Below are 70,159 nucleotides of genomic sequence, written 5' to 3' on the forward strand. Positions count from 1 at the left end.
CTCCCTCTCCCCAACCCCCACCCGTACTGGCCTGGGTAATTCTCCACCCTTGCTAAGATGGATGCGTTAATACCAGCAAACTATTTCTTAATCTCCTAAGCCTCAGCTTTGAATCTTTAAAAAGGAAAGAGAAACGGCACAAATCTCTTAATTAGGACGCCCAATCACTTCGATAAATATTTACCCGGTTCCAGCATGAGGCATGGAAACCCGGCGCCATTAGTCAATAGAGGTCAGCAAAGTGCACCTTGGGAACAGCAGGATGCAATTCAGCCTAGCTTGGGAGGAGGTGTCAGGAGAATGTTTCCAGTCTCGGGCTTCTGCTAAAGACAGGTGAACAAACACATTCCATGCCTACTCTGCACACCTGCCCCTCACAAAGTCCCAGGTGGACATGATAGCCTATTTGTAAATCATCACCTGGTAGTCTGGTTGCCTTAGCTTTCTAGACAGAGGTAGTGGGGACACCAAGCAGATCCAATATCCCAGGGCTCTCCAGAGAATCCTAGCTGGGCTGCTTTGCTATTGTCTGGAACTCTACTCTCAATCAACCAAGGCCACAGCACTTCACAGGCAGTTACTCGTACTGTCAACTCCAACTCAATATCCAGTGTTATTTCCTGTGCAGTTTGAACACCGAGGCTCTATGACGTGCAGCCTAGACTTAGATAGCCTTGTGTCTACCCAAAGGCAAGGGCTTCTCGTACATTCTAGTATCTGCATATTGTAGGCTTTCAGTAAACTCTTGATGAGTCAGCACCCAGACACCATTTTTCCCATTTTACAGCTGTAGGAACAGAGACTGCAGAGTGGATCCCTCCCTCCTGACCTTAGCAGCCTTCGGGACATCCTCCATCGGATGAGAAGGCTCTTAGGGTGGGTGTGGGGTGAGGACAAGGGTTTTTTAGAGAGGCCAGTGCTGTTGGGCGGTAAAAGAAGCTATAAAGAAGGGAGACTACCTTGGAAGGCTGTGGGAGAGAGAAAGCTCCTCCTGGTCTCTTCCCCACCAGAGCTTTTGTCTGCTCTTATGGGCTGAGCTCAAACCCTGTCTTCCCAACAAGTCCTCAGAGAAGCCCTTCACACGGATCTGGACTGTGGGTGGTACTCAGGTTTCTCTCTGTCTCTACCCATCCCCACCCCCTCAAAGGTTAGTTTCGAATTATCCTCCCTCCCAGTCTTTCCTTCCTGCCCTCATCAACCTCTCCCTGATGGGTTCAGAGGTTGTAGGGATAGCCAAGGTTATCAAGGACTATGGAAAAGAATGGGAATTTCAGAGTCAAGAGATAGTTGTGCATGCTCTGGGACTTTCCTGGGGGTTCAGAGGGACTCTGCTGCTCCTGATGGGCTTTGGTCGGAACCATGCTTGGCTTTGCTGTCCTCGTCTGTCTGGAACACACACACACACACACACACACACACACACACACACACACATACACAAAATGTTACAGAAGCTGAATCCCCGGCTGTTGGTATGTTCTCATCAGGGCCACCACAGCTAACTGTCATTGATCGCTTAATGTGCCAGGCCTATATACCAAGTGCCACTTGAATGGTCTCCATCGATCTCGGAAGCAATACTCCAAGGTGGACAGGACTGTTATCTTCACTCAACAGATGAGGAAATGGAGGCTTCCAGAGAGTCCACAAGTGCCCCAAAGTCACCGAACTTGACCCAGCTAGAGAGTTGGAAGAGAGCTTAAGAGACCGTGGGAAGTCCCTTCACCAATAGGAGCCTCAGCCCTCTTTCCTGAAGTGAGCTGTGTTCATCTTGCAGTCCTGACTGGCAGGGCAAGCGTCGTTAAGTTGTGGACTCTGGAGCTGAGTTGCTTGGATTCCAGTATGTCAACCACCACAGTGACCTTGAGTAAGTCATTGTACCAGAGAGTGGTATCAATTGCCCATCTGCTCAGTGGGAGTGCCATCAGTGGCACTGCCCTCATCCTTTGGGCGAGGATTAAATGCGTTAATATTTTCCCAGTGCTTAGGATGGAATCTGGTGCAGAGTAAGCACTGTCTTAAGTTTGTTAAACAAATACAAATTCCCCTTCTTCTAGCATGTCATGGTGAGGTGCTGCCTTGTGGAGGAAGGTCTGGAATGACTGACGGATGGGGGTGGGTGGGAAGGGGGGGGCAGACTTGCTCTAGCACTGAACATAAACAATAAGGGAACCACAGAATTAACCAAAGGGGGTGGGTGGGGGTGGTGATGAGGGAGAATACTCTCCTCTTTGGCCAACTCAGACAAGAGCTTTCCCAAAAACCAATGCCAGTAGCTGTTGGGGGTTGGGGATGGCAGGAGGAGAGGTTGTTTCCAACCCCATCCCAGACCCTGAGACCAGTTCCTCAAAGGGCAGGCCACAGTCTGGTGGCTGGCCAGAGGCAGTTCCCTTAATTCCGGAGAAAAACATAATAACACTCATCTAAGGTGTTTCAGATTTATTTTTAAGGAACCAGAGAAGCATCTCTGTCCCCACTCCAAGTTCCCACAGTCATCCTACATCCCAAATGAGGAGCTGGAGGGGGAGGGGGGAGGAGGGGGCTCCGCTGCTTCAGATCCACCCCGGTCTTTCCATCTCACCGTGTGACTTTTTTTTTTTTTTAAATGTGCCAGGAATTCCTCTCCCACGTGGGGTGGACTCTGAGGTACTCAATTAAGCAGCCAATGAAAAGTCTGCTCTCCGGTAGCAAATGACCCTGACACTTCTTGTAACATAAACAGTTGAAACGCTTCCAATTAGAACTGGAGACAGAGTTGTTTGAAGTCTTTTTCTTCAGTCCCCTCCTTTTTAAAAATAATTGTTAAGCGCTTCGGACAGGGTGTTGTGTGCATCTTTCTCTAGCATAAAATAAGCTTATTTCCTTTTCTTACAAAATTTGTGGGGTGGCATGGGGGTGGGGGCTCTGCGCAGTGGCGAGCTTTGAACTTAAGGGACTCGAACTTGGTTATGAGCCCTCTGCTCTGGGTTCTGGTCACAGAGAAAGGGTTGAGAGCCAAGGTGAAGGGGCGAACCGGGAGCCAGAGGCTCCACCTCCAGACCTCTAGAGAGGGCTAGGATGAATGAATGAGTGAATGTCTTTCAGCTAGTGCTCATATGGATTCGTCTTGCACAAAGATGTTTCTGAGTTTGGCCGTGGATCTGGCTGTCCTGGATTCCAATTCTGACCTCTCTCCCTAGCTCGAGGCCCATTAGTAAGCTTTGTTTCTGTGTTTGTTTTCAGCCTCTCTTTTCTACCCTATAAGACGGGCCATCAGCCAGGCCTTGGGAGTGAAATGAGGACGTAGTGGGTAACCAAGGCCTGCTTTGTACCTATTAAACGCTCAAGGGCTGTCCTTCCTCACTGTGGGGCGCGCCGCTGCAGTTCGGCGCTGCCGTGGGGGCGGCGCTCGGCAAAACCGCATCCATCACACTCATCCTCCTTGTGGCAGGCCCGGTGCTGGCGCCTGGGTTCACAGGAGAACTCAGGGTGGAGGCTGCCTTGCACCCGCTCACGCTGACTCGTGGGGTACTCGGGAACACCACTGTCCCGGCAGGAGACACGCAGACAGGAGACAGAGCTGCAATGCTTTTCTGTACACAGTCCGCGTAGACTCGACCTGGAAGCCCAGGGCCTCGGTGGCCGCCAGCGGGAGGGCGCCGCCGTCGTCGGAGACAGTCCATAGGGAGACCGAGGAGAGGGAGGCCGAGCTAGGCGCCTTGGCCCGGGCATCTTGAAGGCATTGTGTTTAATAAATCTGGGCGACAACCACACCCGCTATCTCCCCCCTCTCTTCTCGGCTCCCAAATCAAGACCTGCTGTAGGACCCCCAGTTTAAGGGGTCTTAAAACCCCTGCACTTTGATTAGCAGCTTCAAAGAGATCCCTTTAAAGTTCTCCTTTCTCCCCAACCCCATATCTCCTCCCCCTTGACATCCCTCCCCCACCACTCCCAGGACAACAAAACACTAAATGCAAGTTTAAAGGGGGGCGATGAAGAGAGAGTCTCCGACTTCCTCCTCAACGAGGTCCATAGAAATTACCTATTTCATACGTGCGCACGAGTCGGAACATCGTGGAGTTTGGGTTTTGATTTTCTTTCTTTCTTTTTTCTATCCTTTTTCTTCTTCTTCTTCTTCTTCTTTTTTTTTAAACAGGGTTTGTGTGTGTTTTTACCTTTTATTATTTAAATTGATACGTTTCATTACTAGGGAGAAAAATAAAATATTCCTTTGATACACAAAATCAAATTGATATTTAGCCTCTGCTTACTTTTTTATGCATGGCTCCTTTATACCACATGGTAGTGACAGATTGTTTGAGCTGGAAGGAAAAGCCATTCAAAGCTAATTAAGCAGCCATTCCAAGCACTATTTGCAAGCGGGAGGCTCAGAAGCCTCGGCATTTGTCAGCGCTCCCCCACCCCGCGTGGTTTTGACTGACAGCTCTAGTCAAGGACTGACAGCTCCCGGCATCTCCACCAATCAGTAGTCGAGAGGCTCTTTGCTTGTCTATGATTGGTCTCTAGGCTTGCTCTGGGGCGTGGCCGGCGCGCCCCACGTGGGGGCTGGAGCGAGAAAGGGGCGGGCCGGGTAGGAAGCGGGTGCGCCCACCCGTGACGTAAGGGGGAGGGCAAAGAAGGGGGAGGGGAGAGGGAAGCTCAAAAGAGGAGCCATTTTGAGACTAATGGATGCTGCGGCCAGATGCTCGCATCTGTCGAGCTGGGCTTCTCCCTGCCCCACTCCCCTTTTCGGTGCGCGCCGTACACGATTTATGTTTTTATTTAGGAGAATAAATAAATGAAGAGGAGAGCGCGGTCGCGGCCGGCGGCCGGAGCGGGTTCTGGGAGGCTCCATCTCGGGGCGGCCGCTCACGTGGAGGTCCCCGCGCGCTCCCAACTCCTCATTAAGATGCAAACGCGAACCTCGGGCTCCTAATGAGGGGAAAATATAGATTCCGGGGGCGCGCGGCGGCTCGCGCGCGCCCGCAGCGGGCCCGGAGTGCGTGCTTGCGTGCGTGCTTGGTGGGAAAGCAGAGAGGGACCCGGGGACACCTGGGCGGCCCACTCGGTGGTGGCTCTCCGAGGCCCGCGGACCCAGGGTGGGCAGTATGCCCGACGTGACCCCTGCCTGCGAGCAAATGGGCCCCAGAGTCTAATGTCTGCGCCCCCTTGGGCGTCAAGACTGGTTACCGTGGCAGCTCCAGGCTCGCAGTCGCTCTTCCACGGGTGGCTGCCGATGCATGTGGTACGGGCCGGCCAGCAGGCCAAGAAACCGGGTCGGAGCTCTGGGTCGGAGCCAGGAGAGCCCCAACTCCGTGCATGCCCTTCACCACCGCGGGCCCGGAGCGCAGCTGAGGAGCCCGCTCTGACAAGGCTGCGGCCAGGACGTAGCTGTCCCCAAAGGGCAAGAACCCCGAACGGGGCCAGCCGCACTGCTGAGCTTGTTGTCCGCAGACAGCCGGGCCCTTCCATCTGCGCTGCCCGCCAAGCCAGAGTTCTCAGACTTCCCCCTCGGCGGCAGCCGCCGCGCATCAGAGGCGCTGTTTATTTGGCTTTCTGAAAAGAAGGGCGAATGAACAAAGGAGGAAAAGCGGGGCGCCCAAGGGTGGAAGAGGGGACAGGAACGGATAAAAGAAAGAGAAACTCAGTTTGGGGAACAGTCTTAGAGGTCGGAGGTAACTTTGGGAGCCAGCATTTTATCGGTCCTAAATCTTCTGAAGTGAAAACATTAAACTGACAAAGTGATTCTGTTTGTTTTATAGTATCTAATTGGGCTGCTTTGCAGCCCTAATGAGATTAGAGGGGGCAATCGCTCGCCGCCTTTACAGAATCAACTGATCCATTACTACCAGCCACAGGTTTTGAGGATTGTACAGCTTGTCCTTTTTTTTTTCCCCCTTTTGTTGTTACTCGTTTTCTTTTCCTCCCCTCCCGCCAAATAATTATTTGCTAGTAGATCGTGGGAAAAAAAAAAGAAGGAAAAAAACCCTAGCAGCCCAGCACTATAATATATATCTATTTATTATATGTCTTTCGGTTAATTCCTGATGTGAGGAGCGCTGTTTTTCACTCCCAAGCGAAAGTCACCAGCGGGTAGGGCCTGATTGCTACTTTTCATGCATAGTTTTAGACACAAGAGGGCATTGTGACGTCGCGCCCAGCGGCGCCCAGTCGCAGTCCGAGTCCCGTGGCCCCACGTGGGAGCCTCGCGCTCCCATTGGCCGACGCTAGGCGAAGCCGCCACATTATTTTGTTACTTTTCAGTCCCTATTTGGAACTGCTCTCGCGGCAGTTCAGACCTCGTGCTCGGCCCCCTTCGCCTGTCTGTGTGTGGTATCCGCAGGTCCGAGGCACTTTTTGTGTGTGTGTGTGCGTGCGTGTATGTGTGTGTGTTGAGTGCGTGTGTTTGGGGGGTTTGTCCGGGCGCGGAGAGGAGAGCCAGGCTGAGAGGAAGCAAAGAAGCCGCAGAGCTCCCGGGCTCGGGCTACGTCTTCCCCTCCGTGCTCTCCAGCCTGCGCGCTCCGAGGCGGCAGGGACGCCGACCGCTCCTCGCCAGGGACGCTGACGCTCTACTTGGGAGCAGAGAGGACCCCTTCGCCGAGGCTTCTCATGCCCGCTGGAGTTAGGATGCCAGGGCGCATGATTTGTACCGACTGAGCCCGGAGTTCCTCCTCGGCCCTGGGAAGGGCTGGCGGCGGCGACAGGAGCAGAAGGAACAGCAGGCTCTCCTCTCCGAGGGGGGGCGTCGAAGCGCCCTCGCTGGGCTGCAACCCTCACCCTCGGTCCTCAAGCCGTCACCTCGGTGGCCTGCCTCCTTTCTCTTCTCGCTGCGAATTCCGGGCCCGGCCACCTCTGGGACCCGACCCACGCGCCCCGGATGCTCTGGGCTGCCCAGACGCGCCCCCCTTCAGCCTCATCGTGCTGAGTGACCAGCGAGGGGGCAGGAGGATCCCCCCCTCCCCGGCCTCGGGATCCCGCACTGGAGCCACCAGGGAGCCGACGATGTCCGCACAGCCCCGGCTTCTGACACTGTCCACGCAGCCGGGGGAAGGCGGCTGGCCGAAGCTGGCCGAGCCCTAAGCGCACAAAGCGCGAGCCCGCCGACGACTTTGCCGCTTGCTCCGCCGCTCTTTGTCTGCACTTGGGGCGCACGCCCGACTCTGGGATTTCGCTGCGAGAGCGGGCTGGGGGGGGCTGGGGCGAGCTCTCGGTTCCCCGGCCGCCCCCCGCTCGGGCTCGCCTCCCCCCTCCCCCGCACATCCCCGGCTCGGGCTCTCGGCGCTTCCAAGCTCTCGGAATCGCGACCCCTCCCTGCCATGTATCCGCAAGGCAGACATCCGGTGAGTAATTGCAACTAGGCTTATTTAAGCATCTATCATGGCAGGGTAAACGAGGCAGTTTATCTAGCACCTCCATTTTGCTTGTTGCTACCTTTATGGTGCGCGCGCGTGTGTGCGTTCACACAAAGGGGCTGTGGTGGGGGGGCGCAGTAGAGAGCTCAGGGTAATTGCGCTCGAGTGGCCGGGGGCGGCCTGTCTTGGAGGGGGACTCTGGCTCTCTCCCCGGACCCCTCCTCCCAAGTCTTCCAAGTCACCCCCGCGGCACTTGGCCGTGGGAACCCTCCTGGCTTTGGGGATGGTCGGGGCGCCCTCTTCCCGGCCCCGTCGGGAGAGCGGAGAAAAACTTGCTAGGAAGGTTCTGGGCCATGGGGTGGTGGCCTTGCCGGTGGCGCCCGGCGGGAAGGAACCAGGGACCCAGCGGAGGCAAGGGGCTTCGTGGAGCCTGTCTGATGTGCCCACTCCTCTCCCCTGTGTCGTTCTCGTGGGCTCCAGGCTCCCCATCAACCTGGGCAGCCGGGATTTAAATTCACTGTGGCCGAGTCCTGTGACAGGATCAAAGACGAATTCCAGTTCCTGCAAGCTCAGTATCACAGGTAAGGTGGACAGGGGGTGGCCCGGGGCTGGCGAGGAGGGCGGCCGCGCGCGCTCCTGCTACCCCCCGCGGGGACAGAGGGGACGCCGACCCCGGGCAGCGGGGTGGCTGGGCCTCCGCCTTTTGTTTTCCCTCTCGGTGCGCGCCGCCTTAACCCTTTGCGTTCTGCGGTCGCCTAGCTCCCGAAACCCCGCCCGGTGGGGGGTCAGGGTCTTGATCCGGCGTCAGGGGCCGCCCCCGCGTGGCCGCGATGAGTCCCCTCGCAGATCAAGGGAAGTTTGGAGTTGGTACAGCCAGGCTCCGTGTGGCAGGCGGCCACCCCTACTGCCCAGGGGATGCTCGATAATGGGGGTGCTCAGGGTGCTGGGGAAGTGGAGAGAAGTGACTCCCCGAGGCCCTGGGGTCCGGGTCTCTGAGGAGGCGGTGTAGGCGCCAGGCCTGAGCGCCTCCTCCTGCCCCCACAGCCTCAAAGTGGAGTACGACAAGCTGGCGAACGAGAAGACGGAGATGCAGCGCCATTATGTGATGGTGAGAGGCAGCCCGCAGCAGGGCGGAGGGAGGGCAGGGCAGGGCACCCAGGCTATGGGTCCAGCTGGGACCGTCGCAGGCCTGAGCCAGGCCCGGCTTCAGGACAGCCCTTTGGAGGGCTCTCTTCTTCAGCTTCCTCTTCCCGGCCACTTGGAGGAGGGCTGGTGAGAGTAGGGGCCGAAAGAGAAACAAACCCGCATTCCAGGCCACCTTTGTAAAGAGCTTTTCATTTGTGTTTTGAAGGTTTCCCTGGGGGCTGGTTGCCTTAACATAGAGTAGGGTGAGCCGCTGTCAGAGTTGTATAAAAATCCCTCCTGGAGTCCTCCTGGGAGTCTTCGGAAACTTTTCTGTTTGGCAGCTGGGATCTAGCCAGAATGGGACAGAAGGGCCTGCCTTCCCTAGAGTTTTTCCAGATTGGAGGAACCTTTTAAAGTCCTCTACATCCGTGTCCCCTCCTCGAGGACTTCCTTAGTTGGGAGTCTGGACCTCCCCGAGCCAGACCATGTTTTAACTTAGTGTCTTCCTTCAAGTTGACACCTTCCTTTTGGGAGTGGGCATGGGAGCCACTAAAGGGCAGGCCGGCCGCAGTCTTTCCACATAAGAGACCTTCCACCTAGTGCTGAATAACTCTCAGAAGACAAGAGGAGGCGGGTGTGGAGCATTCCCTGTAGAGCCCGTACCTTGTATAAACAGCATGTATGGCACATGGGGTGTTTGTGGGAGGGGAGGCCCGGCTCTTCTTCCTATTGTGTGTAAGGTTCTCTTGAGTGGAGAGGAACGCTTGGCCACTTCCCCTGTCAGCTTTTGAACCTCCATAGGCTGTCTTTGTGGGTGGACTAAAGCTTCTTTGGACCCAGTGAATGGTTTAGCCAGAGCCTGGGGGAGTGGGGAGGGGGGTTAAAAAGGAGTGGTGTCCCTGTGTTGCCTGCTAATGGCATTTTTTAAATTTGTAGTACTATGAGATGTCCTATGGCTTGAACATTGAAATGCACAAACAGGTACGTGCTTTTTCTCTTTAATAAATGTATATATGTATCTATAGAAAACTTAAAATATGTGGATATGGGGGGGCGCAGCATGGGTCCTCATTTGAAAATGAGCCTGGTCTTCCCACTGGGCCATTAAGGGTGAATGTTCAGTGAGTTCCTGCTGCTGGGGCTTTGCTGTTCCTTGGTTATGTTGCCTTGTTAGCATTTGTTCTGGTGAACTTAGGCCTGGTCTGGGATCTGGGTAGAAAGTTGGACTGTAGGTACCCCAGGATCTGCCCTAGCTACCAACACCTGGAGGACTGCTTTTGTTATCTGTTTAATGTAAAATTCTCAAAAAGGAAATGCAGGCGAAGTTCCCCCTCTCCCCCCTTGCTTTTCTTTCTTTTTCTTGCAAATAAAAAAAAAAAAAAAAAAACAGTGATGTACTGCCTTGATAAAATTACACTTCAAGGGCCTTAAAAGCCAGGCTGAGCTGTCTAAATGTAAGGGAATGAAGCCACGAACGGCCTAGAACAACTGAAAGCCAGAGTGAAATGCAATCCTCGCGCCATGCGTTTAGGGGGAGTTTCTCAACTCTTCCTTTGGAGGCAGCTATGTTCCCATTTCACAGGAGGCAGCTGAAGAAGCCCTTGGGTGAAGTAGCTTGCCCAGGGGCCAGCCTGGCCAGGCCTTTTGAGATGGCTGGCAGTTGAGCTCAGCTTTGTAATCCTGAAGTCAAACCAGTTTAGCTAGTGTGGTATCCTTTGATGGATATGTAAACTACCTCACATTGTCACCCTTCTAATAACAGTATACCTCAAACCCAGCAAATAGAAACACCCTTTATCTCAGTGCCTATCAGTAGCTAGTCCTGAGCTAGGCCAGGCCGTGGGAGAGGCCTGTTTGTCTATTTGTGTTCCGAGGAGAGGCTGCCTATAATTTGGCTTGGCGGACGATTAGCATCGACTTGGCACGTATAAACGGCGCGCAGGCCGGTTGTTCTTTTTAACAATTGGTGTTCTTGAAATCTCAGAAGGCTGTTGACTCATTCTAGCCTTTGGTGACCGTGACTTGAATGGATTTTCTGCTCTAAATTAACAGTCATTTACAAGGTTTAAATTTTGTTCTTTAAAGGGGGCAGGACCCAGGGCAGGTGAGAAGGGCAGGTGACCCTGAGGGCAAGCGTGCAGATTCCTGCCCGCTCCAGTGGCTTCCTATAGAGCCTTTTGAATCTGGTTTCCTTTCCCTCCTGTAGGGAGCCCTGCTGTTGGGTGAAGGGTAGCCAGAAAGGGGCCAGCATTTAGTGAGCAATGTGGGAAGCCAGCTGTGGTTTCCTGAGGAATTGGTTCCCTAGGCATGCATGCATGGAGGCCACCACATTTTCACTTCTTGGCCCACAGAAATAATAAACAGACATTGCTTTATATGTAAAGAAGGTTCTCCTGGGGAGGACAGACCAGAAATGGGTTGTGCCTCATTCTAGGTAGAACTGGCCCAAGCCTGGCTGGTTTAGGAAGAATGCATGATGAAATGAAACTGGGGTCTCAGGTGTTTTAAGGACTTTGGGGTGTTATGCAAAGTACCACTTCTTCCCTTTCTCCAGTCCTCCCCTCCCTCTGTGAATAGTATCTTGGGCGTGTTTTAAAGAGAGTAATTGCACCCAGGTTCAAAATTTATAGCAGTAGTTGTTGTTGTAAGAGCTTCTAATTAAGGTGTAATATGTCCTTGCATGTTGAGGTCTGCATGGGTGGTGTTGCCCGTGTCTGAGTGGATGGTTGTTGGGCACAAAGAAGTCACCTTGGCTGGCAGAGCAGAACTGTCTGAGCCCTGGGGATGCCGTGAACCCAGAAGGGTTAAGTATCTCAATGCTCTTGGTGGTGGGGCTTCTGTACAGAGCAGCTGTGTTCGTCTGGGATTCCTGGCCATTTCCCAAACAGGGTTCTCAGATGGGAGAATGCCTGAGATCTGGCCACATTGTCTTCATTAATCCCCTTAGTGGTGGATAGAGCGATCTTTGCCCTCTTTTTATAGGTGGGGAAACCAAGGCATCCAGGAAGCTGGCATGGCAAGAGCTAGGGCTCATTTCAGAGCCTCTGGCTTCCACAGCTAGGCCCTTTGCTCCTGGTGCCTTACCTTTGCCTTCCAGCCCCTTCCCAGCACCAATGCATGCCAAGACGTCTCTGGGTTGGGTGAACTCACCCTGTGGCTGTGTAGGAACAAAGAGGCAAAGAGGTGGAGAAACCCTGACTGAGAGAGGAGAAACACAACCCTGACCTAATGGCGTGCTGGCCACTCCCTAGGCCTACAGGGTTCTGTAGAAGAAAACCCTGCCACTAATTGTAGTGTGGGTCTTGGGTGCATTTGGCGATGGTGGTTAGGCCTGAGCAAACAAGTTTATCAGCTGACCTGTTTAGCGGTTGACTGGTGTTTTATCTGCACACACAATCAAGTGACTGAAATGCTTGAATTATTCATGCAGTGTCCTGCCCTCTAGACTTGACTGTGTGATTACATCTGCCTGGAACAAACAGGCTGGATTCTTCATCTTTAAGCAAGTGGGGGTGGGGACTGTATGTACTTTTTATATAATAGATGGTCTACAGAGCTAGCACCTTGGGAAAGTGTGTCTGTCCATCCTCGACCTGCACACACACACACACACACACACACACACACACACACACTCACACACACTTCACCACCGCCACATATTTTTTCAAAAGCTCTTCTTCACTGGCTCCATGGGAAATGCCAATTAGCTGAGAACCTTGCGTTCTGCCAGATGGTCCCAAGTATTGACAGAGGGCAGCTGATGAGGTACGTCCAGCCCGCTTTTATTTTACTGAGAGGTTAAACTCACTGAGGCTGGCTCTGTCCCTGGCTGCTTCTCTGTCCCCGTCTCCTCCCCCCACCCCCCACCCCCATCTCTCTCTCTTTCAAGCTGTCAAATCCCAGAGAAGTAATAAATGGGTCCTCCTTCTCTTTTGCCTCCCTCCCTAATTATGGCAAAGCAAAGATTACAGAATCACAGGCCTGGCTGGGACTCTGAAGAGGTCACCACCTCCCCCAGGCTCCCACTTCCAGGCAGGGTGTCAAGGATGATTCAGCGAGGGCCAGGGAGGCGATGATGGCTGACCGGCTCATCAGTTCCCGTCTTGTTCCTGCAGTGCCTTTCCAGTGTCAGCAGCACATGACAAAGCCAGCTTAGAAACAGACTCCAGAGCAACTGTCATGCAGTGCTGGGGGAAGCCGGCAGGCTGGCCTTCCACCCTCCGGTGGTGAGCACTGATGTTTGGCAAAGCTGACTTGAGGCGTCTTGATTTGGGGGCAGCATCATGCCAATACTAGACAGTCCCTGTTTTCGGTAACCCAAGCAAGTTCCAGAGCCCCAGAGCTGGAAGAGCCCTTCAGCTTCTTAGGCAAACCTTTCATGTCATGGATGAGGAAACAGGCCCAGAGACTGGAGCTGCTATACCCAGATCCCTGCCGTCGCTTTCCTCCTCCGACCCCTGGCCTCTTCTGTAGCAAGCCTCTCCTGGTAACTCACAGCACGCTGTGCCTTTAATTACCTCCGCTTGTTCCACGCTGTGTGATCCAGCCAGGTTCAGGCTGCAGACTTGGCTCCACCAAAGTCCAAAGTATCCCGTTTGGGGTTGTATAACCGTGTCAGCTGAACCCTCTGTGTTCAGAGTCCCATCTCCCTTCGCCAGCTATTTGCACAACTAATGATTGGACGGGTTTGGTAATAACACGGAGGGCAGCTGCCCAGATGAGGAGAGGGCAGGATAACCTGTGACTGTTGTACCCCGGCCACAAGGTGGCCATCTACCCAGGACTGAAAAGAGCCGAAGGCTTCCAGGCAAAGCAGCTTAAAGGACCGTGTGGCCAGAGAGCCACCAGGCGACAGGGTTTTCTGGAAGGATGCTGCCAAGGAGTTGACGGGTCTCGGTGGCAGTAAGGTGGGGGTGCAGGCACTCTGACCCTAGGGCGGTGCCTGTGTGTGTGGCCTCTGGGTTGAGCTGTGACACTGACTTCTTTACTGGGAGCACCTTTCATTCGTGCCCTGGATTCTGTGTGACCTCAGCTGCCCTGTGGCTCCTCTCTGGAAACATGGGGGTTGTGTGATCTCCCTGGAAGGGTCCCATCCCTGCTCTACCTTGGGAATGACCGTGCCTGAAACTCCTTTTCCTTTGTCCTGTCCAGCTAGAGGGTGACCCAACCCTCAAGGCCGCCTGCCTCTCATCTCCGGCTTCTGTCGATCCCTTGTCTGTAGGAGACCATAGAACTGTACAGGGCGAAGCTCTCTGTACCTCTCGGGCTTTTCCTTCTTGCGCGTTTGACCGTTGAGACCGACTCTAGAACTAGATAAAGATACTAAGGCTGCTGGGAACCCTACTCCCAATTCTACTATTCCAGAAACTTTCCTGAAGCAGGAGTGCGTGGCGGGCCAAGAGTTCCTCCCGCTCCTCTTCCTCCTCGTCCTCCTCCTCCTCCTCCTCCTCGTCCTCCTCATCCTCTTTGGAGTCCTCCCTCTGCCCAGGAAGGGTCGCCTTTCCTGAGGCCCTCGATTCCATATTGTTGAAGGAGAGTTAGCCAAGGAATAAATTCCCTTTTTACATAGGAAAATGTTTTTCTGTATCGTTGTACAAAATCCTGGGACACCGGGAGGCGGTAAACAACTCACAGCGGGCCTCTCCCCTGTGATCTGCCACAACACAATGTGAACCTTCTTGTCTCATTTCGGAGCTATGGAGGACGCCCCTTTGCCGAGCACACTCAGTGTGTAATAGGTGCTCAGTAAACACGTGGGGTTTCCTTCTTTGGGTTGTGGGTGGGTGGGTGGACCTGCACTGCATAGAGCCCTGAGAAGGAAGTGGGGGGTTGTGACTGTGGGTTGCCTGCCGGTCTACAGGCTGCTCTCTGTGGTTCAGCACACAGTCTCCTCATCAGCAAAATGAGAGAGTTGGATCCCTTCCCAAAACGGTTATTAGGGGTCTGGGATGTGCTTGGGTGTGGGCCGGGCTTGGTTACCCGGCCGAATGAGACACCATTCCCTCCGCTGGGCCATCAGGCCTCTAAATAAGTAATTGCGATGCAGTGAGGTAAGCGCTGAGGCGGCCGCTGCCACACACTTGCTTCACTCTTCCTGGGAAAGCGGAGACGGGTCAGAGAAGATGTCCCTGCAGAAGGACTGTTACTTGAGTGGGGCCGTCTCAAGGGAGGGTGGGAGGGGAGTTGTTGAAGGCAGAAGCCGCCAGCCAGGGCTGCTCCCAGGTGACAACAGCTCCTGAGATGGCCGTGAAGTACATTCAGGAAGCCACAGTCAGGAAGAATGGATCGGGGGAGGGCAGAGGCCCCGCACTTGAGAAGTGAGGCGAGGTGGTGACATTTTGCAGCACAGCATTATCCAAAGGCCTCTCCACCCTCACAGTCACCACGACTCGGTGGCTCCCTCCGTCCCCATATGGCTCTCCCGGGCCTGGCTCCAGTCCATCTGGCATGGGGTGGGGGTGGGGGTGGGGTGCTTGGGGCGTCTGTGGCCGCCCCTGTCTGCTTCCCCACCATCATGCTCTGGTTTGAACTCTATTCCCCAAAGTGGCATTGTCTCCTTTCTCATACTGGTAATTCTGTAATGACTGGGTATGACCTGCCCCTCCCCCATATTTAATTCTCATCAGCCCGGCTCTCCACTTTGCTATTAATGATAGCAGCCAGCAAAATAGCTTTCAACATGCCATTGACAGTCTGGCTTAAGAGCGCTCTTGAAGTAGTGCTAGACAGCTGAAAGCACCCATAATTGTGTACCAGAGTGAGAACTGCACGCTCAAGGGCCTTGTTTTTATATGCTTAAAGGGACAATATCTTGTTTTCAACAAATGCTCTCTGAGACACATCCAAGATGCTTCCTTCCTTTCTCTTGTACCTCTCCTCCTCTTGGCTCCTTCTCTTTCTCGGCCCTTTGAGAATAAAGGCCCCCCCCCTCCAGTTGGGGCTAAGAGAACTTAGGGAGAGGAATGACCTACCCTGAGAGCAGTGAGATATATATTGGGCTTGTTTAAGGCATCTTTCACTCCAGACCCAAAACTGTGGGTGCGCTTTTCCTTGCTGACATCAGGGCCTCAAATTTCTCAAGGAGGGAGCGGGGAGTCTCAGTTCTGGTTGTTATAGAGTTTTCAAATTCTTTTGTTTGCTGGGCATGTTATATGACAGCCAGAGACTGGGGGGTTTGGGCTGCTGAGCAATGGCTGAATGCAGGCGCTGCCGTGACAGGACGTGGAGAACAGTCTGTTGGAGCCAAGCTTCCCCACTGCCTGGTCAGATTTCAGGAGGCCCCTTCCTACTGAAGAGCTCTTGGGTCTAAGGGGCCTGTTTGGAAACCAGGATTATAGGTAGTGTGGGGCTGGTATTCTTAATTGAAAGGCTGTACCAAGCTTGAGGGAAGCCAGAGGAGATCTCTGGTAACTAGAGAGTTCACTGAACAGAGCCCCCTGCCTCCTTTCTCTGCACCTCAGCCACCCTGTGAGTGACGGTGAAGTGAGAACCCAGTGCCTAGTTGTGGGAAGGGTAGGGGTGAGGTCAGAGAGGCAGGAAATCCTGGAGTTTAGCTGTAGGTGGTCCTCACATCTCTCCATAGCCAAGTCTCTCCATAACCAAGTCTCTCCATAGCCAAGTTCTCTCGGCAAAAGGTAGGAAGGAGCCTGGGTCCCTTTCCTTTACCCATTCTTTTTTTTTTTTTTTTTAAATTAAATTTAACTTTATTTTATGTGCATCGGTGTGAGGGTATCAGACCCCCTGGACAGACAGTCGTGAGCTGCCATGTGGGTGCTGGGAACTGAATCCCAGTCCTCTGGAAGAGCAGTCAGTGCTCTTAACCTCTTAATCGCTGAGCCATCTCTCCAGCCCTTCCTTTACCCACTCTTGAGTGACGGTCCAGCGGTCGGAGACAGCTACTACATCTTTGCATGTGGACACAAAAACTGGTGATCTTGCACATGTCATAGACCAGAGTAATGTAGCCACTTGAGACTCCTGCAGCGCTTGATCGCAAAGCAGATGAGGCGTTTTCGACTGAAGTACTGGGCCGTTGGTTTCCGGAGCAAGTGTATGAGACGCCTATAGACCTGGGTGTGGAGATGACCTATGTGTGTCTGGAGAGGGGGCTGCCTCTCCGTGTGGGTGTAGAGGGGTGGGGATGTGGAGCAGTAGGTCTCTGAGGGACGGGGTGGTTTTGTGTTGGCTGAGTCTTGATGCCTCTCCCTGGTAGTCAGGAGACAGGCCAGTTTGTAGGAGACTCAGGCAGAAGGATGCTGCTGCAGTCCAGAGTGCTCCTGCTGCTCATGTGCTGATCACCCAGGGCGTTCTCGGGTCTCTAAGGCCTAGGGGCTCTACAGGTGGTGATTGTAAAGGGGGTGGTTAGTGCCCTGCACCTTGATTGGAAAGTATTTTCTGTTTGTTTTTCATTATATCCGATATCAGGTCAAAAGCGGAAGGGAGGGAAGGTGCAGGAGAAGAAGAGGTGATAGAGCTGAGGTGTGGTCAGGAATGAGGAAGGGCCAGGCAACCCTGCTCTGTCTGGGCTGAAGGAAAGCGTGAGGCCTGCCTTACTGTGGCTTTGGTGGCGGGGCTCCTAGGGCTTGGCCTTCGTTTCTCTTGCCTTTCTTTCCTCTCTTAGGTTTGGGTTGGTTGCTTGTAATTCTGAGAAAGACTGTTTAATTTATATTGGAAGGCTTCGTCTCCCCTCAGGTGGAGACATAAACTCAGCCAGAGCTCTTCCCCTTGGTCCTGTCTCAAGGGACTGTGCAGTACAACTTGGGTCAGGGTGAACAACTCCTTCTGGTGGACTGAAGGCTTTGGACTCCACCCAGGCCAGCAGCCGGGTGAGGGAGAAGGGAGGCCGAGGCCAGGCCGCCTCCACTCCCCAAGACATGAAGGTCTTTCTTGACTCAGGGTCTAAAACTGAGGTCGCTGGTCGGATAAGCAACACACACTTGCTTAGTGGAAGAGGAGGGTGGTTTAGTGTAGACCAGTGTGCAGGGAGTGGAGTCAGCCCTAGCCTTGGATTCCAGTGGGCATCGTGCCCTCACCCTCACACTGGCCTCCAAGTGGAGAGGGACGGTCAGTGGGATGCAGGTGACCCATGGGTCTGGGATGTGGGGCCAGGTGACCAGCACGGTAGAGTTGGATGGCAGCGGGGTGGAACGATGTTCTGGGGTCACGCAGGTACCCCGGCTCGTCTCAAGCACCACTGCTGTTTTTCCTAGCAGAGCCCCTTCCTTTGGTTTCTCTCCAGGACAAGACCGCAGCTTTGCCTTGGAGAAGTCCGGGGGTGGGGTGGGGTGTGCAGTCTGGAATGGAGGTTAAAGCAGCTCCCGCCTCTGCCCGTCAGGGATCTCACACATTATCCCATAGGAAGTGAAGAGCTTCCATGAGCCAGAGTCACCCGCAGCTGCCCTCCTCCGCTGCCACAGTCCTCCTGTGGTGTTGACTCTAGCTTTTCCCATCACACCCTGGGAGGACATCCTGCAGCCTTTAGCTTCCCCCCTGCCTTGCTGTTTCACCGAATTTTTACCCTGCTTCTTCTCGAGAGACCCCTTCTTTGCAGACTCCTTGAATGCCTATATTGAAAGTTCAGGGACATTTCCCAGGCCTACAAGGTTGGGGCAGGATTTCTGACGAGCCTGTCTTTACATGGGTGACTCGGCGAGGATGTCTGTAGATTTGGAGTGTTGTGCATGGAGTCCAGGACCTCCAGAGGCAGAAAACCAGGGGCATGGGGAGTGGGGGATGGGGTTTTCTAGATTCCCTGATGTGGATGATTGATAGCTGATTGACCAGTAGCCAGGCAGGAAGTATAGGCGGGACAAAGAGAGAGGAGAAGTCTGGGAGGTGGAAGGCTGAGTCAGGAGACACTGCCAGCCGCCACCATGACCAGCTACGTGTAAGGTACCAGTAAGCCATGAGCCACATGGCAAGGTATAGATTTATGGAAATGGGTTAATTTAAGATATAAGAACAGCTAGCAAGAAGCCTGAGCCATTAATATAAGCATCTGAGTGATTATTTTGTAAGTGGGCTGCGGCGGGACTGCGGGGGCTTGGCGAGACCCGGAGAGAAACTCCAGCTACAATTCCCCTCTCTAGAGTGGGGCTTTAGAGTGGGTCCCTTGATCTGTGCCCCACCAGCGTGACTCTGGGCAGCTGCTTGACCTCTGTGAGCTTCTGTGAGTGCTAGCATATGTAATCTTACCTGCGAGAGGAGCAGGGTTGTCCAGAGTCTTCACAGTGTGGAAGTGCTTGTGTATCTTCACTGCCCAACATGGTCGCCGTTCGCTGCACGGACTGCCGAGCAATTGAAATGTGGCCCCGTGGTGGCTGAGGAACTGAGTTTTAGATGCTGTTTAAATCCAGTTGCACTAGCCCCTGTGTGGCACGTGGCTTTCTGTGTGGCATGTGGCTTTCTGGACATTGCAGGATTTGGGGAGAGCCATGGGGTTTATGGGAAGGGATGTCTAGGGTGCACACAGACAGGTCTCAGCAGGGTGTTCTCACAGCGGGACAGATAGAACCTCAAAATTTCCAGGACCCCAGAGAGGGAGGAGGATGAAGAGGAGAGGAAGGGGCCAGGGTCCCTTGGGCCCATTTCATGTTGTTGCCTAGCCACTCTGCATCCCAACCCTGCAGTATATGTGAACCATCCCAAGCATCATGTAGCAGGTGCTCTGCTGTTTGAAGGGGCTGGATGACTTGTGTGTGGTCTCAAGGGTGGACCCATTGGCAGGGTCAGGTCAGGAAACCACATCTGTTGACCTGGGCCGTATCGTGATCGCCACCCCAGAACCACTTCGGGCTTTGGTTCCAGTGCTGAGGAGTCTTTGCGGTAAAAATGCATGCACTGGGGTCTCTTCAGCCTCCCCTGGGCTCTAACCCACCCTCGCTTGTCAGTAGCACTGTTGTGGTCCTGACACGTTTCCTGACATTGCTGATTGTCTCGTCCTCTGAGGGCCAGAATCAGCCCTGGTTGAGAGGACCCTTCGTGTAAGGGAAGAATCAGGTTCTTGGAGCTGGGAGACTCGGTCACTTCTGGCTTGGTCTGTGGAGAGCAACCCCTTGCCCTCTTGAGACCTCATATACCTCGTCTGTGAAGTGGGCGGTTTTCTGTCTGAGAAGATCAGTTAGAGAGTGAGCAGATGGGGAGATGAATGCCCCAACTTAATTTCCATGGCCTGTAAAATGCCTCAACTTACTTGAGGAAAGGAGACCCGTTGACCCTCTGAATTTTAATTTAAGGAGGGGATGTGCTCCAGGCTTGTGAGCTCTAATAGAATAGGGCTCTGTTTCTGCCTACTCAGTCTGCTGCATACCACCTCGATTTTCCCTTCATGCTACCTCCGTTTCCCAGAGAGGCCCCTGTCCTCAAAATGTCAAAGCAGCTGGTTTCATTTGTAGCCCTGACCTGGTGAGGAGACCCCCAAAATTTAATGAGCTGCCTCGGCAAGGGTAATGTGACTTTTACAGCCTGTTGAGGGGCAAGGGGGAGATTTGCATAATGCTCCAAGGGGGGATTAGGTGGCTGGGGGTTGCCATGGCAACCCTACAGGGATGAATTGAGAATTTTTCCTCCTCACAGGAGTTGGCCAATGGAGTCTGGGAAGGTGGGGGAGGGAACAGGGGGTTATCCGAGGGGAGGCGGAGGAAAGGGGAGGGGGGCTCCTGGGATGAGTGGGCAGCTTGGGGGAAGGTGTAATCTGAAAAGCTCCCTCTGTTCTGTCCATACAAGCGGGCTCTTTGAGAACTGTCTTTCTTCGTAGGGGGCGGGAGGCAAGCAGTTTAATGTGTTTGGGAACCAAGAAATTAAAGTGAACAAATATTTAAAGATTATTGGATCTTGTTAACAGGAAGCTGGGTGGATGGAAAGTGAGAGTCAGAGAAATGAAAGTCTTAGAGCTGGGGGCCGAAGGGGACGTGGGCTGTCATCTGGGCTCAGTTCCGCCTTCCGAGGTGCAGTGCCTCCATGGCCCTGTGGGTGCTCCTGTGCTTGGCACTTGGGCCTATCAGAGAGCTCTCAGTGTGTTATACCCCTGCCCACACCTCCTCCATGCTGCAGAAACAGGCCCAGGACAGCAAGGACAGCCCTCCGGGACAAGGGTGCAGGCTCCAGACTGGGCTGCAGTTCCTTCCCACTCAGCCCCTCCCCCGCTCGCTTGCCTGGCATGTAGACTTCTTACAAGAACAAGGAAGGCTAATTTCTTTCAGGGAAGTGCCTAGAAGGGTCATGTCACCACTCAGAAACCCCAGGCTCTGGGAAGCCCGTGTGACTTCCTTCCTCTGAGGGGAAGGGCACAGGGGCTGGTGCATGAGGCGTCCACCCCAGCTAGCCTTGCCGTTCTGGCCCTGTATAAGACAAAGGTCTTCGGGGTCATGTGGAGGCACAGGCCCTTCCTCGTACTCAGTCTTCCTAGCATAAAGACCCCAGCAGGCTTCTTCAGAGGGCGTAAATATTTAATGGTGTTGTAGTTATATATAATTTAATCAATATGTCAGTGCTAAGAGAGCCTTTAAAGAGGCTCACCTATCACCAAGCAATCTGTGATGTAAACCCGCCCCCCCCCCTCCTTTTTCACTGCCCCAGAAGCGGCAAGCATCATCTCCCAGGCTGCTAAGTGGATCATTTATCCCTTTCTCACTCCTCAGCAGGGTCTGTGGCATGGAGGGAACGGGGCCTGGGAACACCACCCTGGCTTTTGTTAGCTGCCTTGCCCTCCCCCTCCCCTATTGTCCTTCCTTTGTTGATAAATACCACCTGGCTCAACCCGTGGAGAAACTGCCTAGCCAAGGGTACCAGCTTAGTCAATAATTGAGGGGCTATTAATTTAGAAGTGCCTAGGAAATACAAGGGATATGTCAAGTCAAGATTGCCTAGCCACTTTGTTCTGGAATCTTCTAATCTTTGGTTGCTGGGTAGTTATGAAGCTTGGCCCAGAGTCAGTTCCATCTTTACACAGCTCCCACCCCAGACTTCCTCTCGTTTAATGCAAGATGAAGCAGGTTCTCTTTAGTTACCCAGAGAACCAGGTAAAACTTGATTCAAGTTGGGGAATCCCAGAGCTGATCTGATGCCCCACCTCAGATGCAGGAGTCTAGAGGATTAACCGGAGGTCCTGAGACAGGACTGGGCTTTCCAGAGACCACACCGGCAGGCTGGGCACAGCTGGGATGGAAATCATTGGTTCTGTCTGGCTTTGCTCGCAGTTCAGGTAGGCAGGCGTCTGTTCCTTGTCTTTCTCCCATGTATCTGCAAATAGGTGTCTAGACTCACATCGTGACCGTCCAGGACACTGTCCTGATCTCCAAGGAAGACACCCTTATTTTAGAGGTCTCACCAGGAGCCTGGTTGGGCTGGACAGCCCTTTGCCCACCCAGCAGACGTGGTGCTACATCCTAGTAAATAAATGAGAGAGTTTTGATGAAGGAATGTTTCTTTGTACACCTCAAGATCTGTCCAGGAGGTCCTTAGAGAGGTGTCACCACTGCTTGTATCAGTCGGTGTCCCGTTGGTGTCACAAAACACCTTGACCAAAGCAACGGAAGGGGGTTGGGAGATGTCTGAGTTGGTAAAACACCTGCTCTGCAGATGTGAGGACCTGAGTTCGGATCCCAACACCTGCCAAAGCGCTTCCGTGATTCCAGCCGGGGGAAAGGGACAGAGACAAGCTGACCCCCTAAAGTTCACAGCCGGCATGGCCAAATTGATGAGTTCAAGGTTCAGTGAGAGAGACCCTGTCTCAAAAAATAAGGTGGATGATCAGGGAAGACAGCTCCAAGTTGACCTCTGGCCTACATGTGCACATGCACACACACACACACACGCCTGCACACAAACGTGCATACAGCATGCACACGCAGAAAGCCAGTTATGGAAGGAAGGAAGGGTTTATCTTGGCTCCTAGATTGAGGGTACAGTTGGTCGTGGGGGGGGGGTCACGGCAGCAGGGGGCATCTGGTCCTATTCTGCAACAGGAAAGCGAGTGCTGGCACCCTGCTTACTCTCTCCTTTTTCCATAGTTCAGGATCCCAGCTCACGGGATAGCATAGGCCAGCCTGCATATAGGCTCAGCCTTTCCACCGCCTCATCCCCCCACCCAGAGTCTCTGACTGGCACGTGCAGAGCTTTGTCTCCCAGGGGATCCCAGAGCCAGTCAGGTTGATAATACTGGCCATCATGTTCATCTTGCTAAAGCCTCTAGGGCAGTTGTATGCAGTGGAAGTGTTGGACAGAACGAAAAGCTCCTGAGAAGACAGGACGCCAGGGCCCAGCCCTAGCCAGCACCACAGCAGGCCCGCCCACTGTTGAGTACTCACTCATGCAGCTGTCAGGGTGTGGCTTGGTACAGCCCCACTGCTCTTTCATTTAGGCATTTATGTGGTGCTCTGTTTCGCAGAGCTGTCTGAGGAAGTGGGAAGTTGGGGGTCACACAGCAAGTCGGCCCATTCAGAAGCGTGTGGCGGTCTAAAGTCTGACTCTGGCCCCCGGGACCTAAATGAGCCGCCTGGTCTGCCCTTGCCTTTTCCAGGTAAAATGAAAGCCTGGAGAAGAGAAGTGGTTTGCCTAAACTGCTTGGAGACATCCGGGAGTAGGCGCGGGGCCATTTCTTCCAGCTTTAGAGGTTCCGGTGCTCCTTAACATGGCAGGTCTCTCCCCCACCTTGTGTCTGGTCTGGCTGAGGGAAAATGGAATGTGCTCTCAGAGTCCGCCGGTACAGGCGACCAGGCAGTTTACAGCTAACGAGCAGTGAGACAGTCTAGTGGAGTGACTGTCAGAGACACTGTGCACTGTGTCTAGCGTGGTCACTTAGAGGAGGCAAACGGGCCAAAGACTGACGGGATCACGCTGGAGGCCAGCCGCTGCAGCACGTGAGGGCTGGGGGTGAGGACCAAGAGTTGACTCCCTCCTCTCCTTAACGCAGTGTCATAGGTCAAGGGTCAGGGATGGTCTGAAGTTGGAGCAGATGCAGTAGCAGACTGCTCTTCCAGACACGCACTTACAGGGTGTTCAAGTATCCTCAGCTTTCGGCCAGACGTCCAGAGGTCTTGCTTTAATAAGGAGAGGAGCGTCAAACGGGCGTTCCAAAGGCGCAGGGAACAGATTGCTCTTTGGGAAATTACACTTGCCCCCCACTATCTTGTTTTCTGTCGTTTATTTGCCTAACAATCTCAACAGAGACTCGGGGCAGATGTTCCTCCCCAGCGCCCAGTTGGTAGCGCAGACTCTGAAAGGGACCCAGGCCCTTCCCTGGCTGCGTCTGTCTGTATCTCAGAGATTAGTAACAGTGTCTTTCCACCGCCAGCGCCGCCACCTTTGAACTGTACATAAAAAGCACCTTGAAAGGCCAGAGCAGCCTCCCCAGACACCTTTCGCTAGAATGTTCAAAGCAAGCCACCCTCCCCTCCTGCCACCTCGCAGGTGCGTCTGAAGATGTGGCTCACAGGCAGAGATGCCTTGTGTCCCCAGGAGGTGGGGAGGATGGGTCGGGCTCACCGGACCTCAGCTGCCACACTGGTAACAGATTGTGCCTGAGCGCTGGGACTTTTCTAGCACACACTCTAGCTCCAGCTTGTGGTGTGGGACCTGTCCTAATTGTTGAAATCACACGTCGAGATTCTTGTCCCCCTTTTTTGGAGCGAGTGCTTAGAGGTTGTTTGAGTTGGATCAAATGCTGTTTGGACAGCTGTTGTAATCAGAAATGCTGTCAATCATTAGCCTCGACGGTCGATTTTCTTTCAAAAACATTTCTCTGAGCTGTCTCAGCCTACTGAAATTTGGCTTCCTGGCCGGAAGTCATTTAGTGGAGTAGCTTAATTGCTGCGTGTCAGTTTCCCCATCTGGAAAATAGAGGTTGTTGGTAGGTGCCTTCCGGCAGGGCTGTGACAGTTGACATGTACACAGAGTGCTGGTGGCAGTCGGCTTGGTCAGTGTTTCCCTGTTACTCTCAAGAGTGGTTCTGTCTGGGCAGCTCATTCCCCTTCCTCTAGCACATGGTTCTCAACTCCTACCGCTGCGACCCTTTGGTACAGTTCTTCATGCGGTGACCCCAACCATGAAATTATCTTCATTGCTACTTGATAACTGTAATTTTGCTACTGTTGTGAATCATAATGTAAATATCTGATACACAGGATATCTGATATGTGACCCCTGTGAAAGGGTTGTTCGTATCCCCCCAAGGGGTTGTGACCCACAGGTTGAGAACCACTGCTGTAACATGGACCCTCCCAAGAAATTGGTAAATAGCTTTTATACCCATCTCTGGGCTCGTTGGAGTACCGAGCAGACTGGGTACAAGATGGGGAAGGCCAAGTCTGTGCTTCTCTGTGGAGAGCAGACAAAGAAAGGTGTGGTAGCCGACTGCTCGTGCTGTGAGGCAGGACAGGAAATGGAAGCAAACGCAAGCCCAGACAGGGAAGCCTGGTGGTTATAAAAGTTCTCCAGGCGTATTCCAGATGCATGCCCCGCCCCCCAAGTGCTCCTGGTGACTTGTCTCAATCCTTCCTGCCAGCCAGTGGCCTCTCTATCACGTTTGAGCTTGGGTGTCAATACCACAGGCCTCTAGAGGTTCCTGTCTCTGGAGTTGTTCTATAGCTCTTGTGCTTAGTCGGTGTTTGTGGAAGATGGGTGGAGTAGGAGGACCGGTGACATGGAGTGACAGCTTAGTCTCAGCCACCCACAGGGCTCCTGAGCAATCCAGCTTTGGCCACTTGGTGGCCAGGATTCCAGGCCTTGACTTGAGCATGGCTATGCAAAATCCCAGGGGATTCCCTCCCCCCATTTTTTAAAATTTTATTTCATGTGCATTGGTGTTTTACCTGCATGTCTGTCTGTGTGAGGGTGTCGGATCTCCTGGAACTGGAGTTACAGACAGTTGTGAGCTGCCATGTGGGTGCTGGGGATTGAACCCCGGTCCTCTGGAAGAGCAGCTGGTACTCTTAACCACTGAGCCATCTCTCCAGCCCCGGATCCCTTTTCTTAACAACAGGATACTGGGCTTTGGACCTGGCAAGGTGTGAGAAGTTTCCTGTAGGAAACTGGTGGGCACGAGCTTGCTACAGGTGTGGAGAAGAGGAAGGCCAACTCTGTTTAATTTTCTCTAACGGCCAAGACCCTGACCCTTAACCTGCTTTAGAGGATATAAGTTCTGAAACCATTGTGAGCTCTAGTAGGTCAAATGGCTGGCAGGGATCAGAGTCGGCCTCTGCCTTCCTGCCTGGGTATGTGGGGAATTGATGGGGCAACGAGAGACCCAGCGAACTGGCTTGTGGTTGGCCTGGCTAGGCGTATACTTTCACCCTGTTGGTAAAGAGCTTGAGCCACTGCCCACCCCCACCCCCCTTCCACTGGTCTGTCAACACTTTGCCCACCACAGCCCCTCTCACAGATGCTGCTCACATCAGGAATCCTGGCCACAGACACTCTACAACATGAAGTCTGTACACACACACACACACACACACACACACACACACACACACACACACACACACACAGAGAGAGAGAGTGGGGCTGGGGAGATGGCTAATACAGTCACTAATGCCCAGTACTAGGGTTTGTAGAGTCAGGAGGATCCTAGGAGCTCACTGGCTTGCCAGCCTAGCTGAAGTGGAGAGCTCCAGATTCAGTAGAGATCTGTCTCAAAACATCAGATGGAAGGTAAAGAGAAAGACACTAAAGTCAGGCTGTGACCTGCACAGGCACAGGCAGCGTGCATGTACCACACAGACACACCAGGAAAGAGAATAAATACTAGTAATGTTACTCTTTGGCCAGGTTATTTATTGAGCGCGTACTGTTTTCCAGACCCACAGATTTATTGAGCGCGTACTGTTTCCCGTCATTGCCACCCTGGGTGTTTGAGGCAAGAGTCCTTGGGCCGGTGTGCCTCCTCGGCAGCTGGGCTGCTGGGCTGGTGTTTGCTCTTCATAGGTCCTCCCATCCTTCACTAGCACATATGACATAAGCAAATTCGTTCTCTGTTGGTTAAGAGTGAGAGCCAGGCTAGCTCACTGATTTTAGTCCTCTGGCTCTCACCTGTATTTCATCCCCCTTCTGTACTCATTGTGGACGAAGAACAAGTGAGAAGGGCCCTGGTTTGGGGGTACGCTTCTTCCTGTTTATGTGGTCTGATTGAGGCTATACACAGTGATCCTCCAAGGGTCCTAGTGGCATGAATGGCAGACATCCCTGGAAAGAGGCCAGAGTCAAGCTTCGGTTAAGACTCTTGCAATATACAAAACAGCCCAGTGGAACGAACAATTTATGACCAGCAAGGTTGAGAGACCTTGGTGTGTGGAGTTCTTACTGCTCTCTGACACCATTGTGCAAATGTGGGTCCCACCAGCTCTCAGCTGGAATGCTACTTGCTCCTACCCAAGAAAGCTTGGAAATTGGGGACCATACTAATGCAGTTGGTCTGGAGTCTGAAGGACAGGCCTTCACAGTAAAGAATTGTTCTGCTACAAATGCCCGGAGCAGTGCCTGCTGGGACATCTGGCCCTATTCCTGAGGAGACCCAAGTGTTCCATCATGGCCCTGTCTCCCCCCAGGAATGTGCACTATGGTGGACAGGTTCTCTGGATTGGATTGCCTGGCCCTTGCAGTCATAGAACACAGGGCTGCCAAAGCCCATTAGGCTCTTGTCAGGTTCTGTTCTCTCCACAAACTGGAGACATTTTTTTTTTTTTTTTTTTTTTTTTTTTAGTGCCCAGAGGTGGAAAGGGAGCTGGCCCCAGGAATTCCCCAAGGCCAGGTTCTGTTGGTGAGGCTTCAGAGGGCATTGTTTAACTGAGGCACACTAGATTTCGCATGCAGAATCATCTGACATGCAGATGATCACAGGATTTTAAAAGGCTGTTGTCATGGTTTTGTCTGAAAGATGGCTGCGTGCTGATGAAAGCTTTGAAGGCTGCTCTGAGACCTTAGTCCTGGCTGCTCAGGATTCAGACAAGATAAGAAAGCCAATTCCAAGAGTCGTCTGTCAGCGTCCCAGGCCTTCCTGTCGGGCTTAGTTAACCATTTAGCAGCAGCACTCTTGATCTGAGATCTGAGTCACACATAGTCCCGCCGGAAGCGCTTGGCATTCTAAACATGGGCTTGGCTGGGAGGCTGGGGGGACAGAGAAGTAATCTGCTGTTCTGTGACCAGCCTGTATGAGGGTATAAGGAACCACTGGGTTCCATTCTTAGACTAGGCCTTGAGAACTGAAGACCTACCTACTGCTGTGTTTTCTGACTGTTCTGCAAGGGTTAGAAGGATGGTGGAAGCAGAAGGTGAGGGAACCCCACGACCGCTACATGTGAGGCTGGCTCTGGGAGAGCCTGTCACTCTGTGATGCCCAGGGGCTCTCGTGCCTTTGACCTCTCCAGTTCGGAGCGTCATTGGGCAGAGTGGTTCTTTCAACACTAGATTTCAGTTTTGTCATGGGTTTTCTGGAATGTGGAGTGGTTTTTGTTTTGATATAGTAGGGATTCTCCATAGAGGACCTTGTGACCCGCCTAGCATAGGCTACCTCCTCTATGAACTGGGAGCATTCTAAAATGTGATCATGGAGCCCATAGTAAGGGGCTGCAGTGGGCAGGCGTGCGTGCGTGCGTGCGTGCGTGCGTGTGTGTTTGTGTGCACGCGACATGTACTACTTTGACTTGTCTGTTTCAGTGACTTGATTTATTTGTGGTCTCTGTTTCCTTTGCAGACAGAGATTGCAAAGAGACTGAACACAATTTTAGCCCAGATCATGCCTTTCCTGTCCCAAGAGGTAAGAACCTTCTTCTGTTTCCTCCTCCTCTGCCCAGGGCAGCACAGTGTGGCCAGATCTCTCTACAGCCCGAGCTCAGCCCTGTCTATCATACTGATCCAGCTGATGGGATTAACAAGCCTTCTCCAGCCCATCAGGGGGTGGGGATCACATCACAGGGACCATGTGCTCCTTTTTCAATGGGAGAATGGTCCTCTGCCACACCTGAGTCCGAAGAGGAGGGTCTTGGTCTTCATCTGCAGCAGTGATGGGCACCATGACCAATGTCCTACCGGCACATCCTCACTGGCCTCTGCTTTCCTGGGAATAGTTCCTGTACCTGGTTCCAGTAAGGCTGGCTGGTTGGTGGTGGCAAAGGTCAGACCCTGTGTGGGGTGCTGGCTCCCCAGGTGCAAAGTACCCTCTCCAGAGGAATGACATGCAAGTCTTGTCACTTGACGCTTGAGAGAACCCCCACTGGAGGCAAGGGCTGGACTCTGGAGCCTTGTGAGGGAAGGACCTCCAAAGAGGCTCCAGAGGTATGGGGAAGACTGATGGGTTGACCTCACTGGCCCCTGTTTCTGTCCTGTCTGATCCCAGCACAAGCAGGGCCAGGATCCACCCTCCATTCCCCTTGGTAGCTGGGACTGTATTAGCTCCCTGGTGGAGTTCTGAATCTGAGATGTTGACCAGGTTCTGACTAAATAAATAGAAGAATTAGATATGGCAGTGCCTGGGGTACCCAGTAAGGGAGTTGACATTGTGTGTGTCTGGTGCTACCTCAGGGCTCTAGGGAATGTGTGGAACTTAATTTTTAATAATAGACTTTAGTTTTTCAAGAACAGATTTAGGTTTGGCAAGATTGAGCGGAAAGTACAAAGGTTTCCCATAGCCTCCCCACACCAGGGAGGTTAGAATTCTATTGGTTAGAATTTCAGGTCCACACCAGCACATCATTGCCTTCAGAAGTCCTGAGACCCTGTTAGAGTTTCTTCAGCCATTTTCACTTTGTTTTTCTAGCTAGACTCAAGAGTCTTTCCCTTTTGGCAGCCAAAGATCAGATTCACGGTTCTTCTTAGGCCTTTGAATGTAAATCCCCCATGTTCTGTTTCAGTCACCACTAGCCACTATAGGTCCTGAAATTTGATGCCCTGTGTGATTACAGTCATGGTACCATGCCTAGAAAATAATCCCTCCAATCCAATGTGTAACATGCAGCTGATGTTCATATTGCATAGAATAAAGGTTTCCCTGTATGTGAGGTTGAGGAGGTCGTGGGCCAGTAGCCATCTGTGGCACTCATCTCTGCTTTCCTTAGAAAGCCCTACATTCTCATTGAAAAGACTGATAGAAGAAAGGGACATCATTTAGACCTTCATCCCTGCGTCCTGGGCCTGTTGAGTGGGTGGGTCTCTTTCTGTCTTCTCTGGGAAAGGGTCCTAGAGGCTCCCGGTGCCCAGTGATGGAGGCTATTGAAGAGGGCCACACCTGATGATACTTTATTTCCCCCCAGCATCAGCAGCAAGTGGCGCAGGCAGTGGAACGCGCCAAGCAGGTCACCATGACGGAGCTGAACGCCATCATCGGGGTACGTGGACTCCCCAATCTGCCTCTCACCGTGTGTATAGCCCTTTTATTCCTCTCATTTACCATGACCAGAGATGAACTCTGACCTTAGGTGCTCTCAAAGAATGGCAGCCCCATGGCCCACAGCTTCCCTAGGCAGCTGAGGGCTTGGATCCATTGGGCTCTTTCCACAGTGGCTTCACCATCGTCTCCTAGTCCCCAACCTAAAGAAATCCCAGACACATCTCGAGTCTATCTACCTATAATGTCATTAGCTTCCACATCCCCTGGCATCTTGTGCCTCTGACTTGCAGAAGGTGCTGATCAGTGCCTGGCTGCTGCCTCCCCTCCCCGTTCCCCAAGGCTGGGCTGCCCTTCTTTGGCCTCCTGGGGTCAGAACCATCTCTGCTGTTTATTTATGTGCACGGTGCTGTGACAGTCTTGGGGTTGGGGTCTTGCTGCTCCATGCGCTGGGCTGCATGGCTGAGCACTCTTCATACGTCCTTTTGAATATCAGCTGTACGCCTGGGTGGAACCTGGATGAGGCCTTTGGCAAAGGCAGTTCAATGGGTTCCTCCCGGTGTTAGTTCCTGTGGGAGCTGCTGGGGACCGAGGAGGGCTTAAGCCTGCTTCGCTTCTTGGCGGTGCTGAGGGGAAAGTCAACCCTGCCTGCTGTGTGGGAAGAGCCAAGAGGCTTGGTGCTGGGAAGCAGCGCCCTAGGGAGAGAAGCCATGGCACTTTAAAGCTTGAAGTATCTTCTGTGATCATCTAGCCCAGGGTTCAGGAATACTTTAAAAAGTTTATTCTCTGGTAATTTCATCGTACGTATCGTGTAGTCTGATCCTGTTCACCCCACTACCCTCTTCTGTAAAAGTATTCTTTTACATTTATTATTGAACTCGTGTGTGGTCATACATGTCGCAGCATGTATGTTGGCTGTCGAAGGATGATATGCAGGAGCCAGTTCTGTCCTTCCACTATGTGGGACCCCATAATCAAACTCCAGTTGTCAGGTTTGGCCGGAGATGTTTTCACCCGCTGAACCACCTCACTGCCCCTCCCCCTACTTGTGTCTTCCCACTTCCTCTGAACCCCTTCTTCCCAAAAGTCCCCCTTTTACTGAGAAGGATGTGGGGGTGGGGTGGGGTGTAATTTACTGGAACACAGAACCCATGGTCTGGGTTGAAATTTAGAACCTGAGAATTCTTTGTTGCCCTGTGCATTTTTAGATACTCAGCACCAACCTTGCTCTGTACCCCCTGAGTGTAATAGCAACCCCTCCCCCGCCATACACACACACCCTTATGCACCCAAAATGTCTCCAGGTGGACAAAAGGGCCTCTGGTTGCAAACCACTGGCTTGGTCCGGTGCCGTTATTTCACAGAGATTTAGCCATCAAGCCGACCTGAGAGCGGGCTCTTTCTGCCTGCCTCGAGCATCCCTGTGCACAGCCTGGGTCCTGCAGGGGTGGTACAGGGAGTGTAGGTGGGATAAGCCCCAGGATGTCTTCAGAAGTCTCTCTCGTCCAGCTCCTTGTCCTCATTCCCTTCCAGTCCTCTCCTTAGGGTCTCCAGGGCGAGTTCTTCCACCAGTCTCTAGGGGTTACAGTCGACTTCCTTCCCCTCTCCCTCCTTCTTTGGAATTAAAATCCACATATGAAAATACCTTTTTTTTTTTTTTTTTTTAAGAAAATAGTAAAATTGGGAAGCAGCACCATTGGATTGGCTCCAGTTCCTTTAAGTAGCGTTTAGGAAGCTACAAGTTAGGTCAAGGCAGCCCTAGGCAGATATTGGAATTCAATTAAGGCCCACGAGTGGGGCCTGTGACCCCCATTTTCAAGGTAATTGCTTCTTGGGCTCCGAGTGAGTGCGGCCATCGGCCTGTCATTAGGCAGGCAGCCGTCTAATCGCTCCGCGCCTGACGGAGCCTCACAAGGCAGGAATTGCCAGCAGCTGGGGCGAGCCGGTACTGGGGAGCCGTGCTTGACTGCCCTCCAGCGAGGGGCTTGTTACTTTCCTCCTGGAGGAGAGAAGGGAGCCACCCTGCTAAGGTAAGGACACAGGCAGGGCCATGCCTCCAGTCTGAGATCCCCTCACCTAGAAAGGACTAGCAGGGTCTCTAGTGGCGGACCTGGCTCCCGTCAGCTGATCGTGGCCTCCTGACACGGAGTTGGAGTCTGCAGTCCTCATTTAGCTGGGCTTCTAGCAATATCTGGAGCATGGATGCAGCCAGAAAGCATGTCACAGGGTTGCGGTCTCCCAGGGGGTCTTCCTCTAAGATCTGACAGGACACACCCAAGATTCAGAAGGTATGTGTGGAGAGCAGAAAGGACGGACAGGTGAAGGGACTTTGGCTGCTGGCCAAACCTCCCTCAGCTCCCATTTGGTCCCTAGGGAACTCATATCCCCTTGGGGAAGGTGGGCCTAGAGATGGAGTCTCTTCCAGAACTTGCTTCATGCAAGGTTCTGTGGTGGACCCGAGGCTTTGGCACCGGAGGTGGTGGGCGCTTGGCTACTTGGTCTGGACTGCCGAGGGAATTATTTAGGGGATGTGTGCGAAATGTTGACTTGATATTTTTCTTAAGAGGAGGAGGGAGTTTGGAGTTGTAGCTTGTCCCAGACTATGCAAGGTCTGTGAAGCCGTCCCAGGGCTTCCTGTCTGTCTTCACTCCGGGAGGTGACAGTGAGGTGACAGGCTGAGCAGGACTCAGGTGGTGGAAGTTTAGAAGGGACAGAATGGTGGAGAGGCTGCCTTAGCGTCAGCTTCTGTGAACCCAGAGGCTGAGGTGAAGCAGAGGAATACCGAGTTAGGAATCCTGGCTCAGATTGCTGCTGCGTAGTGGAGTTAGTTGGCCTTCGTGGCTGTCCCCTGTCTCAGAAGCGGGGATAGCAAAGATCCTTGTGACCTTTAAAAACTACCACCAAGCCCAAAAGCTCTAATGCTGCGGGGAGCCTTGGGTACCCACTGAGCTGGGTGCAAGACCTGCTCTTCCCCATCCTTGGGGGTAGAGAGGAATCTTGTTATCTGGACCCTGTCTGCGTCCTCTGGTGCAGCTCTTGGCCTGTTTGGCTCTGGAATTGAAGCGGTTAGACAACTTCCTTAAGTTTAACTCAAATTATGAACCTCAGAACCGAAGCATCTCATCAGCTAGCAGAAGCATGAAGCGTGAGGTGTGTAATCCGTTACACATGCTCTTCAAGCAAGATCTCCCAGCAGCCTCTGCTGCCAGCCACACCTGCCATTCCCAGACCATGGGCACTAGGCACTCAGGGATGGAGTGTCCAGGAACCACCGTGGGGACATGAGCTCTGATGTGTGTTTTTTGTCGTGAAATGGTCAAGGATGGAGAAGTGGATGTTTAGGAGTGTGCTTGGTTCTGTGTTTCTCAGCCCTCTGAGGGTTAAGGGCGGAAGGTCGAATCACTCACTTCCTTTCTTCTCACAATGGAGAAGTGCCAGTATTAGGAAGAACAGTAAGAAGTGGAGGCAGGTGGCCTCAGACCTCGCCGTTGATGACATTTCTCGACCATTGAGAAAGCTTCAGTTGAAAGCCACGTGACCCTCTCACTCAGACTAAACCGTTTTTTGAGTACTTTGTGCTCTGAAGCTGGAGGACAGGATACAAAGGATAGAAACATAGCCCGAGGGTGGCTGCATCCTGCTTGCCTGCCCAGGGAAGTGACAGGCCATGCTTCTACCTGCCTGAGAGTCAGATCATCGCCAGCTGTTCCCGGCCCCATCAAGGAGAAAACTTGGCTTCACTCTGTATTGTCACCAAGACCACTGATGGCAGACCCTTCATCCAAAGAGCGCTGCCGTCCACATGCATCCATTCTTACCTTGTGGAAGAACTTACAGCTTGGCTCTTCCGTCACTCTGTCTGCAGTCTTCTGGGCCAGCCCCATGGTACCGTCAGACCACCCCGAGGAGACCGTGGGGTGTTTGTGGCTGTCCAGAGCCAGCTGCTCTTCTTGACTTTGTCGTAGAGGATACTCCTTGCTGAGACACCGAGGAACACCATGGTCTTATCTAAGGAGCTGCCATCTTTTGTTAGAAGTTTCTGCTGTGGATTTATCTGTGGATATTGTCTGCCCCGCCGACATTGCTGTTCCAGCTGCCTCTCACTGGGCCTCCAAGGCTGCATCAGCCACCTTTGGATAAGGCTCTCTGCTGACTGTTTCCCTACCTCTCTGCTGCTCACCTTCTCCAACATTTCACGTACCCAGAATGTGGTTAGAGGCATGTGCCAGGACTGGTGGAGGTGCTGGATGGATAATGCGACGACCCTGTCTTCCTGAAACTCTTAAGTTGCTTAAAGATGATGGTGACGATTGTACCTCTTTGCGAAGGTTGCTTGCACTCCAACGTTGCTTTTCCATGGAATAATGTGAGTTCTGCACAACCCAGGGGTGAGCTTCACTTTGGTGTCCATTTTGTAAGAAAATGGGGCCCAGAGAGGTCCGATGGCTTCTCCAGGGACTCATCACTGATAGATGGAGCTGGAAATCCACCTCCAGCTGCTCCGCCTGAACCCAGGATCTGAGTTCTCCAAACTGGAAAAGGACATTTCCTCTGACCAGAAGAGTGAGAAGGCAGTCTGTTTTGACTGGGCAGAGTGGAGTGGGGGAAGAGACCTTACCGGGAAGGAGGAGAGTCCAGGTGTTCGGACGCATCTTTGGAAGACCCATGGTCTTCGATTAATCTACACACAGTCTTGCATGTCTGTGGCCAGCCACACCCCCTTTTGTCTCTTTAAGACATCTTATTTTACCAGTTCTGCACTGTGCATTGTGGATTATGTACTCAAGTCCTTGCTTTCTGGGGTTTTGTTAAGTATTTATCACCAGCAGAATTACAGGACTTCCCAGCAAGAGGTTTAAAACCAACGGGGCCCCAGTGGAGAATCTTTGTAACGTTATCTAGATAAAGAAAGCTGTGTGGTCCAGCCATACCATGGAATACTAAATAGTCATCCAAAAGGAAAATATAACAGTATTGTCAGCAAGGGTTCATGTGTGGAGAATCCTGGAAAACTGTAGATCTGAAAAATCTGGATTCCAGACAAGCTGACAGTGGCTTAGGAGGGCAGGATGAATGGGGAACTTAAAAAGAACAAAACTTTTAAATCTTAAAAACCAATTTTTTTACAATGAGTATGTGTTATTTTTGTGAAGATCCTGAAAATGCATTTTCTTTAAAAGGGAAGGTGGGGGAAGCTGTGTTTAGCTCCTGTCTGAGAGTTCAGTCTTACCGAGAGGACTGGAGGTCTGCCTGGCACACCTGTGAGTCTGTTCCAAGAGCTCCCCAAGGGTCCACTGTGTCGCTAGCAGACCTAGAGTCACATCACTCTTAAGGCCAGTGGCCACAAAATGCTTGCACAGGTGCCTAGCAGTAGGGGTCATCTCAGGTCCTCTGGGGTCCAGGGCAACGTCTGTGGGTGCCCAATCCTACAAATAGAGCTAAGGAATGGAGCCTCTGGGGCCAGAAGTGCAAGGCTGCCACAACAGGCTTGACTTGGAGGTAGCGCTAGGTCAGCAGTTTGAGGGGTGCATGGAAGCTTTTGATCCTTGAGCAAACATCTGTAAGGATTCCCCGGGCCCTGCTGACTTTGAGAACTGCTGTTTCACAGTGACAGGTACACACTCCCTCAGCCAGTGGGGACGGCTTGGCTTATTACGTCATTGCCGTGCATCTCCCTGACCTCCTCCCTCTTGCTTTGAAGTTCTTTGGAACACTCTGTAGATGATGATAGTGGTTGACAGATAAAGAGTTCAAATCCCATTTAGGACTCATGGGACTTGGGCTGCCCACTCCAGTGCCCCTGTATCAGTTTGGTGTCTATAAAATAGGCAGAACCCTTTCTCAACTGGGTGACTGTCAGAATCACAGGATCTATTTGGATAATGCCCAGGGATTTATATGCACATACAGGTGGCCTTAGTCAAGAAGAATGATGTGTGCATGGGTGGGGACAAGCATGCCCAAGGCCCCAGCCAGTCCCAAGAAGTATTTCCATCTCTGAGAAATACTTGAAACCATAGAACCTATCCCACAATGCCAATGGTTCTTGGCATAGTCTTATGAATAAGGGAGCATTCTATCTTGGCTGCTGGGGGAGCTTGGAAGCCTCTGAGCTAGGAGCCTGGGCTTGGGAGCAAAATGAGTTGGGGAGCCTTGACCCTGGCAGTGGGAAGAAAGGGGTCAGACAGCGGAGTCCCGGGGTTAGGTGTGGTGAGGAACGGGAAAATGGCAGTTATTGTGTGGGGCTGGGAATGCAGAGGTGGTTAGAACAGTGGGAGAGCCCTGTGGAAGTGCCAGGGACTGCCATGAAGCCCACCGGGCAGTGGCCGCGTGCCCAAGCCCCCATTACCCTACTGTAGCCCCCTGCAGTAGGCGCTGCCTCCCCGCTTGTACAGAGGAGGAAATTTGAGGCTCAGGGAGTTGATTCCCTGCCCCAGCCATGCAGAGAGTAAGCACCAGAACCGGGACGTGGCTCCTGACCTATCTGGTTTCAAAGACTCTGCTCTTCCTGGGTCTGTGGTTCTGTGTTCTCTCTACTCTGATGGCCGAGGACATCAGCTTTCATTTCACCAGCCCTGGTACTTCTCTGCTCTGGCCTACCCTGTCCCCACTCGCCAAGCCTTTGGGCCTCTTCAGAACCACAGAGGCGCGTTGCCCGGGTTCCAGCGTTGGGTGGGAGGTGCTGGCTGCTGATGTTAAAAGGCATGTATGCATGAGCTATGAGCTTAAAAATGGATTCCTCTCAATTGAAAGGAAGCCCTAGTGACCGTGTGGGTTTTAAATGCATGCATTATTTATCTTGGGCTTGGAAACAGGCATGGGAAACTGTCCTGAAACTGGAGCTGGGGGATGACGATGGAAGACATAAATCTTCTACGTTGCAGTCCATTAACAGATTTTGTTTGGCAAGATGAGCATGTGGGCTGAGGGAGCAAGTGTGTGGGGGGGGGCGAGTTTCCCTGTCGCTTATCAGTGGAGGAGCGAGAGGGAGGGGCAGAGGTGACCCATCCTCTGCCCTGTCTGACCTGTCATGGCTTACCACCAACTTCATTGCAGCAGCAACAACTCCAGGCACAGCACCTCTCCCATGCCACGCATGGTCCCCCGGTCCAGCTGCCACCCCACCCGTCAGGCCTCCAACCTCCTGGGATCCCCCCAGTGACAGGAAGCAGCTCCGGGCTGTTGGCACTTGGTGCCCTGGGCAGCCAAGCCCACTTGGCGGTGAAGGATGAGAAGAACCACCATGAACTGGATCACAGAGGTGTGGCTCTGGGTGGGCTGGTGGGGGCAGGGGGGCGGGGCTGGGGCTGGACGACACACTGCGAATGGTCACGGCAGGCGCTGTCACCTAGTGTCTGGAGTTAGATAAGACTTGGGTCAGTGAGCCGCCCTGGAAAGCAGTCTTAATTTATCCAGAACAGCCCCCATCTTCCCAATAGCCCCCTGCCTGTTCTTTAGGGCCAGCCTAGCATGTCCTTCAGGATGCTGTGGCGATTGGATGGGGGCCTTTGTTTCCAGAAGCGCTTGAGTCGGGGCCCCAGTATACCCGTTTGTTGCCGTCTTCCTCTGTCCTGTGAGGTTCCTAGCAGTGCAGAAGCCCTAAAAGAGGCACACAGTTAGCACTCAAGCACTCCTGGGGGTGTTGCTCAGTAGGTAGGGCACTTGCCCAGCAGGGCCTGAGCCCTGAGTTCAATCCTTGGCACCATATAAAGTAGGGGTGGAAGTGCATGGCTGTAAACCCAACCCTGGGAGATGGAGGCAGAATGCAGAAGTTTATGGTAATTCTCAGCTGTGTAGTGAGTTCAAGGTCCAGCCCTGGGTATTTGAGACCCTGTCTCAGGCTAGTTAGTGGAGCATCTTAAAGTGCAGGTCTCAGCAATACTCCTGCAGAGAGGTGAGTAGAAAGATGAGGCCCCTCCAGCGGAACAGCACTATTAGGGCTCAGGGGGACATCAGGGTTCAAAAGCGCCTGGCCCCATGCAGCCCCTTCATGAAGTTGCCAGCTTAGACCTTTGTTTGGCTTTTAGGTATTTACTGGGCCGCACGGCCAACATCTTCCCAACTCCCAGGGACTGTGGGGGAGGCGTCACCGTCCTAGCCTAGTCCATGCTGTATCCTAGGAACCAGAGGCCACCTGTTTTGTCCCCTTTGGGCAGAGAAGGAGAGGACCATGGGAGCTGCTGCTTTGCTAGACTGGTGTAACCAGAGGCCTAAGCGTTTGGGGGCATTTTGGCAAAGAAATTGAGAATGGTGTTAAGAAATCTAATCAGTAAAAGTCACTCCTAAATTCCCTTGAATTTTTTTTGTTTGTTTGTTTTTTAAGCAGTAACCTTCCTAGCTTCTGCTTGTAATTCCGGAAAGTTCAGTGACCAACAAGCCAGGTTCCTCAGACACATCAGGGAGAGGAGGGTTGATGGCCTCACAGGCTGTTCTGGGGACTGGTGGGAGGGGCCTGCTGGAACTAGAATTGGGATGCCCAATCTCCAAACTGAGAACTGTCACCCAAGGACATAGGCTAGTCCTTGGGTGACGACAGTTCTAGCATCAGGCTAGCCAGGGAGAGGTGGCTTTAGCAAATCACAAGTTAGCCGCGTTGAGAGTGACCTTTTACCTGGTTTGTTTTTTTCGTTTTTTCCGTTTCCTTGGGGGTCCTGACCCTCCTCCTGTCCTGACCTTCCTGCCCCACAGAGAGGGAGTCCAGCGCGGTAAGTGTGGGTGCTCTGGATCTTGGTGTGGGGGTGGGTATGGGAGGAGGGCAGGCCTGCCTGGGGGCTCGTTCCGAGAACTACAGGCCTGACAGGTAGCCCGTGCTCCCCACAGCTAACCCCGGAGTCCCCCGTTCTGCTCTGTGAGTGGAAGCTGGGGGTTTTTAATCATTTGTTTCTGTGGGCCCAAAGCGGGAAGACCTGGCTTCAGGGCTGGTGTGCGGGTGACAGTGTCTCCATTACAGATCTAGTGGTAGCGTAGGAGTTGCTGTCCTCTGTTGCCAGTGACCCTCTGTTAGGGAAGCCTGTGATCTCCAGGTGGTAGGCGCTTGCCTGAGTGAGCTCTAACTCCCCCTTGCAGAAGTGGTCAGCTGGTGTCCTCAGCCTTGCATCTTCCAAGGGGCTTTTTGGAGTCATTGGGCTGAGCCGAGGACTCCAAACCCTGCTGTGTTCCCATGTCTCTTAGGCCACGGTTCATCCACCCTGTAGGTTGGATGCTTGCTCCCAGCATTATCCTGATTCCTCCTTCCTTCAAATGCCTGAGGTTTCTCTCTACTCTGCACTTTTACTCAGTTTAAGAAAGTGCTAGCAAGCAGGCATTAAGGCCAGGCCGCCTGCGTGTCTGCCAGCTCAGAGATTTGCTGTAAATCTTTCTGATCACACTGAGGCTCCGAGGTTCTGTTTCAAGTGAATAAGCCCTCTGAATAAGCGCAGTGGAGTCTGGATAAAAAAAAAAAATCCTCCAGCGATTAGCAAAGCTATTTTATTCCTCATCGCCATGCTCATATCCGGGACCATCTAATCTGCTAGGATGGCTTTGGTTATTACCTCATGTTAAGTAGGACTTGGAATGTCAGACCGTTAACTAGCCATCCAGGCAGCAGCCTCCTCAGGAAGCTCCCTCGCCCTGACCTGCCTTCCTTTCCCATCCCATCCCTGCCTCCACCCAGACTGTTTTCAAACCTCTTGTTAGTATGAGTCCGCCTGTCTCCTCTTGCCCTGCCTGCGTGCTCAGAAATCCAGGTCCCCCCTTGGGCTCAGGAATGGCTAGGCACAGAAGAAAGGAATGATTAAAGCTGAAAATCCATTTTGATTGCTTTGGTGTTGATCCTTAAATAGTGGCTTTTTTTTTTTTTTTTTTTTTGGAGAGGCAGTTTGCCTACATAGAAGGCTGGATCATGTGTGCGTCCATCCGTGTGGTGTCTGCTCCCCCCACCCCCAATCCAGTCTCAGCCTTATGAGATGTTGGGTAGTGTCCTCCGTTACCTTATGCATACCATGGGAGTTACCTTGCTCAGAGAGCCTCTCGGCTTTGATAGGAAGACCTCTTATAACAGGCCTCTTTACTTGGTCAGCCTTCTCCGGGAAGTGGGTAGCTGAAGCCAGACACTCTCCTCTTCATACCTAGTCGCTCTTGGCCTTGTTCCCTATTGAAAGCTTTCTGCTACAAACTCAGAGAGACCCCAAGCTCTCAGCCCTTTGCCCCAGAATGCTCCCTGGCATCTGATCTGGGCGGACTCAACACAGGGACTGGAGAATGAACTGGAATGAATCCCATGCCATCCTAGGGCTGGGCAGCTCGGAGTGGATGCTAGTGTGTGTAAGGGGGTGGGGGTGGGGACTGTGTCCTCGCCGCCATGGTGTTGGATGGTGGAGATTGAAATAATCAGCCTTAGGAAAACAGGTTGTCAACAGTCGAGGCCTCCGGCAGGAAGGACAAGACCGTGTCAGAGAGGGGAGGGGGCTGGGTGGACAGGCTGGAAGCTGTCCCAGAGGGGTTAGTCTGGAGTCCAATTAGAGGTAGCTTCATTCATATTTCCTTGCCTAGCTGAAGCAATAAAAAATACTTAGTTTTTTGGCTGCCTGCCAACCAGAGGCGGGCTGGATCGATGCCGCTAAATGCCTGACACGGCTCTCCGGTAGCGGCGAGGGTTTTCAGCCTGACTGCATGAGAAGAAAGAGTTCCCTGTTCTCGCACTAGGTCGCAAGGAGAAACACGAGCAGCCACCCTGTCCCCTCCCTCCTCTCCATCACCCGCCCGCCCTCGCAGGGGCAGCCAGCCTGAGGGGCTGGAAGCATTTCTGCTTAGCACGGGGTGGCCGCCACCATCGGAGGAAATGAAATGATGGTGATTTTTTTTTTTCTCTCCTTTCTGCCTGTGCTTGCAGCAACTAATTGAATTGCGGCTGTGTGCGCATCGCCGCCGCTCGCCCGGCTGCGGGGAAGGTTGAGCTGCAGTTCCATTATAACCTCCATTTTTTTTCTTCAAGGCTTGATAACTCTGCCATTTTAATTTGCTTCAGGCAGAAACTTGGCAGGGAAGGGCTGCCCAGAAAACCAGCTTAAGAAAGGAAATTAAGTTCTGCGCCTGGCTCCCTTCCGCACCGTTCCCCAAACCCATCCACCTGCTGGTCGCCCCGTTCCCTCCCAGTGAGCCCTGTCTCCGGGCCAGCGTTGGCCTCCAGTAAAATGGGGAAAGGAGAAGTGAAGATCACCCCACTTGCCTTCAGTGCCCTTCTTTGTGAGCAGATCTCGCTCTGTGTTCCCACGTGACTCCACCATGCATCTTTAGCCTGCCTCCATCTGCGGACTTGTGGCCACTCTCTTCCCTAGACTGCCCTGGGGGGGACAGAGAACGTCTTAGTCATTCCGTCACTCCTGACATCAGTGTCCGTGTGAGCGTGGGGAGGTCTATCAGTTACTTTTCTTACCATTGATAAAATAACTGGATGAGGAAGGACTATTTATTTGGTTCACGGTTTGAGAGGGTACAGTCCATTATGGCTACAGGAGAGGCATGTGCCTGGGGCAGCAGGAGTGTGAGGTGACTGGATGGCTACAGCTAGGGAGAGTCTGAGGTGGATCAGAACTTGCCTATAATCCTCTATGGCCTTGTGTCTGCCAGCCAGACTCTGTATCCAGAAGGTTCCAAGACCTCCCCAAACAGTGCCCTCAGCTGGGACCAAGTGTTCTAACACATTAGCCCGTGGGGGCGTTTCACATTCAAACCGTGGTGGGATGGTGCTGGAGGGATACACTGAGTTCTTAGAACGTATCCTGGAGGGGCACCAGGCCCTCAAGGTTTGCAAACAGCCCTTGCCAGAGGCTCCCCCTCCATGGGCACAGCCTCAGGACACCCCATTTCCAGCCTTCCCTGCTGCACATCTGCCTCAGATTTTCTTATTTCTCAGGCCTTTCGTCCCTAGGGATTCTCGTCCCCTACTCTGTAGCAGAGGAAGAACTGAGAACTCTCATTGCTTTCCCCAGCATGAAGCCCCTGGATGTCCCTAGGGCTGCCTTCTGCTGGAGACCATAGCTTGGTCTGCAACCACACAGGACTCCTGCTGTCTAACTTGGACACTTGTCCCCTCCCTGAGGGGGTCCTATCTTTTCGAGGGAAAGAGTCCCGCAGGCTTTGTGTCTTCATGACTCTGGTTTCTCTGCAGTTTGCCAGAGGCTTGGCTGTGGAGGAGCAGGGCTTCCGAGTTGCTCTTTTATACGTAGTGCTTTGTCGGCCGCCCAGCGCCCTGCCGAACTTACAATGGAAGTTCTATGCCTGCCCCTGTCTGTGGCTCAGGTCTTGAAAGACTCATCTTTCCTTTGAGTAAATTGAGTGACAGGTGCCCCTTGCCCTCATGGGACTTGGCGTCAGACCAGGAAACAGCCCACTCACTGCAGGGTTCACTATTGGATAAGCAGCACTTTGCTTCCAAAAATGAAGATAATTTGGGGAAGCTCCCAGGGACCCAAGGTGCCCTGGGAGTATCCTGGGTGAACCGGATCTGCAGACACAGGGTGTCTGCCCACTTCCTTCTTTTGGCCCTCTGTCATCTGCTCTTGTTGAGTCAGAGAGGCTGTGTGCAATATTGCATTCAGCATGGAGTTCTGACCCCGAGATCCTCTTCTTCCAGAACAATTCAGTATCACCCTCAGAAAGCCTCCGGGCCAGTGAGAAGCACCGGGGATCTGCAGACTACAACATGGAAGCCAAGAAGCGGAAAGCAGAGGAGAAGGACAGCCTGAGTCGATACGTATGTAGGGGCTGGCAAGTGGCGTCATCGGAGGGGGCTGTGTGCTGGGCTGTGGCCCCAACTCTAGTAGTTGGGTACTGAGTCTAGAGACTGGCAGTGGGACGGGGCCCAGGGGGAGGCTCATACATGTCCTGTGGTCAGGTGAGACATTGGGAGAGAAGTGGACAGGGGAATTGTCCCAGCCTTCATGGAATCTGGGGAGAGTTGAAGGCTCATGTGGACAGTTTTCTGCTGCATCCATGCTCAAAGAGAGCTCCCTGGTGTACCTGAGTTTGAGCCTCACAGTCCTCCCGATACACCCCAGGCATTCAGCCACTGTAATGTAACAACCAGCTAGCATGACCCTGACCTTTGAAGTCCCAGCGGGAGCATGACTGTGTGTCCTCCATTGCCAGACTGGACAAGGGTGAGATGTGAGACTAGAAGAGCTTGGACCAAGCCCTCTTTGGCCCTCCTGGCTGCCCTGTGGCTCTGACCATGTTATACAAAGCTCAGCCGCACTGTGAAATGAAGCTAGTCTCCTGCCCCAGAGTGATGGGGGTGCAAAGATGAGACTTGCCTTCTGAATGACTGCAGCCAGAATACCAGCTGGGAAGGAGGTTCTGGCTTAGAAAGCTCAGGACTGAGATAATGAGGCTGCTTATTCCAGAGCCCCAGAGGCTGAGCTAGGAAGGACCCAGAAGGAAGGCCAGTTCCTGCTTGAGGTGCTGGTCAGGAAGGCAGAGGGTGCAGAAGTAGAGACAGCATGGGCTCTGGGGTTTGACGGTGGGGGGCTGGGGGCGAGGTTTTAGGGTAGAGGTTGCTTGAGCAGATCAGGAGTTGGTGTGGGCTCTGATTGGCCGCCTGGCTTCTCTGTGGCTTGCAGGACAGTGACGGTGACAAGAGTGACGACCTGGTGGTGGATGTCTCCAACGAGGTAAGGGTAGGCCCCAGTTGTAGGGCGTCCCCTGGATGGGGTGCTTTGGGACAAATTCTCTGTGGGTAAGGTCTGTTCTTCCTGCTGTCTGAGCAGGGCAATGGAGCCTCTGTTCTTGGAGCATCAGGGAAGCAGGAGGGCAAGGTGGGCCTTTGATGCGAGGTGGCTTCCTGTGTGGGTGCTGGAAGGTCCCAAGTAGCAGGGGTCTTCAGTTCCCGTAGTTTTCCAGGTGGCCATTTACAACCTTGCCAGTTAGTGTTCTGGACTTGTATGTGACCTGTCCCGGTCTCCAGGCCCTTGTTCACGCCACCTGTGAGGTGAAGGGCTCAGGCACTCGGTTGTTCAGAGCTAACTGCCTACCACCCAAGTCCTCTGCCTTCCTGTTGCCAGGGCGGGGACACCTGCTTGCAGCTTTCAGAGCTCTGTAACACTTCTGTTTTCAGGACCCAGCGACGCCTCGGGTGAGCCCAGCACACTCCCCTCCTGAAAATGGGCTGGACAAAGCTCGTGGCCTGAAGAAAGACGCCCCCACCAGCCCGGCCTCGGTGGCTTCTTCCAGTAGCACACCGTCCTCCAAGACAAAAGACCTTGGTCATGTATGTGGGGTCTGCCTTGGCACCTTACAGAGGTGGGGAAGGGGGCAATGGGAGGTGTGCAGAGGCCAGAACTCCAGCTGTGCCACTTGCAGGGTGGGAGTTGGGGTGTGGGAAGAAGTGGCCACTGGGATTGGCTGCATCTACGTCATTAACCCACCCTGGCTGAGCCTCACTGCTGAGTGTATCAGAGCCTTGGTCCCTGCCTCTTTAAGTTAGAACCTTCACCACCATCCCTGCCAAGTAGGGACTTCTGTTCAACCCATGCTTGGCTTCATGTGGGACCAGGGCGGGCTAGGCATTTTGCCCAGCCCTTGGGAGAAAGGAATCCTCACGGCGTCTCTTGGTCTCTGTCTTCCCTTCTCAGAATGACAAATCTTCCACACCTGGGCTCAAATCCAACACACCAACGCCAAGGAACGATGCCCCAACTCCAGGCACCAGCACGACCCCGGGGCTCCGGTCAATGCCAGGCAAACCTCCAGGCATGGACCCGATAGGTATAATGGGTAGGCACCATGGACCCGGGTCAATCTGGTTGGGCAAGGGAGGGTGGTCTTTGGCCAGGCTGGAGCCAAACAGATGGTCAGGAGCATAGGAGTGTGTTTAAGCTGGGGCTTCGAAGGTCTGCCTGGTGATTTGCAACATCGGGTTTAGCCCAGACCTTAGACACCGCTCTAGCAGGGTTTATGAGGATCTTTGACACTGCTACATCAGAGGCTTCAAGGCTGCTCCTAGGCCAGGTGTGTGGAAGGAGTATCTGATAGGCTATTAGACTAGACCTGTGTCCACTTCTGTTAACGGTTTTGTGAGGCCCCGAGCAAGCCTTCTTCTCTGGGCCTCATGTGCTGCCCTCTGAGAAGAAGTAAGCCCATCCTTGGGCTCTCAAGTCAAGAATCCAGTTAGGTAGGTTCATCGTAGGCTGCTACAGAATGCAGGAGGGCTGTGGCCCAAGCTATGTCTAGCAGAAGGGTGAGCCCACTCTCACTAATGCCCACTCCCCACTGATGCCTGCCTCTTGGTTCACCTCCTCACAGCCTCGGCCCTGCGCACACCCATCTCCATCACCAGCTCCTACGCGGCACCCTTTGCCATGATGAGCCACCATGAAATGAATGGTTCCCTCACCAGCCCGAGCGCCTACGCCGGCCTACACAACATCCCTCCCCAGATGAGTGCCGCCGCCGCTGCTGCAGCTGCCGCCTATGGCCGATCGCCAATGGTGAGCTTTGGAGCTGTACGTAGACCTTTTGGCTCCTTTTGCGGGGGAGGGCACTGGGCAGGGAGTGGGAGCTGGCAGGGTTGGTGTGGTACATGTCCCTGCATGCTGAAGGGACCCTTAGGCGTTTCCTTAGTTAGGGTTTCTATTGCTGCAAAATGAAACACCGTGACATAAAGCCATTTGGGGAGGAAAGGGTTCATTTTGCCCACAGTTCCGTATAACAGTTCATCATCGAAAGCAGTGAGGGCAGGAACTCAAGCAGGTCAGAAACCTGGAGGCAGGAGCTGATACAGTGGCCACAGAGGGTGCTGCTTACTGGCTTGCTCCCCCTGGCTTGCTCTGCCTGATTTCTTACAGAACCCCGAACCACCAGCCCAGGTACAGCACTGTTCACAATGGACTGGGCCCTTCCCCATCAATCACTAATTAAGAAAAGGCCTTACACCAGGATCTTATGGAGGCATTTTATCAGTTGAGGTTCTCTTCTTTCGGGTGACTCTAACTTGTGTCAGGTTGACCGAAAACTAGCCAGCCCAGGTGTGGACACCTGACCACCTCCCTGGGGAGAGCACCTGTTTCAGAAGGAGTTTCCGTATTGGGTGGCACTCCTGGGCTTCAGCCCACCTGCCTATTGGTTTCAGATAACTCAAGATAGCTCCGGAACTGCCCTTTCTAGTGTGAGGCCAGGGCTTAGACCCTGAAAGGGGATCAGAGTCCCAACAAGAGCTTAGTGACATCTGGCCAGGTAGCAGGGGTTTGGGAGGTGGGGCTGGTGGTGACAATTGCTGTGGACAGACAGGATGAAGGCTGGCAGAGAGGACAGTTTTCCTCTACTCTTCCTGTACCTGGGGTGGCCTGATGGGGTTGAAGACTAGATATGGTATAGTTGCAGTTTTCCTTAGGTATGATAGAGTAAATTCAGTAGAAAACTTTAGGTTCATTAAGATAGGATAGATAATGGAGTATTTTCTTTTAAGTTGCCAAACACAAATGAACTGGAATTCATTACATTGTGAATGTAATCTGTACTTGGTAATTGTTCTTACTGTGTACAGTCTTAATTATGTTAAAGTTAAAACCTTTCATTTTTTTGTTTAGACAAAAAGGGGGAAATGTAGAATATTATTTCAAGGTGTGTTACTTTTGTTTATGCTCTAGAGCGTTTGTTTAATGACGCAAAGATGTGTTGGATTAAATAAAATTCACCTGTGGTCAGGAGGCTGCGTCAGCTACTAGCTGACGGGAAGGTGGTAGGGAGGAGCCAGGCGAGAAAGGGTTTATAGGGGGCTGAGGTGGCTTTTTGGAGGACGCCAGCCAGGAGAGGAGGTGAGCTACTTGCTATTCAGCCCCTGAAGAGCGGAATTCCACCTGAACCTTTGACTCTTGAGTTCTTTAGAGGGAGAGAGGGTTAGCTAAGTCCACTTTGTAGTTTTGCGAGAGTTGGAGCCGGAGGGAACAGATTTCCTGGCGGCCTCACCCCTGCTGGTAGCAGCGGAGTCACAGTTGCTGATGCAGACAGCTGTGGCTTCAAAGGCCGCCACCATTTAAATAAAGGACAAGAGTGGCCCTACTCCACAGGCTCACAGCACACTCAGGAAGGAGAGAAGTGGGGCAGGGCCCACTCTGTCGGGCAGAGCAGAGAGGATACTGGTTAAGAGATGGGGATTGTAGGGCCGTCCTGTGTGTTGCTGTCCCGGCAGGACACTCGGCCTTCTCTGACATGGGCCCCACTCAGCAATGCTTTCACCTGGTCTGGCGAAGTCACAGGGTGCAGCAGGCCCGGATGATTGTGGCCACGGGGAACCTGGGGAATGAGTGGTGGCAAACGGACTCAGAGTCATTCTTTCTTTACAGGTTGGTTTTGACCCTCACCCCCCGATGCGGGCCACAGGCTTGACCTCAGGTCTCGCCTCCATTCCTGGAGGGAAACCGTAAGTGCTTGGCTGGTCTTCTTGCATGCTTCATGGGGTAGACAAGGCTAATTCCCTCCCTCCATCCCCTGAGCACAGGGTCTTGCTGGATGCAACACCCTAGGCAAGGTCATGACCCAAGGAAACCAAAAACTCTCTCCGCCAGGGCAACTGCGGGATGCTGAGGTCTGGACATTTGGCTCTGGGAGGTCAGAGTGCCTATAAGCAGAGTGCATGGATCTTTGTGGGCCCTGGAGACCCCTTCCCTGCCTCTAGTACCCCTGCTCTTCTGTAGAGCACATTATCCTGCTCTTTGCCCCATGGGTTATTGGGAAATTGAAGCCTGAGCCATGCATACCACATAAAAACTCGCCCTGTACTTTAAGAAATCACGTGCCATCAAGGCCATTGGGAAGGCACCCACAGTAACATGGGCAGAACAAACTGGATCCCTGTGACTCATTATTTGCCGTTAGAGGAACAGGAAGGTCCCCCCCCCTCTCTCTCTCTCTCACACACACACACACACACACACACACACACACACACACACACACACACACACACACACACACACGGGAAGGGTCATTCCATAGCACCCATGGAGCTCCTAACAGTAACACGGGCAGAACAAACTGGACTCCTGTGGCTCATTGTTTGCTGTTAGAGGGACAGGAAGGTCCCCATCCCTAGTATTACTAACACACACACACACACACACACACACACACACAGAGAGAGAGAGAGAGGAGGGAGGGAAGGAGAGAGAGAGAGGAGAGAGAGAAGAAAGGGCATTCCATAACACCCATGGAGCTCCTAAGCTGATTTGGAGCAAGGATGTATAATTGGAATAAAATTCAAGGTTGAAATATTAAGTAGGTCCTAACCTGATGGAGCTATCCCAGTACCAAGGGGCTCCAGGATTTCAGGGATTTGGGAGAGAGGAACTTGGAATCAGGGCAGGAAATCATGGTGTGTCTATATATTGACTTGGAAAGGGCCTGAGGTACCCACCCCCCAGGGGTGGATGGCAGGAGTGACCCGCCTCCTCCTTGCAGGGCATACTCCTTCCATGTGAGCGCCGATGGGCAGATGCAGCCTGTGCCCTTCCCCCATGATGCGCTGGCAGGCCCCGGAATTCCCAGGCATGCCCGGCAGATCAACACGCTCAGCCACGGGGAGGTGGTGTGCGCGGTGACCATCAGCAACCCCACCCGTCACGTCTACACGGGTGGAAAGGGCTGCGTGAAGATATGGGACATCAGCCAGCCCGGCAGCAAGAGTCCCATTTCCCAGCTGGACTGCCTGGTGAGAATCCAGGGCATCTTCTGTAGCATGTAGGGGCCAGAGGAGAGCAGGGCAGATCAGCCGTGGGGGAGGACTCCAGGTCTGTGGCCCGGCACAGCTCTGGGTAAGCTGGTTAACCATTCTGAGCCCTAGTTGGGGACATCTGCAAGGGGAGATGACAGCAGGACTCCCAGGCTCAAGACTTTGGAGAAAGGCGTGAGACATTGAATGGGTGTAGATTTGAGGATGGAGTAGTCTGTTAGGAGCTTAGGCACCTCATACGGATGCTAAGTTACCTCATGGGGCTTTCTTGGTCCACGAGAAAGCAGGTGGGTAGCACTTAACCCTGTTCTTCTCCTTCCAGAACAGAGATAACTACATCCGCTCGTGCAAGCTTCTCCCTGATGGGCGCACGCTCATTGTGGGCGGCGAGGCCAGCACGCTCACCATCTGGGACCTGGCCTCGCCCACACCCCGCATCAAGGCTGAGTTGACTTCCTCAGCTCCAGCCTGTTATGCCCTGGCCATCAGCCCTGATGCCAAAGTGTGTTTCTCCTGCTGCAGCGATGGGAACATTGCAGTGTGGGACCTGCACAACCAGACCCTGGTCAGGTGAGCCTGGCGAGGGGGCAGCTGGGGGTGTTTCTACCCACCCAGCCCATGAACTGGCTCTCTTCGAGGCGTGAGGGGTGTCTCCTTGAGGAGCTTGGAGGAAGGTATGGGGTAGAAGAGGCCGCGAACTTGGGGCCGTTCTGGTAAAGCAGCTTGAGTGGAGACAGCAGAGGGTGGGAGAAAGAACTGCATGGCTTAGTGGTGAGGCCTGGGTGGGGCAGAGCTGCTGAGCTTTGTGTCTGCCTCCAAGGCACCGTGTGCAGCTCCCTTGGGTTCTGTGTGAGCTGGGGGTGGTGCCGTGTCCCCAAGTCATACCACCCTGTGCAGTGATAACAGCAGTGTCTGCCCACAGTCACTTCTTAGTGTGGGACTCGGCATGTTTTGGACTGTAGCCTTATAGACTGTGTAGCCTGAGGAGGCTAGTTAGAGACTCTGCAGACTAGATTGAGGAGTGTGTTGTCCCAAAGGCAGGGCCTGCGACCCTAAACATCGTACAGAATTGTTTAGGATCTTCCTTTCCATTACCTTCACTAGAACAAAGTGGGCTCCCCGAGGGGCCCACCTGGATACATACGGAATCAAGGGGTTACCCCTTTTCTCAGGGAGCCTGTCCTTGGTAGCACCCCTGAGTGGAGTGGGAGGGGCCTGGTCTCTGGTGCTGCTTCATACTATCTAAGGGTTCGAGGCATGTGATGCAGCCCTTTGGGCCCCAGTTCCCCTCTAGCTTGGCTGCAGAGCTGGCCTCCTCCCTGGGATGGTTAGTAGTCAGGGCCTTCCTGGGGCTCACCTTTCTTCCTTGCTTGGCCTTCATAGGCAGTTCCAGGGCCACACAGATGGGGCCAGCTGTATAGACATCTCTCATGACGGCACTAAGCTATGGACCGGGGGCCTGGACAACACCGTGCGCTCCTGGGACCTGCGTGAGGGACGTCAGCTGCAGCAACACGATTTCACCTCCCAGGTGTGTAGCCCAAGCGGTCTGCTCCCTCCTCTCTCAGGCCCCAGAACCTGTCAGGGGACAGAGGGACCACACAGGGTCATGACTGCCAAGGGACCAGCATGAGCCGCCTGGGAAGGTTTCTTGGATGAAGCAGTCCTAGTGTAGGGTGGGCGTGGCCTTGGAGAGGGATACACTTGACTCATCCTGCTTTTCCACAGCTTGCTCCCCGTGTTCCTCGGTTTGCTCATAGCTCCCTTCCGCCTCTGGTGTGAGCGCCTGACTCAAGGCTCCTAAAAACCTTGACCATGATCATTGATATTTCTTGCTTTTAGACTTGCTTCATTATTTTAGCATTCAGTACCTTAATGTGAAGTGTGGGTAGTTACTGATTTCTTAAGGAATGAGCACAGCTTGCAAAGTCAGCGAAGTACAGCCCCCTCCTGCTCTACCCTCAGAGCCAGCTTCCTCAGTGGGGTACAAAGGACCCCCTCCTCCCGAGGAGGCAGCAGGCAGCTGGTTATTGGGCTTGGTTTGTAAGTGGTGGGGATGGAGTGAGAAGGGTCCAACCTTTCCACGGGAGCTGTTCGAGCCCTGTGGGCAGAGGGGACACTCAACTGTCTGTCCCGGCAGATCTTCTCCCTGGGCTACTGCCCCACTGGGGAGTGGCTGGCCGTGGGCATGGAGAGCAGCAATGTGGAGGTCCTGCACCACACCAAGCCCGACAAGTACCAGCTGCACCTGCATGAGAGCTGCGTGCTGTCCCTCAAGTTTGCCTACTGTGGTAAGCCCGGGGACCCCAGCCTGGTCTGGTAAAGGCTGGGGAAAGAGTGGGATCCACAATCTTTTGAGTAAGCTGAGCCCATGCCCCTCCAATGCCCTGGAGGGGAGAAGTATCTTCCTTGTCCCCCATCCTTGTCCCTTGGACACAGATGTCACCCTGGTGCCCTGAACTCTCAGGACAGTAGGCCAGAGCCCTTTCATGTTGACCTGAATCCTCTCTGAAGGTTATAGCTACAGTTTCTATGCAGCTGTAGACACATGGTGCCAACTCTTGGCCCCAGAGAAACTGGCTGGGGAGAGCGCATAGCTTTGGGGGGGATGTTAGGAGCCACAGCCAGGAGCCCACCCGCAGGGGAGTCCTCTCTGACTGTTGGTTCTCCATACTGTTGGGTTTTTGCTGTTTCTGGTGCTCTTCATCACCTTCCAGTCATAGACTGGGGACGGACCAGCTGACCTGCGTGGGGGTCTTTTGGGGAGAAGCACTCAGTGCAGTTAACTGAATCTTACTTTCTTGTCCCTGCTCCTCCTGGCTCTCCCCCTTGGACAGCAGAGAAAGGCATCCTTTAAGTATCTGAGTCTCACCTGTCACTGTTTTTCCGGAGTGGGGAACAGCAAGCACTAAGCCCGGGTTCAGCATGTCTGAGGGTGTTTCCCTGATGGGCAGATACATCTGGGGTCTATCCACCTGCTGTGCACAGCAGCCAGCCACAGTCTGAGGGTCCCTTTGCCTCTGCTTGCAGGCAAGTGGTTTGTGAGCACTGGGAAAGACAACCTTCTCAATGCCTGGAGGACGCCTTATGGAGCCAGCATCTTCCAGGTACACCCCCTCCTGATCCTCTCCACTCCTTCTGAGTCAGGATGGGGCCACAGTGATGGGGGAGGGGAGCAGGAGGCAGGAGAGGACGACTCTGGAGCCAGGAGCAGACCTGGCTCATCCCTGCCTAGCCCCTGCTAGATGGGGGACCCCAGAGGGGAGGATGTGGGGACGAGAGTGAGACGCACCCTCGGTTGTAATCCCTGAGGGTAAGAGCATCTGTGAAGGGACTCAGTCACATGGTACCTGGAGAGTGAAATAAAGTGACCATGGCTGCCTCCGTTCTGCTGGGCCCATGGAAGTAGCCATATCATCCAGTGAAACCCATTCAGGTTAGGATGGCTACCCCAAACCTTCAGCGTGAAGAGGCATTAGCATGGGCAAGCATTTTCACAGGTTTTAAGGATCTAGAGCCCACTCCATTTCACACACACATCCCTCTACAATGTAACTCACAATCATTCACTCTCAGGTTTTTCTTGCTCTTAAACACACACGATCACAGCAAACCACTTACAGTTTCCTGCTTAAATGCCTGCCCCCATGTGCCACACATGTCCCTTGAGAGGTTTCTCGTTAAGTTGGTACCAGTCTTCCGGGCTGGTCCAGCTGAGTGCCCGTCTCTTGACGCTGCTGCTGTGGCTCCGAATGCTACTTCTTAGCAGAGACGCTCAGAGACTGCAGTGTCCTGTTTTCATCCTCTAGCCTTGAGCCAGCCTTCTGCCAGCCTTGAGCCTTTCTACTAAAGCCAGCTCATGAGCTGTCCCATGTGGCGAGGCAGGCGGGAGAGGACTCCCTCAGCCCTAGGGGAGGTAGGCCTCTCCTTAGCAGTAGGGCTCCAGCCGGAGCCGGAGCGTGGGAAGTGATTTCGTTCAGAGCCCTGGAGTGCCAGGGAGTACCCGGAGTGAATCCCTGTCTGTTTTCTCCCCACACTAAATGTCTTCCTATTTCTTCATGTCTTCCTTCCGCAGTCTAAAGAATCCTCATCTGTCTTGAGCTGTGACATTTCAGCGGATGACAAATACATTGTAACAGGCTCTGGTGACAAGAAGGCCACAGTTTACGAGGTCATCTACTGAACAAGGACTCTAACAGGCCTGTCAAACTCTGGGAGACACCCACGCGGCCCTGACAGGGAGACGCTGGCCAGGCCCCCCGAGGATGGCAGAGGAATGGGGGAGCAGCATTGTGGGGCTGCCCTCCAGAAGGCGGAGAGGACGCACGCCCCGTCGTGGATTGATGTGTCTGACAGACTTGACGGGCTTTCTCTCCTCCCCCTTACCCATGCTGGCAGATACTGCAAATAGATTTATCTGGAGGCTTCTGCTTCCGTTCCTCCCCCCCACACACACACGCAGACGCCCTTAGGACTCTGTCTCTCCTCCCCTTTCTGACCTGTCCCCTCCCTACTCTGGGGTGGGGGACGCTGGAGTAGACCGTATTGTTGTTCTGGGGAGGGGTGCCTCATTCTGATGGTGCAGTGCACGAGGTTTATGAACAGTGTAAATAAGAGACTGTGTTTGCTGACCGGCCGGCCAGTGAGGGAGGAGGCCCCTTCCCACCGATGCTCGTCATGTATTTTGCCTGCTGTATTTGTAATCCACTCATGGTGGTGGCTTTTATTTCTTTCTTTCTTTTTTATTTTATTTTATTTTTTTTAACAGATGTTCCTGTGGGGAAGGTAGGCAGAAAGAGAAAGTGGGGGCGCGGAATGAGAAGCTTCCTGGGGATGGGCAAATCAGCCTGGCCCACTGGGAATGAAGTATACCTCCGCAACGGGTTGTAGCACCAGTCAGGGCATGTACAGATGAAGTGGTAGGCAGGTGGACAGACACACTGATGGGCGGGCAGGACTGGTGGGATGGGCCAGCCTGGGCTATCATCCACAGGAACGGCGAGGATTTCCTGTGGATTCCTCTGCTCTGTCTGCCTCTCACCTTGCCCTCACATCCATCTCTCTGTCCCGCTGAGCCCTGTCTTTCTCTTTGGTGCACACTCAATCATTGTGAAGAGGAGTGGAAGTTCAAGGGAACTCCCTCTCTGACTCCTCCAGCGCAGCCTAGAAAGGATTCCTTGGGGAGGGTGGGGGGACCCAGCGACTCAGCTCAGGGAGCAACCAGGGAAAAACAGCAACTGGTGTGGGTGCTTTTTTTTTTTTTTTTAATTTGAATAAAAAGAATTAGAAGTGATATCCTTTCATAAGATGCCTTCTCCCCTTTCCTGCTTTTCAGCCCTTTCTACTCCCTGAGGGGTGAAACGGTAACCCCGCCAGGGTTGTGAGTCTGAGGAGAGGGCTTCTCTTCCCACTCCTGGGCGGGGCTGGGGGCTGGAGGCCACAGGCTGGCGCACTGTGGTAACTTGCAGTTGTCATAGGTCGACCGTCATCTGCAGGTATCGCCCCCTGGGTACCGACGTGTGTGGTATTAGGTTTGTTCGGTTTCGTTTTTGGTCTTTTGTTTTATTAAAGAAAAGCTAAAGACCGTGTGAGCCCTGCTGGTGGGCTCTCCATGGATGTAGCATATGGAAGAGAGTTTTTATATTGCATTTTTATGGATTATTTTATAATGTGGGACTCAGTGTAGGAAGAAAGGAGAGCGTCTGTGAATCCTGCCCATCTCCAGTGCTCTGGCTGAGCGGCTGCCCCCAATGGGATGGATGTCAGGACGTGGAAAGGCCATGGCACCCTGCACCTTCCTGAGAGGTGTGTTATGCCTGTCTGGAGTCTGTCCGTCTGTCTCTGGGTTTCAGATGGTCACTGGCCACCACTTGTTAAGGCTCTAGCCAGAAGGGAGGGTGAGGGTAGAAGAGTTATTCCTGAAGAAAAAAGAAAATTGAAAAGTCATTGTAATGAGCTGTTTTTATATTTTTAAAAGTTACTATTTAAAAAGGTTGGTTTGATTGTTGTGTTTTAATTACCTTTTCCTTCCAGTGTGTCAGTCATGCCTGGGAAAGCGGGGGGCCGTGGTTGGTCCAATTGCATTCTGGAACCTGGGCAGCATCTCATCACGCAGTCCTGTACCCATGTCACCTCAAAACCATGTGTCCCTCCTTCCACCCCCTAAAAAGTCTGTACAGGACTCTTGGGCTTCCCATAATCTGGAGCCTACATCACTGTCTCGGTCTAAGCACCAGGCAGAAGTAGACTGGGAACCCCAGTCTGAGATGGGTCTCAAGGGGCAGACAGGCCACGGAGTGGCAATAACCTCATGTATGGCTGTCTACAGGAAGCTATTGGGGCAAAATCATTAAGAAATTTCAAGTGAAATATAAGAGTGCCGTGACCTTCAGGATCCTGAAAATCTGCAGGGGTTTTTTTCAAGCTTCATTAATGTAGATGTGACAGGAGACGTTCAATCTCTGGATCACAAATGTGCTTTTAAATGTTGAGCAAGGCAGACAGGGCAAGGCCAGGTGAGTGATCCCAGGAAGGCTGGGAAGGCAGAGGATATTGAAAATTAATTCTCTGGCCTTCGTACACCCATTACTGAAATAAGCCTCTTGCAGGACCCAGGATTTTAATGGTTCTCTGCTTGTTTCTGTGTCAAAGTCACTGTGAATCACACCAACAATTGCCTGCCATCCCTTCGTGCAAGGAGAGCAGTTCTGAACAATTAAGGGAGGGTGTCAGAGTGAAGCAGTCTGTGCAGACAGAACAGCTGTCCACTTGGGTCATTTTGCTCGGTAGGGGGCTGGCTGCAGGGAGGAGCTCAGTTTGAGGTAGGCTATGACAGCTCTGTCCTCACCAGCAGGCCCTCTAGACACCCAGTGGCAGCCTCTAGCTGGTTGGAGTTGGGGCTTGTGGGCCTTGGGGGTGGGGGAGGGCACACACAAGCCCCACTAAGTGACATGTATCTCGCAAGGACAGAAGGCCACGCTGTTAACTCCCATTTCTGAAAGATCTGGTCCAGGCTCCAGGGAGAGAAGCCAGATTCAGTCCCTGGCCCAGAAACCTGCAGGCAGCAAAGTGTCTTTGCCACTCACCAGCCTCATGTAACTCACCAAGCCTGTCCCTGGACTTCAGTGCTCAACAGCCTCCTGGGGTCTCCCCTCCCCCACCCCCTGCCCAGTACATTGGCTTTAGGAATCTGTTTTCATGACGACTTGATTCCAGTGCAGCAAAAGAGTTGCCGAATGTTCCTCCTGATGTGCCCAAAGTAAACAGTCCTGTATCACCTTCAACCTCTGTCCCCTCAAGAGGATGGAGGCTGACAAGGGGCCTTGGTACCATTTTCCTAGGCTTTTTAAGAAGTCACTCCCTATTAGTTTGCTCTGGTGAAGAAAAAAAAAATCTAAGCTCTTGGTATTCAGCTGTTGCATTTCCTGTGTCTTGTTACCTGTGGGTCTCTGCAGCTAAGTCTAGCTGCCCAGGTCAGACCTCAGCATCCAGCAGCTCAGACTAGTTTTTCAAGTCCAGAGCCTGGGTAGTAGTAAAAAATGATGCCTGGAGTTCTTCCTCTGTTCAAAGCAAGACCTTTTCAGTGGGAGGAGAGACAGGTCATCTGTGATGATGGCCCCTGACTAGATCACTCCTAGCTGCTCAGCAAAATAGCCCCTCTGCCATTTTTGCCTTCTAGATACCTCCATCTAGATAGATGATTAACTATAGATGATTAACTTAAGGGCTCAAAGTATGGGGTTCAGGGACCTGGATGTTAGGACTTCAAGGGGTGCTTTACAAGGCTGTTGGGTGTTATGAAATGGCCACTGACTGTCCCAAAAAGATGGGAATATAGTTTTTACTTTTTAGGAACAGGGGATTGGAAAATAACATTTGAATCATAAACTAGGGCAGGCCAACATTAAACTTCCATCTAATAATTATTTGACACTTATTTTGGTACTAATAATAAATATTCTACACTCAAAAAACAAAAACCAGAAAAAGGCCCAGGTGTAGTGGCACATGCCTTTAGTCCCAGAACTTAGAAAACAGGCAAGTGGATGTCTGTAAGTTCAAGACCAGCCTGGTCTACATAATGAGCATACTCTATACTCAGGAAGCATTTAAAAACTATTACACCAGCTGGCATAATGTCTTACTCCTGGAATTGCAGTACTTAAGAAGCTGAGGCAAGATGATTGCTATGAATATGAAGCTAGCCTGGGCTACATAATGAAGTTCAGGTCAGCCTGGACTACAGAATAAGACCTTGTCTCACTACCCCTCACCCCGCTGTACCCCAGCCACCAACTCTGAACAAAATGACCTTTGGTGTCTGGAGGGATATCTATATTGGGTCATTTGATTCTGCCCCCACACACACACACATACACATACACACAGGGCATTTAAGTCCAAACCATCTCAACCTATCACCTGTGGCACTCACAGGAAGGACAGGAAGGGAGGAAGGAGCTGCCCGCTGGGCAGGACTCAACAGCTTGTTAGAAGGATTCTGATACAGGGAGTGAGGCTTCCTGGGCCTTCTCCAGTGTTACTGGTGAAAGATACCTCATGGAGAGCAGATGGTCCAGAGCAGTCATGGAAGTATTCTAGGGCTCACCTGCCCGTCCTGCTCATCCATCAACCAGCCTTCTGTTACCTACTCTCTCATCTGTTCTTTTACCCACTCATCTGTCTGGCATTCATCTATCCCATCCATCCATCCAATGGGTGCTTATGTGATCGAATCTTAGATGTTGCCAGGCCTGGTTCTAGTTGCTAAGATACAAGGATCAATAAGATGATACCTTCACAGAGTTCTCAGCCGTTGAGATAGTAACAAAGTCAGTTACTATGCTGTGTGATGGTGTGGCAGAGGCTTTAACCTGGACAAGAGTCTCAGCACCAAGGGGCCCCAGGAGGAGCAAGAGTTAAGCATGCCTGAAGGATATAGGTGGCATGCCAGAGGGAGGTGGGGAGGGATGTTACAGAGAGAAGGAACAACATGTTCTGAGATCTAGGGAAGAAGCATGATCCCAACACCATGCCCAACCCAACCTCGTCTAGTTCTTACTCCACTTTCCTCCTTCCCGCTCCAGCCCAGCTTTCTCAAGCTCCAGTTCTTGCTGCCCCTTCCCTGGTAGTATTCCCCAGCCCAGAGTCAGGCTAATAGTATAGGCTGAGAAGACTGGTGAGGAGTTCTGGGCAAAGAAGGTCCCACTGAGCCCAGGGATGGAGGTAAATAGGGAGAAGGAGGAGCAGGGCTACAGCTCAGGAGGGTCAATGCCCATGCTGGACTCTAGACCACTGGACTCTCAGTGTGCCTGACATTAAAAGACCCTGGGATATGCTCACTGATGACAAGGGCATCCTGGCCGTTGTCTGGGCAGCATAGCATTCTAAGTTGGCCACTGCACTCAACGTCACTTCTGTACCCTATCATCCCCTTGCTTACTTAACTTGCATTAATGAATCTACCATTCCTGATGCCTGACCCGCTGGCCAGACAGTGAACTGAGAGCTTAGCCACATCCCGGTACTTAGACATGTTAGTTAAGTGGATGAGAGAGTGTGTGATCAAGGCACTGCTAATATTCTACAGTGATTTATGTATTTTGGTCAGAGCTTCATAAATAGCTCCTTTGCATGTCTGTAACTGTCCCACAAGATCCTTTCTTGTGTCCCACCAATCCCATCAATAAGGGAACTTTACGAACACGTTCCTTTTGTCCACATCACACTGACGTAGAGTTTCTATGACATTGATATTGGTCCTGGCTGGCTGAATAGATGGATAGACAGACAGATGGCTAGATGGTTGGACAGGCTGATAGATGTACTGATATGTGAAGGATAGATGATAGATTGATAGATAGATAGATGTAGAAAGGATGTATGGGTGAGTAAAGGATGGATGGATGATGGATGTGTGAATGGAGGGATAGTTATGGATGGGTGTATGGATTAAAAGATGGATAGATATGGATGAATGTGTGAATGGAAGGATGGGTAGGTATATATAATGAATGATACATGGATGGTTGGATCATAAATGAATGAATTAATTGATTGGGAATTTGGACATGTGGATGTATGGTAGATTGGCTGACTCATAAGGGCATGCTTAGAGTCTCAGAACTGATCCCTTACAGGGAGGAGATTAGAAATCTTAGGGTGATGAGGATGGGAAAAAAGCCTAGAAACAAAAAGAAATCTGCCCCTCTGGCCAGCTCAGACTCTTCCAATGTTAGGACCTCCACTACATGCTCTCCCTGGCTCAGAACATTCCCTCTGTGATAATACTACAGGGAGGACCTATGGAATGTAGACAGCATCTCCTGGAATTCGCAAGTAGAAGTTTCCTGTGCCAGCGTTTGACTATATGGTCCTATGTCTCAAACCTATTTATTATTAGATTTGAAAAGAGCAAGACTCAAATGTCCAATTCCAATAAAATGTCAAACTAAAGAGACACAGATAAGCTGGACTAGGGTCTGAGGAAACAGCTTAAGAGGGTAAAGGGCTTACACAGCAAGTGTGAGGACCTGAGTTTGACTCCCTAGCTGTTCCAATGGTTTCATGTCAACTTGACATAGCTAAAGTCATTTGAGAGGAGGGAACCTCAATTAAGAAAATGCCTCCGTAAGATAGAGTTGTAGGCAGGCCTGTAAAGGCAATTTCTTAATTAGTGATTGATGGAGAAGGGTCCAGGCCATTGTGGGTGGTGCCACCCTGGGTTGGTGGTCCTGGATTCTATAAGAAAGCAGACTGAGCACACCATGAGGAGCAAGCCAGTAAGAAACACCCCTCCATGGCCTCTGCATCAGTTCCTTCTTCCAGGTTCCTACCCTGTTTTGAGTTCCCGTCCTGACTTCCTTTGATGGTGAACAATGATATGGAGGTGTAAGCCAAATAAATCCTTTCCTTCCCAACTTGCTTTTTGGTCATGGTGTTTCATTGCAGCAATATAAACCCTAACTAAAACACCAACACACATGTAAAAAGTTGGGCTGATGGGGGTGAATGTCTAAATCCAGCCCCGGGGATTTGATTCCAGGGGACTTGCTGGCTAGTCAGTCTAGTTGAAATGGTGAGCTCCAGGTTCAAGGAGAGACTCTGCCTCAAAGAGTGAGGTGGAAAAGCAGGTAAGGATGATATCCAGATGCCAATCTCTCTTCTCCACATGTGCCACACATGGGAGCTCACCCATGTACACACATATATAGCACATACATAAAAAAACCAATATGTTGGACTAAATCAATTTTACTAGCATACCTGAAGGAAAAGGAACCCTCAAATAAAAACTCAGAAGGCAGAATGAGGAGTTTCCAAGCACAGACTCACACCCAAACTACATAAAGCAAAGCTTGATCCAATGATGAGAAATGGAAGTTTTCACAAGCCTCTAAGAGGAACTGGTAGACCACACGGAGAGGAATGAACACGGATAGAAAAGGTTTGAACGACATAATTGATAGGGTTATGAGGCAGAACCACATAGCCAACCTCTGCAAAGCACACATTATTTTCAAGGGCACCAGATGACTCAGGCTTACTAGCGAAATAAGCAGAGAAAGGCTCTTACAAAAGCCAACACCCATTCATGACTTTTAAAAAACATATTTAGGATTTTATTTTTATTTCATTTGTACAGGTGTTTGCAGGTATGTCTGAGTACTGCTGAGTGCATTGCTCATGAAGGGAAGAAGAGGATGTCAGAACTTCTGGAACTGGAGATCCAGATGGTTGTGAGCCATCATGTGGGTGATGGAGTTCGAACCCCAGTCCTCTGGAAGAGTAGACAGTGCTCTTGACAGCTGAGCCATCTCTTCAGCTCCTATGACTTTTCTTAAAGTATCAAAATAGAAAGCTAGAGTAGCCTGTAGCCAAGTATTAAATTCTGATAGAGGTTTTTTTTTTTAATTTCTTTTTTTTTTTTTTTTTTTTTTTTTCCGAGACAGGGTTTCTCTGTGTAGCTTTGCACCTTTCCTGGAACTCACTTGGTAGTCCAGGCTGGCCTCGAACTCACAGAGATCCACCTGGCTCTGCCTCCCGAGTGCTGGGATTAAAGGCGTGCGCCACCACCGCCTGGCATGATAGAGTTTTAAAAGTATTATTTTAGCAAGAAAAAAAAAACAAGAATATTCTTTTTATGATGTAAAATTTTTATTAGCATTTATCAATTGTACAAAGTAATGGGTTTTGTGATGGCTTTGCAGTTCTGTGCTTTGATGATATTTACCCCCAAAATTAACCAATACAATAAGGCAAAATTAAGTGACAAACACAGACACAGTGATTGAAATGAAACAGGGCTGTAATCATTTGCAGACATCTTGTCTGTGTATAGAGAGAATACACAACAATTAAAACAAATAAGAGAGTTTAGTTAAGTGATGGGATCCAAGATCAATACTCATTCATCAGTAGCACTCTTACTCATAAGCAGAAACCAATGGGAAACCCAATATAGAGGAAAATGCATTTACAATAAAAGCTATCCATGAATGAATCTACATAAGATATTTATGGAGGAAAACCACACCATTTTATCAAAGATTTAAAACACTATAGATCACAAGCTAAACTAGTGGGTGAAGAGAAAATTCGATTTCATTTAAAAAGCTGCCTTTCCGAGCAGTCTATAAATGTAATACTAAGCAAAGTCTGAGCAGGCTGTTTTCTGTGTAATGTGACACTAAAATGTGTATGAAGAGCAAGGGGCTAAAATATCAAATATGACTTTGAAGAGAAACATGGAAGGAGATAATAAGACAGTAAGACATCATAAAGTAACAGGAAAGTGTGCTTTCAGTGTGGTGTAGATAGACCAAACAGAACATGTTTGTATGGAATCCACAGATGAATCCTGTGTAGAGGGAAATGAGACCCAAACACAGATGGTGGTAGCTTCAACAGAGGAAAGCATTATTTGGCAAATATTCCCTGGACAATGGACCACCTTTCCCCACACCCACAGTGCAGGGGTCAAACCTAGGACTTTGCACATGGTAGGCAAGTGTCCTACCATTCTCTTTGCTCACAGTTTCGTTGGCATCAGCTCAAAGTCCTTGGATCTGTTGATTCTGGCTTGTGGAGAAAGAAAACATCTTGACAGCAGGAGCCTGTGGCAGAGGCTACTCACTTCATAATGGACAGGAAGCAGAAGCAGAGTAAGAAGGAGGAACCAGGGCAAGATCCCAGCGACTGCTGCCTCATTAGGTCCCACCTCCCACAGTTCTTCTGCCTCTCAATAGTCTACTCAGATTTTGAGCTCATCAATGGATCAAGCCATTCATGAAGGCCAAGCTGCCCTGAGGGTCCAATCACTTTCCTTGGCTGGCAGTCAAGACCCCATGTTTGACTGTGTGGTCTTATACTCGCCCCACAACCCTAAGGAGAGAAAGGACTGTTGACACAAAATAGGAAGTAAAGCTATTATGAGAGACAGATGGATAAATGGTTGATAGATAGGTGAATTTGGTGTTAAAATTCAAACTTTACAACAAGAAATGCCAAGCAAGAAATAAGGAAACAGTAATAAAATAATAGGAATGCAATACTGACCATCAGCAAAACAAGGGCATCTAGACTGTATAATAAATGCAGATTCTTCTGAATCAGTACAGAATGCAAAATGCTGAAGGAGTAGGTAGAAGACATTGGCAGGAACCCACTGGAGAGAGAGCCAGGGAGGTTGGTAAAGGCTCAGAAAGTCTCCATCTTGCTAGTTCTGAGGGAAATGCAAATTGAAAAAATCACAGAGGGAACAATTCACTCCCATTGGATTGGTGAGTGTGTAGGTTTGACAGTAGGAAGCGGCTAGGGGATGGGGAAAGATTCATCTCGTCAAATACTTTGTCAGAGTGTAAACTACTTCAACCACTCTGCAGAGCAACTTGGCAGTCTCAAATGGAAGCATCATGCCCCTAGGACCTGGCCACTCTGTGCCTAGGAATGGACCCTAGAGAAATTCTTCAACAAGTCTACAAAGAAATATGGATAGAACCAGTGTTGCTTCCTCATTTGAACAAAAACAACTAAAACAACCTGTTCCTTGATGGGAAAAGAGATTTTTAAAAACTATGCATCTTCTTATATGATAAAAAGCATTTATAGGTATTAATATGTGTGAACCAGAACTTTACGTATCAACTAGGCTAAGTCTTAAAACAACGATGCTCTTTGAAAAGAGTGAGTCTCGGGTTGGGGATTTGGCTCAGTGGTAGAGCACTTGCCTAGCAAGCGCAAGGCCCTGGGTTCGATCCTCAGCTCCAGAAAGAAAAAAAAAAAAAAGAAAGAAAGAAAAGAAAAAAAGAGTGAGTCTCAGAGACATGGTTCTGTTTATGTAAGACATAAACCCCCACATAAAAACTATTTGAGCACAGCCATTAAATAGACATCTAGATAGATAGATGGTAGATAGATGAGAGAGAGAGAGAGAGAGAGAGAGAGAGAGAGAGAGAGAGAGAGAGATGGGATGGATGATACACAGATGATAAATAGATGATGATAGATAACAGAATATAGATAGTTACAGATGACATAGACACAGACATATAATGACCTGTGTAACCTCACACCACCAGGAGAGGCAAAGAAGAGAAATGAGAGTTGGCAGAGTTCAGATTCATCTATCACATTTTATTGTTTTAAGAATGCAAGTCTGGGATTGTGGCTCAGTGGTAGAGTACTTACCTAATATTCTATTTATGTGCCCCTGACTTTGATCCCTAACAGTGAGAGGAGAGAGAGAGAGAGAGAGAGAGAGAGAGAGAGAGAGAGAGAGAGAGAGAGAGAGAGAGGAACAAGGCAAATAATCTTGAGAAAGCATTAAAATGTTTATAGTTTAGAAAGTCATGTCGTGGCTTTGGTAGTGTCACGTTTTTCAGATATATATTTGAAATACTCTATAGTTAAAGATTTAAGAAATAAAAAGAGAGAGAGAGCCAGGAAGATCTGAACACCTCTACAATGGTTTCTGGTGACCAATAGGGTCTAGGGTAGCATGGTGTCTTCAGTGGCAAAGAACAAAGCCTCTCGAGCTCACTGAGTCACACATGCCCCTTGATCGCTCCAGTCTCCAGTCCTGCATCTTACCACCATTATATACTGGAGGCACATGAGCTATCCCTGGGTGTCTCATGATGCTAACCATTTTGTTAGCAGGCAGGAGCAGCTGTCTCACATAGGAGCAATGTGGGTAAGGTTTGTTTAGCTTGTCATTGTGAACAACAAACATAGAAAGTTGAGGGGACAGTGTAATGACTCCATGTAGCCACCACCCACCCACTCATGATGCAGTCGCCTCCACTGAACTTTTTCTGGGAAGCCACGGACATGTCATCACTGAAGTAGTGAAAATTTTTTTTAACAAATCCCAGAGGTAAGATCTAATTGTAAAATATAACTGGATACCACCATTTAACAAATGAACAGTAATTTTAAATAGCATTGCTATGTTTGAATGTGACACACTCTCTAAGGGCTCCTGTGTTTGAACACATGGTGACCAGTTGGCATTGCTGCTTTGGGAGTTTGTGGAACCTTGGAGACTTGTGATATTTCTAGGTCACTAGGGACAGGCTTTGATATCCTGTAATAGGTGACACCCACTTCCAGTTCCTGTCTGAGCTCTCTGCTTCCTGACCTATAACAAAGATGGACAGACTAGCTGCCCAACTTTCCCACCGCCATGCCACAAGCCACGCCCACCGCCAAGCCCAAAGCCACTCCCACCGCCACACCTCCCACCGCCACGCCTCTCACCACGGGACTGAAACTGGGAACCAAAGCAATCTCCCAGGGTCTGTCAGGCGTTTGCCACGGATTCCAGAGATCCTAGAGCCCGTGTACACGCAGGCAGAGTTTGTGGAGTTTTAGGAAGCACATAGTTACCTGGGACTTTCTCCCTGTGTATGACGGCCTTCACTGATGATCCTTATGTAAATTCGTTAAATAATTAGTGTAACTGGAATCCTACGCCAGAAAAGCCCCGGTCTGGAATGTCATAACTAAGTAGGCCCAGCTTCTCACCCTAGAATTCAAAAAGTAATAGTGGAGCCGAGCGGCAGTGGCGCCTTTAATCCCAGGGCTAGGGAGGCAGAGCCAGGCAGACCTCTGTGAGTTCGAGGCCAGCCTGTTCTACAGAGTGAGTTCCAGGACAGGCACCAAAACTACACAGAGAAACCCTGTCTCGAAAACAAAAAACAAAACAAAACAAAAGTAATAGTGGAAAGATTTTAGTCTACAGTGCCATTTCAGGTTGGTATAGGTCACACATTTCTGCTCACAGTCCTAGTTTCTGACAAAATAATTCCCACTGTAAAATAATAATAATAATTAAAAAAATAAAAATCTAATGATCCGCATGAAGGCTACCTTTCTTTTTGCATGCAGTGCTTTCTCAGGCTGTGTTTCGTATAACACACCATCTTCTCCTTGACAGCATTCTCCTAGGGCCTTCCTCATGGTCCAGATTTAGTACTACCTGTCATACAAAGACCAACAGAGATTTCCCAAACACCCTGGCTCTTTAAAGTATCTTGTGTTTCTGCCCACTATTTGGTACCGCTGTTCCTGAATAATTTCAAATTTCCTTGCAAAAACAACTAGCTTGGTTCCACAATCTTGGGGTTTAAACAAACAAAAGGAAAAACAAAACAAAACAACAAAACACACACACGTGCGCGCGCGCACACACACACACACACACACACACACACACACACACACGAGGCCCAGTGTGCACTATTGCAAAGGACTGAGAGATTGTACTGTGGGTCCACACACTTATTTCTTGGCTTCACTGAGTAACAGTAGGAAGAAGCCCCAAGTTGAGAGATCAGGAAAAGCCCCAAGAATAAAAAGAACCCCAGCAATTGTATGGGACCATCAGTCTCCCCTCTCCACCTGAGACTGATCCATTGTGCTTGGCTAATGCTCAACGGACGTTCTTTCTTCTGGCTGGCTGACCAACGTTGGTCTCTGTAATTTTAGGTCAAAAGCTCCAGTTCTGAGTCACGAAAGGCTGGGTGGCCGTTCTGGTATGCTAAAGAGAAGAGGAGCACTGATGGATGGGCTCTCACTCGGAGAACAAACAGTACTGGAGTAAACCCAGATCCGTCTCCAAGGGGCCGAAGGGGATGCCGGGATTTTATAGGGAAGGGAAATAATAGAAGGGGTTGGGGAGCTAGGGGCAGGGTTTGTGTAGCTGAAAGCATGGGTAACTAGCCAGGCCAGTGACATGACTGAGTTGTTATTGCGGTTTGTTCTGTGAGGGCAGCAATCTGGTTCCCATGAGAAGATCGCTCCTGCTCTGAGATGCAGCCTCAGTTTCCAACACGGATGATTGTCACCTTTGGGGGTGATCTTATCAGGGGTGATCTTATCAGGGGCGATCTGTCCTGCTTTACTTGCTGTTGTTTCAGAGATACTGATCTATCTTGTCATTCCTGGAACCCAGGGTAAAATTGCAGAGGAGAGTGACTCCAACTCCGGGAGGAGAAAAACAGGTAAAGAGCAAAAGACAGCTGGAGGGGGACAGAGCGGAGCTGGGGAGGCCAGAAACCAAGTGTGCTTTCACTGGAGATAATAGAAGGCAAAGGACTTTTAAATCTTGGAGTGAATGGGAAACTGCCTCTCCCTTTCGCCATTTTGCTACCTTGAAGCAGGGAGCACAGGAAGTACAACACAAATGCTCGATGTGCTTGCGTGTTCCAGTTTGTTGTTGTTTTGTTTTTTGTTTTTTAAATAGTAGGTTGATACCTCAGTGACAAAAACAGTGTGAGGACGGTATGAAATGCTGGTGATAACATCAGGATCCTCAACAGCCAACCAGTCGGTCTGGGGAGTTAGTTCGGTGGGTAAAGCAAGTACTGAGTGCGGATCCGCAGAACTGGTGTGAAGCCGTGGGGCCCGGGGCAGGGGCAGGGGCAGGGACAGTAGCACTGGTCTGTAGTCCCCAGGACTCCTACAGTGAGGTGGGGTGGGAGGCAGGCCAGCTCGCCCCTGGCGTACAAAGCAATGAACAAGATACCCTATATCACACCAGGTGTGAGGGCCAACGCTGACCTCCACGGGCGCACCCGTGACACATGGACTTGCAGTCACGTACACACACATGCACACGCACACACACACAGAGATGTTTTTAAAATTGACCTCTGCAGATTTCTTTCTGAAAATATCATCATGATACTATGGATTTAAACAGATTTGGTGTGTTTCAGTCAAGAGATGTTATCCTCGACACTTATCAGATTGTCCTCATCGAGAAGTCCCCCTGACACCTGAGACTTGGTAAGGATTTCCCCTCGGCCTTAACAGCATCCCTGCTGGCTACCAAAGGTCTGCTTCCAGTGGAGGCAGCCCTCCCCACACAAACCCGAGTCCTTTCAGTGAGAGTAGAACTAGACACCATAATCTGCAAATCTGTGTGCCAGGGGAGCTGGATGCTAATGGGATGGCCACTGTTTGGAGGCCTTTCTGGAGAGGAGATGATGGGTTTTGTACATGTATGTGTGTGTGTTCATGTGTGTTTGTGTGTGCATATCTATATGCATGTGTGTGTTTGTCTTCATGTGTGTTAATATATGCATATCTGTATGCACATGTGTTTGTGTGTTCATGCCTGTTTGTCTGCATATGTGTGTGTGTGTGTGTGTGTGTGTCCCCAGGACTGCTGATATATGACATACAGAGTTACAGGATTATATGTGGACTCCATGATGCATCTGATTCTCCTTTCCATAGCAGATTCAATTTCGAGTGGGTCACATCAAAGCGAAGGTGAACGTCAAATCCTTCCTTTGCTGTATCCCCTTTGCCCCTTGTCTCTGACACTCACCTGTGACTTTCTGGAGAGCTGAGATGCAGCTTTGGTCACGACTGTGTCCTTGGCTCCCAGCAGAGTGCCTGTGGTGCACAGGTGCCTGGTCAGCAGTCACTGAACGCCTGGAAGGCCACGCTTTCAACGAATAGTTTCCTTTCCTTAAATAGAGAAGTAGAAAGAATAGAATCTGAAAATTAGCTCAGGCCATGAAGCCAAGCCTCCCTACCCACCCAGTCATGCATTTATTCAATAACACAGGCAAAGCAGACCAGCGCTGGGGACCAGGGGTACCACAGTGGGGCCACGCCCTCCCAGAATGCACCTGCTGAGAGGAAAAACAAACACCTAGCACTAGCAACCAGTGGCTTGAACAGCACACTGTAGGGGTCCTCAGCAGGGGAGCTGGGCAGTTCTCAGGAGGAGCAGAGGGGGGTGTTTGAACTGGTTGTTGTAGGATAGGCAGGAGCTGGTTGAGAGGAAAGCGGATTTAACACTAAGTCTCTGAGTAGATTAACTCACCGTAATGCTCAGTAGTTTCTTCCTAGAGAAGCATAAAGGGCTGGGAGAGCCGCTGTGGGGCTACTCTTTAGAGAACTCCTAGTGTCCTCTACCCATGGGCAGAGCCTCCTGGACTCAAACATCAAAGAGTCCCAGTGATCAGTAAACTGCTCCCTAATGGCATTTTCTCTAGCCCAGAACCCACAAGCCAACAATGGCTTGCTTATCTTTAAATTACTTTGGAAAGCAAAGGTCTATGTAAAGAGTAACTTGGCATGGCAATCCTAAATGAAAACCCATTCTCTCAGGAGCTAACAATGACCCAGTGTGCCCCGTCTCCAGCCCTTCCAGCTTCTTCTGTGTGAACGGAGAGATGACCTGGTGTCATAGAGGAGCAGGGACCTCAACACTCACACCCCAGCTCGCTCCAGATCCATCTTTCCTGCCTGGTGGTTAATCACCAACTTGGCAGGTTCTGGAATCACCCGGGGGGCCGGCCTTTGAGCATTTCTGTGACGTATTATTTAGACTAGGTTAACAGAGGTGGGAAGACCACCTTAACTATGGGTAATACCATTCTATGCCAGACCAGATAAAAAGGAGAGAGCCTGGTGAGCCCCAGCGTTCAGTTTTCTCTGCTTCCTGACTGTGGGTGCCATGTGACCAGTGGCCCCAAACTCTGTGACATCTCCACCATAATGGATGATAACTTTGAACTGTGACACGAAATATCCCTACCTCCTTCCTTAAGTTACCTTGGTCTAGGTATTTTACCACAGCAACAGGAAAGTGACTTCTAGTACCTGCTCAGGAGCTTGTGAAATTACCGGTTGTGGGAATCCTGCTCTGGTCCGACCTCTGTGTTACAAGTGGAGAAACTGAGGCCCAGGAAACACAGGGAATGAACTAGAAGTTCCTTGGAAGCAGAAACTGTCAAATCTGGATGCCCCCAGTGCCTGGTGCATTTGCAGACCAGCTGCTCGAGCTGGGCACCCAGAGCCAGGTGCCTGGATTTTGCACCGCAGCTCTCCCCACCTCCACCAGCCCTCTCAGCTTCCTCTTTCAGTTCTTGTTGGGGGAATTCCAGGGACTTCGCCCTCCAGGGTAGCTAGCTGTGCCCTCCAGTCTGGGTCTCCAGGGTCTCTGTCTCTGGGTGACCAGATCAGCAAAGTCCTGGGGAGAGAAGGACATAGCCTCACCCTCTCCACTCCTCAGGGCCTCAGCAGGCCACAGTTCCAAGTCCCAGCCTGGGCCATCATCTGCTCCATCCACCAGCCTGGAAGCCAGAGATGGAAGACATCAAGGGGTTGGATGGGCATAGGAGTGGATGTGTGAGTGAAATGGGGGAGGGGTAGCACTCCCAGGACCCCCTGTCCTCCCACACTGGTCCTCCTCCTTGTGGGCAGCACCTGTCGGCTCTCCCCGCCCTGCCTCAGCGTCTTGGCCGCCATGCCGTTTTCTAAGATCTACCTCTCCTAGGCCCTAGACTTCAGAAGCTAACAGGACCCAGCCAGAAACCAGGCACGGTAACACAAGCCCTCAATCCCAGCATTCAGGAGACAGAGGCAGGAGGATCAGCAGTTCAAGGTCATCCTGGGCTACCTATGAGTACAAAGCAAGCATGAGCTCAAAATGACCCAAATAGTAACAAAGGAAAAAAACTAAGAGGACCCAGCCCCTGCCTCCAAGCTGTTGTTGGGGGTTGAACAGCTAATGGTCCTGTCCTCAGATGACTGTAATATTCCTTGATCATTGTTCCCAGCACACTAGCATGAGGGCATGGGACCCATCAGAAAGGCACATGCTGAGTTTTGGGGTAAGGATAGCTTCCTGGAGTGAGGTCTGAGCTGGCCTCTGAAGGACAGTAGATGAGGAAGGGCACAGGGGAGGACACGCTTTGGTTTGCACACACAGCTGCAGCGTGTGCAAAGCCTGCCTCACAGGGACAGACGGAGGGGTTCAAAGAACCTTTGAGGAGTCAGACATGCCCTTGGGGAGCCAAGGGGATGCTTGTCTGGGTGGGGTTTGGGGTTAGTCATCAGGGCCAGGAAGAGGCAAGGTGTCTCGGCAGTGAGCAGTTGGCAGGTAGACAGAACCACGGTGAGTGTGGCTTAGGCTTTGTGAGGCTCAGGAACTGAATGAGTGATGTGGAACAACCAGGGGCTGGGATGGAGCGCTATTGGCAGAGTGCTTGCTTAGCGTGCACAAGGCCTGGGTTGGAATCCCAGCATCACATAGAACAGGGTGTGGTGACATCTGTCTATACTTCTTCACTTGGGAGGCGGAGGAGATCAGAAGTTCTCAGTCAACCTGGGCTACACAAGAGGCCAACGTGGGCTGCATGAGACCCTATCTCA

General features: G+C 51.7%; 1 protein-coding gene across 11 annotated transcripts; it reads left to right on the forward strand.

The window, feature by feature from the left end:
• The first annotated feature begins 6,158 nt into the window (after nucleotides 1-6,158).
• Tle3 (TLE family member 3, transcriptional corepressor) lies at nucleotides 6,159-52,916 on the forward strand. 11 transcript variants are annotated; one of them, XM_059268031.1, is made up of 20 exons: nucleotides 6,159-7,319; nucleotides 7,812-7,912; nucleotides 8,376-8,439; nucleotides 9,393-9,437; nucleotides 28,147-28,209; nucleotides 29,702-29,806; nucleotides 36,832-37,036; nucleotides 38,464-38,480; nucleotides 42,392-42,511; nucleotides 43,377-43,427; nucleotides 43,871-44,023; nucleotides 44,388-44,529; nucleotides 45,058-45,257; nucleotides 47,097-47,173; nucleotides 48,211-48,460; nucleotides 48,804-49,051; nucleotides 49,865-50,012; nucleotides 50,622-50,772; nucleotides 51,512-51,588; nucleotides 52,557-52,916. In XM_059268031.1, the coding sequence occupies exons 1-20, from the start codon at nucleotides 7,296-7,298 to the stop codon at nucleotides 52,662-52,664; spliced, it is 2,349 nt and encodes a 782-aa protein (XP_059124014.1). In that variant the 5' UTR covers nucleotides 6,159-7,295; the 3' UTR covers nucleotides 52,665-52,916. The 11 variants fall into 11 exon arrangements, with proteins under 11 accessions (XP_059124014.1, XP_059124017.1, XP_059124018.1 ...); XM_059268034.1 differs by having other exon boundaries at nucleotides 45,058-45,242; XM_059268035.1 differs by having other exon boundaries at nucleotides 44,388-44,520; nucleotides 45,058-45,242.
• Nucleotides 52,917-70,159: the final 17,243 nt, after the last annotated feature.

Source organism: Peromyscus eremicus, chromosome 7, assembly GCF_949786415.1.
Source record: "Peromyscus eremicus chromosome 7, PerEre_H2_v1, whole genome shotgun sequence".
In the NCBI taxonomy this organism is placed as follows: Eukaryota; Metazoa; Chordata; class Mammalia; order Rodentia; family Cricetidae; genus Peromyscus; species Peromyscus eremicus.

Excerpts from the sequence above, each read along its gene's own strand:
- Tle3 (XM_059268031.1), top strand. The coding sequence starts at position 7,296 with ATGTATCCGCAAGGCAGACATCCG. Across the intron at positions 8,440-9,392 it reads TGCAGCGCCATTATGTGATG|TACTATGAGATGTCCTATGG; the intron begins GTGAGAGGCAGC and ends TTAAATTTGTAG. Across the intron at positions 50,773-51,511 it reads CCTCAAGTTTGCCTACTGTG|GCAAGTGGTTTGTGAGCACT; the intron begins GTAAGCCCGGGG and ends CTCTGCTTGCAG.